The sequence below is a fragment of the Vigna radiata genome, unplaced genomic scaffold, assembly GCF_000741045.1.
Source record: "Vigna radiata var. radiata cultivar VC1973A unplaced genomic scaffold, Vradiata_ver6 scaffold_158, whole genome shotgun sequence".
Classification (NCBI taxonomy): Eukaryota; Viridiplantae; Streptophyta; class Magnoliopsida; order Fabales; family Fabaceae; genus Vigna; species Vigna radiata.
This window is the reverse complement of record NW_014542914.1, coordinates 469631-540561: the sequence shown is the minus strand read 5'-3', so window position 1 is coordinate 540561 and position 70931 is coordinate 469631. Positions and strand designations below refer to the sequence as shown.

At 30.8% G+C, this 70931-nt stretch overlaps 5 protein-coding genes and 1 non-coding gene across 9 annotated transcripts; 3 read left to right on the top strand and 3 right to left on the bottom strand.

The window, feature by feature from the left end:
- Window positions 1-1628: 1628 nt before the first annotated feature.
- Window positions 1629-4394, bottom strand: LOC106752488 (CBL-interacting serine/threonine-protein kinase 10). Of its 3 annotated transcripts, XM_022777127.1 has the most exons (3): window positions 4306-4336; window positions 3959-4052; window positions 1629-3637 (listed from the first exon to the last, which is right to left on the bottom strand). In XM_022777127.1, exon 3 carries the CDS (start codon window positions 3213-3215, stop codon window positions 1821-1823), a length of 1395 nt encoding a protein of 464 aa, XP_022632848.1. In that variant the 5' UTR covers window positions 3216-3637; window positions 3959-4052; window positions 4306-4336; the 3' UTR covers window positions 1629-1820. The 3 variants fall into 3 exon arrangements, with proteins under 3 accessions (XP_022632848.1, XP_014489662.1, XP_014489664.1); XM_014634176.2 differs by lacking the exon at window positions 3959-4052 and having other exon boundaries at window positions 4306-4394; XM_014634178.2 differs by lacking the exons at window positions 3959-4052; window positions 4306-4336 and adding an exon at window positions 4105-4277.
- A 6391-nt stretch (window positions 4395-10785) lies between these two features.
- LOC106752424 (phosphatidate cytidylyltransferase 4, chloroplastic) lies at window positions 10786-17026 on the bottom strand. The gene is made up of 8 exons (XM_014634107.2): window positions 16695-17026; window positions 15600-15868; window positions 14232-14422; window positions 13164-13288; window positions 12111-12244; window positions 11757-11872; window positions 11323-11425; window positions 10786-11185 (listed from the first exon to the last, which is right to left on the bottom strand). The coding sequence occupies exons 1-7, from the start codon at window positions 16923-16925 to the stop codon at window positions 11334-11336; spliced, it is 1158 nt and encodes a 385-aa protein (XP_014489593.1). The 5' UTR covers window positions 16926-17026; the 3' UTR covers window positions 10786-11185; window positions 11323-11333.
- Window positions 17027-28446: 11420 nt separating this feature from the next.
- On the top strand, window positions 28447-37731 carry LOC106752492 (U-box domain-containing protein 4). 2 transcript variants are annotated; one of them, XM_022777140.1, is made up of 6 exons: window positions 28447-28868; window positions 30990-31270; window positions 34563-34679; window positions 34786-36846; window positions 36939-37030; window positions 37468-37731. In XM_022777140.1, the coding sequence occupies exons 2-5, from the start codon at window positions 30995-30997 to the stop codon at window positions 36996-36998; spliced, it is 2514 nt and encodes an 837-aa protein (XP_022632861.1). In that variant the 5' UTR covers window positions 28447-28868; window positions 30990-30994; the 3' UTR covers window positions 36999-37030; window positions 37468-37731. The 2 variants fall into 2 exon arrangements, with proteins under 2 accessions (XP_022632861.1, XP_014489671.1); XM_014634185.2 differs by having other exon boundaries at window positions 37264-37524.
- A 1849-nt stretch (window positions 37732-39580) lies between these two features.
- TRNAQ-UUG lies at window positions 39581-39652 on the top strand. Its single transcript has one exon. It is a non-coding gene; the product is annotated as a tRNA-Gln (tRNA).
- Window positions 39653-47174: 7522 nt separating this feature from the next.
- LOC106752497 (peroxidase 4) lies at window positions 47175-50054 on the bottom strand. The gene is made up of 4 exons (XM_014634190.1): window positions 49800-50054; window positions 48392-48583; window positions 48090-48258; window positions 47175-47770 (listed from the first exon to the last, which is right to left on the bottom strand). Exons 1-4 carry the CDS (start codon window positions 50022-50024, stop codon window positions 47379-47381), a joined length of 978 nt encoding a protein of 325 aa, XP_014489676.1. The 5' UTR covers window positions 50025-50054; the 3' UTR covers window positions 47175-47378.
- Window positions 50055-67828: 17774 nt separating this feature from the next.
- Window positions 67829-69685, top strand: LOC106752471 (peroxidase P7). Its single transcript, XM_014634155.2, has 3 exons — window positions 67829-68044; window positions 68629-68823; window positions 68908-69685. The coding sequence occupies exons 1-3, from the start codon at window positions 67829-67831 to the stop codon at window positions 69466-69468; spliced, it is 972 nt and encodes a 323-aa protein (XP_014489641.1). The 3' UTR covers window positions 69469-69685.
- Window positions 69686-70931: the final 1246 nt, after the last annotated feature.

The following is a 70931-nucleotide window of genomic DNA, read 5'->3' as shown; positions in this document are numbered from 1 at the left end:
AAAATAATAATATTAAATAATTAAAAATCAATTTATTAGACACTTATGAATAAAATAAAATAAATATTAAAATAAATTTCAATTAAAAAGAACATGTATTGTTATACAATTTAGTTTAAAAATTAGTACAATTCAATTTAAAATTAGTATAGTTACTAGTTCAGTTCAGTTTATATTGTAGTTTAGTTAAAATTAGTGTAGTTTACAATTTAATTAATAGTTCAGTTAGTGTAATTTACAATTCAGTTAATAGTTTAGTTCAGTTAGTTCAGTTAATAGTTCAGTTAGTGTAGTTTACAGTTCAGTTAATAGTTCAGTTCATAATGTAGTACAGTACAGTTCAGTACGGTTCAGTTTGATAAAACAAAAAATAGTTCAGTTCAGTTTGAACTGTTTTACACTTCAGTTTGTCTGAACTGTTACAGTTCAGTTTTTAGAAATGCAGTACAGTTCAATTCGATTTGTCCACCCCTAGTTGTAGTTGTAGTTCGAGACTCCAGGCCGTGTAAACTGCACACTAATATAAGAATTTACTAATCATTGATGAACTTGTTTTAAAAAAAAAAAAATAGGGTTAAATATGTTTTTCGTCCCCCAACTATTGGCCGTTTTTGTGTTTATTCCCTCTTTCAAACTATAGTACAATTTAGTCCTTCAACTTTAGAAAACTATAATTTTAGTCTTTTTTTACTAAAATTTTTAAACTTTATTTGTTGTTTCAAGCACGTTACATTATAGCATTTGGATTGTTTACACTGTTTGACACATTTTTGCTTCAATGTTAACTGAGAAATGCGTTTGAAACAACAAATAAAGTTAAAAAAATTTGGTAAAAAGGACTAAAACCAGAGTTTTCTAAAATTGAAGGACTAAATTGTACTATAGTTTGAAAGAGGGACTAAACACAAAAACAGCCAATAGTTGGGAGACGAAAAACATATTTAACCCAAAAAAAATATATATCAAAAGTGATTATGTTGTCAGATGCTAATAGACAAAGTTCTAATCCATTATGTGCAGACAATAAAAAGAGACAAAGGTCCTTGGAAGTATCATGAAAAGAGGAAGTTTCGTGAAAAGAGGAAGTTTCCTCCAGACAATACTTTTAGGCCAGCACCATTCTCTCACTACTAAGTTTTCCATTTCTTTGAATTATGAGCAGATAGAAACTATTTTTGTCTATCACAACCAAACATGGATTGAGATATTCTGCAGTTACACTTTTTAACTGCACAACTCTTCACCTTTCAAATGATTTGGTTTTGTATTGAATTGAAATACGAAAGTTCTTTCTGCAAATTAATTACCATCAGATTTAGAACTGCTCCTCATGCAATTGAATTATAAACTGTGGGGATCTAATTTCACCAGTATCTTCTGACACAAATGTGCTTGATCCTCAGGTGACACTCATATGGATTTGAGCATTCATAGATAATTTGGAGTGACAATACTGGCTCGAGTGGATTGGCTCCACAAAATGTTGGTATTAGGGGGTTTAGTTCCTCTAGAGTAAAAGTAAAGTTATTAATCTCCTGAGACATATATCTGGATTCTACTTTGGTTTGAACTAAAACTGGAAAAAAGTATCTAAGGCTCATATTGTACAGAAAATTTGAGAAACGGTGTACAACTTTGCAAAAAAATTGAGACAAGATATTCTACAACAAGATGAAACAACTAAAAATTAGGAATAGGTGTTACAGAGAGGTCAAAGCATCGTGAAAGGCAAGATATGCAAAAAGCAAAATCTGGAAAAAATCAAAAAGAAATATCTGGGATTGCCATGAAATGCAGTAAGCATGACATCTCAAAACAGGCTATGACTGTGATTGTTGTTGCTGCTGATCATCTGTCTGTTGTAGTTCTTGCTCTGACGGTTGTGATTGCAGTTGTTGGTCACTTTGCCAGACCCAAACAATGTCCTGAAGAGCAGGCCTGATATCCTCTTTCAATATTTTCTGATACTCCAATGTGTCTCCATTTGATTTTTTAACCTCCACCAAATGGAAACAAGGTGTAACTTCAAAGATCTCTGCATCAATGGTTAAAACCCCCTTCCTACCTTCCTCCAAGCCCTCTAATTTCAACAAACCCCCAGCCCTTTTCTTTATTTTCATCCTCAGTTGCTTAGCAATGTCTTCCAGCTTGGAGATGATGACATTTGCAGGTAACCTTGAACTAAATCTTGCTTCCTTTTTCCGGAAACTGTCATCAAAGAATCTAGATAGATCAAAACCCGCCGAACGGGAGATAATATCAAAGGCATTTATACTTAAGGGAGCAACTGACTCTCCGTTTGCTTCCGCTGCTAAACCATCACAGCAATCATTTTGATCAGGAAGAACAGTACCCGAAGAAGATACAGTATTGTTTTCCACTACAGGTCTTTTGTTTTTAACGTTAGGTTCTTTCTTAAACCAACAATGTTCCCTAATGATAGATATGGGAATCCTAGTGTCAGGATTTGGATCCAACATCATGCCCAATAACTTGCATACATCAGGTGGGAACCAATTAGGGCATTTTAATTCTGCTTTGCTTATCTTCCTATACATCTCTATCAAATTTGGGTCATGAAAAGGGAGATAACCTGCTAACAAGACGAACAGAACTATTCCACAAGACCATATATCAGCTTTTGTGCCATCATATCCCTTCCTTTTGATGACTTCAGGAGCAACATAAGCAGGTGTGCCACAAGGGGTATGTAGTAAACCATCTTGCCTCTTGGATTCAACAAGAGCACTTAATCCGAAATCAGAGACCTTTAGATTTCCATTTTCATCCAATAGAATGTTCTCGGGCTTTATGTCTCTGTGGAACACACCTCTACTGTGACAATAATCCACAGCATTAATTAGCTGCTTAAAATACTTGTGTGCCACATCTTCCTTCAGTTTTCCTTTGGCCACCTTGTTGAAGAGCTCACCACCTTTGGCATACTCCATAACAAAGTAAATCTTACTCTTGTTAGCCATAACCTCAAACAGCTGAATAATATTGGGGTGTCTAGCCAATCTCATAACAGATATTTCACGCCTGATTTGTTCAACTTGCCCCGTTCTCATAATCTTATCTTTGTCAATCATTTTAATAGCCACACTCTGGTTAGTTATTGCACTTCTACCATAGTAAACCTTTCCAAAGGTTCCCTGACCGAGTAATCTTCCTAGCTCATATCTTTGCATTAAGATATTTGGTTTACTCTCCATACGAACTTTTACACAACTTCCCCAACCCACTTAAACTCTAAATCATTTGCTATTATGAAGTGTATGTTTAACTAAAACTATATACACATGGCAGAAAGTTGTCTCAACCGTCTTCACACGGATCAAGTATCAGCAGAACAGGCACTGAAAAAAAACTTGTGTGCCTATTGTGCTTCAAGGAATAGCTAATGAATGAGCTAAAAACTTGTGGTCCACTCTTAGCAAGAATGAAGTGAGGCATCAAGAGCAAGGGCATCACCTTATGAATCTCAGCCACATATCTGCAATCAACAAGAAACATCTTTTTGGCATGCCCAATGTCTCTGTCAACCACAACAGACAATATGTGCCGGAAACCGTGAATCGATGAACTTCAGCATCAAACTTGAATTTTCGGCAGACGAGCATTTATTAGAGGGAACCTGAGAAACAAAACAGGAACAAATCTCAGTTAAATGACTGTCAAGATCTAAATAGAAACAAAAGGGGAAACATATATTAAGATGATGAACACAGATCAAATGCTGATCTTGAAACACAGAAGATGAATTGGTAAAAATGGTCACCACAAGCTTATTAATCAGTTTCCAGGTAAATATAAATATTAAAGAAGATACCTGTTTTGAAGTTAAATTCGAAAATAAATGGAAAAAAACAGAAAGTAAACCCACTGAATTTTTACAGATATGATCTTTAAATGATTGCATAAATGGAAATTGAATCAAAGAAACAATCTGTACTACCGATTAAATTTGGAAACTTCATCACTCTTTCTTTCAACAAGAATCCAAAAGGGTGCAGAGGGCAGAGATGAAAGTGTGGCAGACAAATAAAAACCTGAGAATCTTAGTTACAGTGTCAGTGTATGATGATTGTTTCCAGGAAATACCATGAGTAAATTTTTCTTTGCAGTAAGACAAAGCTTTTATGATTAGTCTGGAAGTGGGAAGAACCGACCCAAATTCATACATACAGCGATTGGCGATGGTATCATCTCGATTATTCAGGACCATGTTCAACTTGTACACATAAATTGAAACAGAAATTTTTTCCAGATTTAAAAAATTAAAACAGAAAAATAATGGACTACCTTGAGGATCAGGACTAGCACATGTTGTTGGTACACATTGAATATGCAACACAAAACGAGGAACAGATGTCTCTGTTTGTAGCTTTATGTTTATAATATATATGTATACATATGTATATATGTATATATATGTATACATGTATTATATGTATATATTATACATATGTGTATATATATTTGAAGAGTTCCACGAAGGAAACCAAAGTGAATTGATTGATAAATGAATTATTTGATTAGTTATTATAGTAAAAGTTTGACTCGGTTAAAACAAATCTAAAATATTTTTCACTTTAATTGTTTATCTAATAAGTTCCAAATTTAGGAAGAAATTTCAAACTTTAAAAAACATTAATTGTGAGTTATTTTTATGAACTCGATTGATAATGAATAAAATATTTAATGTCTTATATTTAATCTCTTTAAGAATCTAATTTTGTCTTATATAAAAAATCCATATTAAAATTAAAAATTATAAGTAAAATTATGTTTCTCCAATGTTAGAGATTTTATATATATATATATATATATATATATATATATATATATATATATATATATATATATATATATATATTATCATAGCAATGAAAGAGAATAAACGAATTAAAATATAAAAAAAACGTTTCTTTTAGAAAATAAGTTTAAAAGATATGAATTTAAGAAGATTCATTATTATCAACAAAATTAACTAGAATCCGTTAATTAGTTTTTATTAAAATTATTTTCAAACTCATGTCTAGATTGTATGTTTATTAAAAGATATTTAAAGATTTATGAAAAAATAATAAATATTTTAGTTTGTATTTAAGTTTTAAATAGAGTCAACTTGAAAAATATTTATAAGTTTAAAAAGTTAATAGGTTTATAAAAATATAAAAAATAAAGTATGTAAAAACATAAAGATAAAAGGGTTAAATATGTTTTTGATCCTTTAATTTTCAGTGAAAATTGGAATTAGTCCATCTTCAAAACTTTGACATAATTTAGTCCTCCAACTTTAGAAATATATGAATTTAGTCCTTTTAACCAAAATTTATTAACTTTATTTGATGTTTCAAATGCGTTTCTCAATTAAGATTAAAGCAAAACTGTGTCAAATAGTATAAATAATTCAAATGCTATCATAAAACGTGTTTGGAACATAAAATAAACCTAACAAAATTTAGTTAAAAGGACTAAATTCATAGATATTTATAGTTAGGGGACTAAATTAGGCCAAAGTTTTGAGGAGGGACTAATTCCAATTTTCACTGAAAGTTAAGGGACCAAAAACATATTTAACCCAAGATAAAATATGTGTAAAAGTAAAGTAGACTCTTTAAACATATAAAAGATAAGTAAAAATATGTAGAGTAAACTCGTTAAAAATATAAATAAATGTATAAATCAACTTGTCCAATGTGTATTGTTAGATTTATCAAATCAATGAATTAACAAACATGTCTAATATGTATTATTATACTCGTCTAATCATTTATATGGACATACTTATCTAATGTGTATTGTTAGACTCGTCTAATCAGTATATAAACAAATTTGTCTAATATATATTGCAAAAACCATATAATTAGAGAATAGATAAAGTTGGTTAATGTGTACTAATAGATTCGTCTAATATGTGTGAATAGACTTTTTAACATGTATTGCTAAACTCATCTAATTAGTGTAGGAACAAACTTGTTTAATATATGTTGTAAGACTTGTTTAATTAGTGTATGAACATTCTTGTATAATGTGCATTCTTAGAGTCATCTAACCAATGTATGAAATGACTCATTTAATAATTTTTGTTATACTCATTTAATCAGTATACAGACAAACTCGTCAAATGTATATGGCTAAACTCGTCTAACTTTTTTTTTATACTTATCTAATTAATGTATGAACATACTCGTATAGTATGTATTGCAAGACTCGTTTAGTCAATGAATGAATGTGTTTGTCTAATGTGTATTAATACACTCATCTAATTTATATGTGAAAAGATTTGTCTAATGTGAAAACAAAAAGTATCAAATAACTAAAAATAATAATTTAAATACTTCTCAAAAATACAAATATAAATAAAAAATGATTTTTTTAGCATTTTGTTTTCGTATATTTATAATATATTTATTATTATAAAAACCTAATATCTCTTACAAAAAGTGTGTGATGAACAGGAGTGGGTCCAACCCAAGACATGTGACCCAACAATTGCATCGCGTGAGAAGCGAGGAGTGAGAAAAAGAAAAGAAAAGAACGGCTTGATTAATTTATTTTAAAAATAATTCTCATATTTTTAATTTTATAGTTTTAATATGAAAATTGGAAATAAATTTGAAATTAATTTTTTTATCATGATAAAACAAAGTTGCCATAATATAATGAATTGGTATAATGATAATAATAATAATAATAAAAAATAAATTTATGTGATAATTCTAAATAACATTCAAATAATTACTACAAACTACATGTAATCTTTTATGTATATTAAGTAAGATATGTCACACTGATTATATGCACACCAAACAAAATTATTAAATAATAATTATAAATTTTAATCCGGTTTAAGTTGTTTAACCCACTTTTGACACATTCGAATAATCAATCATGTGTAAATTACAATTTCTTTCTTTCTTTAGGTTTGACTTTTAGTTTTTAGGTAACATTATATTTTTTATTTTTTTTATTATATGCTCTTTGATTGCTTTGGTTTTCAACCTAAAAGAAAAAGTGCCTCAAGAGTTGTTGGATGGCCCTTTAAACAACACTTTATCAACCACTCAAATTATTTCTTCAACAAATATTTCAAATATTTATAATTAAAACATCTACTCAAAGAAAAAAGTAGCATCTCAAATCTATGCTTTTGTTTGCTGGAACATTTTAAATAATACTTAATTTTTTCAACTTTTTCTCCTTTCATTTCCTTTAAATTATTAAACATCATTATCTTTTTATTAAATATTTTATATTCATTTAACATTATTATTTTATTTTTATTTTTTTTCTGGAAAACATCATCATTACATTTTCTCATACTCCCTCTACTACTTTTATATATGTTAATAGTATTAAATTCATATGTTTTCTCAAGAATATTTTTATTAGTTATGAGACATTTTTTAATTGTTTTTTTAAATGATTTTGTGAGTTTTACTTTCTTAATCTCTTTTATTATTAACTTTAGAATGTAAATATGAATTCGATGTTGTATATTACAAAGAAATGAAGAAAGTGAACAGTGAGAATAATACACAAGTCTAAATGTCATCGTCAGAAAACAAATCGAAAAGGTTTATCACCGATTTAATGTTTTTAGGTTTCGGATTAAGTGTGTGTAAAAGTCAATATTTGACTTGAATTGCTTAACAATTAAAATATAATTATCTAATAAATGAATAATTCAACATTTCAACACTATTTGAGAAAAGATAAACAACTTTAATTAATTATTTGAATGTTGAAGCAATAATTGTAAACCATCCGCAACAATATAGTTATGTTTAATATTTTTATCATTTTTTTAATGTTTTTGGATTGATAATAATAATAATAATAATAATAATAATAATAATAGAATAAAAATAATAATATGTATGTGTGAGATTAGGACTAAGTTTGCTTAACTTAGAGTTGTCAAAACGGGTAATCTGGTCCGACCCGGCCACCACCGGTTGGTCACTTAGTGAATTAGTTCAATCCGGCTCATTTATTAACAAGTCAGAAAAATTCAGACCTGGTCCACTACCTCACTTAATTACAATTTTTTTAAAATAAAAAAATTACAAATTTTCTATAATTCAAATCTAAACAAATTTTAATCCCAAGTTTCACTGCCGACACGAGTGTTTAATAATTTTGAAAATAGAAAACTTAAATAATTTTTTCAAGCAAAAAAAAATATATTTTCATAAAATTAAAATTAAATTTTAATAAAATAAAATTAGGTGGATGGGTTGGTGGGCAATCCGGCCACCACGTTCAACCCGCATGAGTCAGATTTAAATGAGCCGAGTTAAAATACAATTTTTCATTCCTGGAAGGTCACCCATCCCATAATTACTCTAGGCTAAGCACGCTTAACCATGGAGTTCTTATGAGTTAGGCTACCGAAAAGCAAATGCATTGGTTGATATGAGTAGCGAAATCAATTCCTTTAAGCTATCCTTCAACCGTATAGTCTCATACCTATACAGTTTCTAGATCCGCTCCTTGTCCGTGCCCCCTGCACCATGCTTCTTGCACTGACAATCACTCTCCGCCCTCGTCAGTGTCCGGATGTCACATACTTCTAAGGATTTCATCCTGCACCTCCAAAATATATATATATATATATATATATATATATATATATATATATATATATATATATATATATAAACTAATCATAAAAATCTAATATTTGGGAAAACAAAAAGTAACGAAAAATCTTCTAAATATAATTTTCTTTAAAAAAAATTAAAAAAAATAAATTTAATCAATTTAACTAATTTCTTAATATATAATTACAAATAACAAACTATACATTCTATAAAATTAAAGAAATTAAAAATAATTATTAAATATATACAAACTAAGTGAAATAAAAAAATAAAGTTAATTTAAATCTCAATATAAATAAATAATTAATCCAAATATAACAATTTATTAAAATAAAAATGAAACAAGTATAATTTAAAAAAATTAAAACCAAATTTTTTAAATAATTATATGAGAACGTTTAAAAAAATTAAAACAAAAAATTTAAAATTATAATAACATAATATTTAAAANAATAAAACAAAATTTAAAATTATAATAACAGAATATTTAAAAAATTAAAACAAAATTTAAATTTATAATACAGAATATTTAAAAAAACTATAACAAAAAATTTAAAATAATTAAAAAATTTAAATTATTAAAACAAAATTTAAAATAGTTAAAATTATTAAGTTTAAAATAAATAAAATTTATTCAAATGGAGAGGGAGAATAAAGACACTAACAAAAAGAGAAGTAGAATCGAGAATCAAATGTGAGAGACAAATGGACAAATATATGCGTCCTAATAATATTTGTGTACTGACATCTTTGACTATTTTTATTTTTTCTAAATAATATTAAAATCTTCTTAATTAGGGGTAGTTTAGTCATTTTTTAAAACTTTGGAGGTGTAGGATGAAGCACTTAGAGGTGCAGGATAAAACCTTCTTTTTTCAACCAAACCTGATCCAAATCCAAATCCGTGGTGGACCAGATTGGCCCGCAGATTGTGATCTATTTTGACGGCTCTAGCCTAATATTTAAAATATATATATATATATATATATATATATATATATATATATATATAAATGACTAATATTTATATTATTGGCTAAATTATTTTTAAGGGAATAACATTATGAAGGATTTGAATCAATATTTGTAGGTGAGTCATTAATATGAGTTCAGAAATAAATAAGTAGGGTAAAGCATGAAAGTGAGATGTGTTTTAACAAGGACTTGTAACATTACAATGACTCATCTTTTGAAATTTTAGGTATATATATTTTATATTTTTGTGAAATTTTTTATGTATAAAAGCTATTTATCAATAGATTTAAATTAAAATGATCTGAAAATAAAGAATAATTGTGTGGCAATGAGAGGCTGCCCGCATCCTTCGGCCTTAGCCACCGTTTATTGCTTCGCTCATTCAATGCCTCTGTCTGCCCCCTCTTAATAATAATATTCTGCCTTTTATTTTTATTATACTCTAAATAATAATAATAATAATAATAATAATAATAATAATGTTATCATCAAATCATCACTGTAGACATTTTTTCTTTATTAATATTATAAGACATCTTTTACTTAAGATTACGAACATTTGTTGTATGATGTTAGCTTGAGATACTGTCTTTTCTAAATTCATCAAATAAATATTATTTATTTATTTATCTGAATATGATTTTTAGGAACTAAAATAGTGGATTTTGATTTCAGGAGAATGAAAGCTAAAGAAAAGTAATTTATAGAAAATAAAATAAAAAATCATCTATGTTATAAGGATTAAAAATAACAATTTAAAAGTCTATAAGAATTCAAAAATTACAAGTAAAATCAAAACAGTGTGTTCTGTAACAATCATAAACACATTTAAATCATTAATTTTTTTTTTCATCACAAGTTTATGTTTCTGATGAAAGTGGCTAAGTGTAAGATAACGAGAAACCAAACCAAAATGGAATTGGGTGCTAAAGATTTGGATTTGGTCTTCTCTGACAATCGAAGAAACAGAGAATAAACATATCTATCAGTGTTCTCTTTTCAATTAACTTTATTCGGTTCTCTCTATCACTGATCAATGGCTAAGGCTTAGAAATCATATAACGAATAAATGCATTCTGATTTCAGTATAGTTATTTTTATTATCATTGTTGCCCCAATTTACCATTTAGTTTCCTTGATTCGTCCAGCAATATTAAAATTTTGATGTGAAATAGAGAATGTTAATGACGGTCACTGATGTGAAATAAATCTACTTTTACTGGGACCACATGAGTAATAATGATTGTTCTACATTATCCTCAAATTATTGGTTAGCAAGACATCAAAATAATTAGAGCGACTGCAACCCTTTTTTTCAAATTCAATTGTGGCTATTTACAAGTTAAAATATAACCAATGCTACCCTTGTTGAGTCCTTGTAGCCCATGACTTCATGCAAAATCGATCAAGCAGAAGCAATGCACTATGGTCAATTGTGATGGCAATCAAATTCCTGCTGCTCCCTTTTCTGATGATCATCAGAAATCTATCTTTCCAAAGAAGAAGCTCGTCCAAATATACGCACTAGCATTTTAATTCAATTTGTTGCTGGTAACTCGTCCACGTTGTCAGTGAACAAGCCATGTAGGTACCACCTAAGTTTCAAAAATTTATAGCAGGCAAAAATATCTTAATAATTTTGATACAGATTATGTCACTAAATATTTACTGAAAACATATTGTTTCAAACTAAAAGTAGATGAAATTTAAACAAACTTGAAGCAACACTTACACTGTTTCATGTCATACTCCATACAATGGTAAAAAGGTATTGATTAAGTTGTATGCTAGAGCACCCGTGAACAAATAACTGTCTACTCTGTCTAGTACTCCACCTGTGCATTATTGGAGTTAATACAATATCCACTACCTCAAGTACTTTCTCATGGAAAAAAAACATGGTGGGATTCTAACAAATGGTGTTCGATTTGGTGGCAATTTTATCATCAGTAATTACTTATTAATGAACTTGTACGGCTAAAAGAGATAAAATTAGATTAACAAATATTATGAAGAGAGATAGATGCAAACTAATGAACATATTATTGTATGTGTATCACATCTTCAACCAAAATAACCGAATTTTTTATATATTACTATTTCTTCAGTCTGCAGTAAAAGTTCCCGCATCAAACGATAATAATAAATAAGGCAAAGAGGAATTACCATGACCAGGTATTAGTGTGCCAGAGTCTTTCACCCCCGCGTCACGTTTAATCATTGATTCAGTGAGATCACCAAAAACAGATCCAAGGAAACTCAGAACACCAAGTGCTATTGCACTAAAAAAATCCGTGTAAAAACCACAAATTACCATGAATCAATAATCGTCCACAGGATGTAAAGATGCATGGTAAATGTATGAATGCTCATCTTAGAATAGAATAAAGTCTATTGATTAACAGATGACAAGTAACCTTGTAATGAACAAAACAACTATGATATTCAAACTTTTAATTCAACAAGAGGAACAAATCGAATAACACACTGACATTAACTTCATGGACAGGAAGGGGGTACCTCGATAAAGAAATTGGCCAGCTGAAAACTTTTGACAGTACTACAGAAGTAACTATACATCCACAAAAGCCTATAATAGTACCCTCCCATGTCTTCTTTGGACTTATACTGGTGAGTGGAGTTCTACCAAATGCCTGCATGAAGGTACAAAAAGAAATTTCATAACTAACACCAAATTGAGGGTTAGTTTTTTGAACAAATAACAAATAAACTGTCTGAAAGTAGTCAAGGAAAACTAATAATTTGTATCATGACAGATTCCTAATCAGTTACACGCCAATTTCTTACTTAAAAATACAATAGCCTCCGTTAAACACTTTCGTACAAGGAAAAAGATAAATTGTTTTTTTCACTTTGTAAATGCAAGTATTAGCTCCACCAAGTCAGGGTTTTGTTTATTGCCAACCTACTATTGTCACTCAGAAATGTGATGCTCTAATGTTTCGCAACTCAAAGCTTCAAACTTGTATCCATGAAGATTTACTCACTTATCTCATGTTTAGAGTTGAACCTTTTTAATAAAAAGAATATCCTTCAAAACACTGCTTAATGGAGTGCATGCCACTCTTCAAACTATTTTACACAAGACTACTAAAAGGCGAAGTCAAACTTGAGATATTGAAATATATGATATAGATTACGTGGAGACATGTAATAAATTAATTTCTCACCAATAAATTGGCAATAATTACTATCATAGAACACTGATGAAAATCAGTTATTTGGACTTGTAACCCAGACGAATTATTTGGACTTAGTGTGTGTGTGTGTGTGTCGAATTATTTCGTTTTTCAGCAAATAAAATCCATCCGTAACTTCATTCTGTTGACACGCTCCAGTTGTTGTGATATGAGAGATTGTGTAAGACCAGGACATTCACTAAAAGCAATCTATTTTATACTAATATTAAGACAAGCTTTTTGAACACCACTGATATCATTTAACACTTCGTTTTGAAAAAATCTCAAGAGTCAGGAAAAAATGACAGGATAACTTGGCAATCTTCAAGTTGACAAGCAGAAAACTAAGTTGCATACCAATACGCTTATATACCTTGCCACCAAGGAATGCAAATGTATCAGCTGCAATTACACTACTTATGGTAATCAAAGTTGCCACAAGACCAACTGTCCAATGAGCTTGGCCACCAAGAAGTATGGGCCATGTTGCTCCTAGTCCTGCAAAATAATAATCTCTTAAGGACATGCACTAATTCAAGACATATAGAAAATAGGGAGTACAAAATTATGCTATATATAAGCGCCCTGAATAATGCCAACCAGGCATTTGATTCATTGTTGAAATCAGAGCTGCTACTGCATGCAGATAGTCAAATTTGAATGCACCTCACATCAGCATTGCACACGAAAGCAGAACAACTAGATATATAACCATATACGTTTCTAATTCCTAAAGTAGAGAAACCCAGGTACTTAATCTATACAAGGAGGAAAAATATCAGACTTGTTGCCATGTTCCTTAACTTCATACTATTATACTATTTGAAGTTTAATATCCTTTCAGCCACGGGCAATGACACATTTCAAACAATGTATTTAAATTTTAAACTAAACAACTACAGTGAACAAAGAGTGCATTTGGATCCAGAAATTTAGGTTCAAACATGGAATCATATACAAATAAATTACAGGCACTCATGGTCACACATTTCAAAGGTGAAAAGTGAAGAGTACAGTGATAAACTACATTATTCATGTGAAATGGACCTTCAACAAATGGTAACCAGCAATACATCCAAACAAGTGTCTAAGCTCAATTTCCATGCAATAATAAATTAAAGAACACAGTAGCATAAAACTATCAGAGTTAAAATGGAAAGACTACTGAAAAAGGGAAGCAAGTAATTTAGATAAAACAATTAACAATAAGAATATTGTTTAGCAGCATCCAATTCATAACCATTTTGTGAAAAATATAGTAAAGCCAAGGTTGATGTCTACAACTACTACTACCAAGAGATATAACCAGGAATGAAAGGTAGAACTGGGAACTTCAATTCAGCAGATTTCTTTTATTGCTTAAGAAAAAAAAATGATCCCATCCTCCCAGCCCCACAATCACAGAACTAAATCTGAAAGAGGAATTAAAAAAGTTAATTACTTGTGTTCAAGGCTGGAGCTGCTAAACCACATCGAAGTTTCACCCAAAAAGAGGGAAGATATCCGCAATAAAATAACCCAAAAATCGCACTACTTAGCTGTGCAAAACGGGGACTTCCTCTTTGTAAGAGCAATGCTGTAGCCAAAACAAAAGCAGCAGAAGATACAGAAACATCAACATGACCACGATACCTGCATATATCAGAAATACAAATCAATCAGCAAGCAAGGCCCATCAACCTTACATACCAGAAGTTATGGACTTGCAAAATACATTTTAGATGCTCTCCACATAGGTGTCCATACTACACTTATGTTTGGTACACAAACTTCATTTAGTTGTACATAACCCCCCTTAATGTATAGGAAATATCGAAATCATCACATGGGCTGTTAGAAATGACAGAATTTGGTAACATAAATGTCTCGCATGTCCCGAGCAAGACATACCAAACCATCTTCATCTTCTTCCTCAACAATAATAAACAAAAACACTTCTTGAACTAAAATCCTTAAGGGTAATTTTCTTTTTCAAGATAAAACACGATACTTTGTTGGTCGGTTGATATCCCTTGGATATCATTCAATAGACATAGAGGGTAATGTAGGAGAAACAATCAAGATAAGTTGGAAAAAGACACTGCCTTACAGGTATAGGTAATCTTTAGCAAATGATTTATGGTCCCCAGAAATGTGGTTTGTGGAAGGAACAGAAAACTAGAAAATAATTGAGAGAAAGAGCCAATATTGAGAAGAAAGGGTGATATAACTGACATCATTTTTTACTTCTACTATGGCAAATAGACACCCCAAATGCAAAAGATTACTAATTTAGATTAGCCGCTGAAAAATAGATACTTCCTTGACCATTCCTTGCTACTTCATCCATGTTACTCCACAGTCAAACATGAACGCATAGCAAGCCTAAATGGGCTATGTTGAACTATTTAAGGTAAGGAGGTTTATGGTAACAGGTTTCAAGGGTACAGCCACTAACAAATTTCAGGTTTCCCATTCATTCATTCTTTTAGTTTGTAGCAGGAGGGAGAAAGATTTCAGATCCCAAAAGCTTGCTATTTTCTTTAAATATGCAGAATGCAAATTTCATCACCCTTCCCTCTACCATTTTTAGTTCATTTCTATCTTGGTTTAAAACATAGACCACAACGAGCATATAAGCTACGAAATAATCAGAAGTTAAATGACAAGTATATTGATAAAATCCAGAGAATGAATTGTACTCAACATGTAAAATAAATGTCAATAACTTTTCATTGTTAAATGCACATGACGAATATCCAAATGCTAATACTAAAAATTAGCAGATGCAAGCGCTAATGGAAAATTAAGGTGCACTAACCAATCTTACATGACAAACAATGGCATCAAGGCACAAATAACTGAGCAGACTCGCGATACATAACGTGGAGGTGGAGTCATTCCTTCAGTTATTCCACGACTCCGAACCAATTCAAAATATTCTCGTGCACCAGTGAAGACAGCAGCGGCAATGGCAGTCGCGAAGACCCATCCACCAGCCAAAACCACACCACCCACACCAATCCCAATGCCAAGTCCAAAAACAACCCGATTTCTAAGCTGACTACCTTGCTGTTGAGATTTTGAGGGCAAATCCTCCTACAAGGGCAAATGAAAACTACTGTAAACTCATCACAAATCACAATCACCTACTTCACTGACCATGTTTCGTCCACGTGAATACTCAAATTGTTTACATAATCCCCTAACACAATTTCTCAATGGTTCTTCAAAGTTCTAAATAATAAAATACTAAGAAAACCTCGACCATAGAATTAAAACTCAACCAACTTCAAAACCAAAACTCGTACTTCCTACAACACTCTATTCAAGCCCACAAAATCCAAACTCACCACACGATTGCAGTATACAGCATTTTACTTTATTTCCTCAATTAAAATAATTAAAATCAATCCTACATAACAAAATCGCTTAAATTTCAACTTTGTTTTTCAAAATGTTGACTCAACACACTAATGGACAACGAGATTGCACACCGTAGATCCCTAAATTCAACACTTGACTGACCTAATTAACGGAATTTATAAACATACACAACCAAATGAAACGAATTCCATTCAGTGAAAAATTCCAGTTCCTTATCTTTTGAATACCTCCCCTCCAGTACTGTAGCACACGGCATTGTATTTTACTTCTTCAATTAAAACCCTAACACCAATTGCAACAAAAACAAAAATCGCTAAAATATTAACCTCATCGGTTAAAATTATAAACGTTACTGTTTCCACGAACCGGCTTGGAACTCAGATAAGATATTTTCAAGGACGACGAAATTGCGCATAGTATAACCTAAATTGACCACGCTACTGGCCTAATTATCCGAACTCGTGAACAGTTATAAGTCAACCAAAAGAAACGAAATTGCATTTGAACGAAATTTGATGTTAATTCTGGAATTGCATACCTCCTCTTCGGGGAGGACCTGCGGAGCATTGGTTTGAGGAAGGCGGTTCGGTTCGGCCTGGCCGACGGCAGCTAGGACGAGCGGCGGACCAGTTCGTCGGGCGAGGCGGATGAGCGGTTTAGGTTTGGCGAAGTAGAAAGGGTGGTGTAGAATTAGGGATTGGGAAGAGAAGGGAACGAGTTTCTCGGGAAGCGGAGAAGAGAGCGAGTTAGTGAGTCGAAAGTGAGCCATGAGAGCGAGTTGATAAGAGAATGGACTTCAGCTCACCTCACACAAGACATGAAGGATTTTGTTGACATTCATTTTTGGCGTATACCATTCGTATCGTAGGTATCGTATTCTATTGTGTTGGTAGTACCTTATTGGGTACATCATATCATCTCGTTTTGGTCCGTCGACAATATTTTAAATTAAAAATTAAAATAAAAAATAATTTATTTTGAAAATTTAACTGCATCTAGTTCGGAGGTTAATAAAATATATGTTTATAGTCAAATGAAAGTCCTTTGAGTTTAATTTTTAAAAAAGAAAAAAAATCATTTAGAGTTCCGTAAAAGAAGTTGTGTTAACACATGTCAGAGTTGTCAGAATGTGATCCATTAGACTAGTTCTTAGGCTCTTAACATTATATGGACCTTGACAACGGGAGAGCGCCACTTTTAGCTTGCTTAAGTCTTAAGGTACATTCTAAAACTTGGTTGGTTGGATGAAAACACTCTCATGCATGCACTTGGCCAAAGATTCAAGGGAACATTCTCAACTTGCACTTAGACATGAAAAACTTCAAAAAACTTTGTTAGTGCAATGTATCCCCTTTAGATTCATGAACTTTAGTTCTTTTCTAGAGTCACTCCTTCATCTATAAAAGGAGTGCTCTACCATTTGTAAAATCAACTTGGAAATAAACACTAAAGACATATGCCAAATTGCATTGTCTCTTTTTCTAAGGTCACTTAGGTTGCCTTTTGCAAAAGACTTTTCTCAACCCTTTTACTTGTAGGTTGGTCTAACCTCTTTCAACAGCATCCTAAAAGCCACTTTACACGTTTATCTTCTTTCATCAATTCATGGCTTTCGCTTGTCTTTCTTCATTTTCATGGAGGCTTTATCAAGTTGCTTAAAGATGTTTCCATCACTTCAGCCCCATGGGACACTAATCACTATTCACAGCAGTGCTCCAATTGTCACTCAAACATTCATTTTAGGTTTGGTCACGATTGAAATAATCAGGGTTGCTTTTGTCAACATAATTAGCATAGTTGATCCCGCTCAAATGGTTCATTTGGTTCGTTTGCTTCTCTTATTGTAGCTTTTTCTCCATCATCACATCTACCTTAGTCTGTTCCTTAGAATCATTGGGATTAGACACCCTCTTCTTGAAGCATGTCTCCTTGTCTTTATCCCACATCTTAGTGGACTCAACCCATAATACATTTGAAGCAAGTCAACATTTTGGGTTAGCGTCCTCAGGCCCTCAATGCCACTCCTTTCCTAATACCCTCCAACATTGTTGCTGCTATGCACACCACGTCATTGACACCTCTGGACAACACATGGTACATAAACAATGAAGCCTCGTCTTACTTAACGACATCATAAGGTAATCTCATGTCTTATTATAGTTTAAGTCATTTAAACCATACATTAATTGTTAGTAAGGATCAAGGTATTCCAATTTAGGGTTCTAGTCACATAATTCTTCTTACATCAAATCATCATAAACATCTAAACCTTAACAATGTCATGCACATACTGCATATTGTACAAAAATTAATTTATGTGTGATAAATCACTTTTGATAATAAAGTTTTTGTTTCCTTTTATACTTTTGGATTATCAATTGTTGATTTTAATTAGGGAACCCTCTTATGAGATGTAATAGTGTTAGTGACCCCTATTCAATCATTAGTTTCACTACTTTTATTGGTTTAGCTTTTGGTGTTCGACACAGTCGTCTTGACCATCTCAATTTTTTTGTTTTTGTAGTCTTTTTGTATGAATAAGTTCATTGCCTCTGTATATTTGAATTCAAAAGCTATTTGTGATTCATGTGTGTTTGGAAAATATGTTAAATTACCTTTTTTTTTCATCCAATAATGATATTTTGATTACTTTTTATATTTTACATAGTGACCTTTGTACATCACATGTGTTAAGTTCCTTTAGTCATCGCCTATTATGTTTTTCTATTTTTGGATGATTACTCTGATTTCTTGTGGATGTTTCCTTTAGGTACTAAATCTCAAGTCTCCAAAATGCTCACATCTCTCATTAATCAAATTTAAACACATTTTTCACAAAAAGTTAAATATTTTCAATGTGATAACATGCGTGAGTATGACAATGAGTTGTTTCATCGGTTTTGTGATGATAATGGTCTTCTTTTTCGATTCTCTTGCATCATACTTATTCTCAAAATATAAAAAAAAGACATAAAATTCGAGCAATTAACAACATGATTTGCACTTTCCTCAGTCATTTGTTTGTTCCTCTTTCGTTTTAACATCAAGCCCTTCAAATGGCCTCTTATCTCATTAATATACTTCCTCAGAAAGCCTTGTCTAATCAATCTTCTACTCAACTTTTGTATCATCGTGATCCCTCCTATACCCATTTGCGAGTCTTTGGTTGTCTTTGTTTCCCTTTTCCTACTATTAACAAACTACAACCACAATCGACTTTGTGTGTTTTCTTAAGCTATTCCCTTAATCACAAAGGTTAAAAATGTTTTGATTTGTCCCAAAAAATAGGTAATAATATTATGACATGTCATTTTTATGAAACACAATTTCATTTTGCCCACATGCCTTCCTTCCCTATCTCTACTTATGACAGTTTCACCAATGACATACTACTTCAGTTGATACCAAATATAAGCTTAGTATATGCTTCGACACACCATTTAAGGATTCCACTATATATCAGAGTCTTGTTGAATCCCTTCAATATCTTCACTCACCTTGACATTTCATATGTTATTCAACATGTTTGTCTTCACATGCATGCTTCTTGTACCGAAATCGTGCTAACATTGAAACACATTTTGTATTATGTTCAAGGTACCTTACAACATGGTTTACACCTACATGTTACCTCTCTTGAGAAACTTCTTTATACTAATGTTGATTGGGGTGGATGTCTTGACATCAGAAGCTCCACATTTGGTTACTATGTGTTTCTTAGTGATAACCTCATCTTCTAGTCTTCGAAGTGCTAACACATTCTTTCTCGTTCTAGTGTAGAGGTTGAATACTAAGGTGATGCAAATGTTGTTACTAAATCTTGTTGACTCCACAATCTCCTATTAGTGCCTTATTTTTCTCTATCAAACTTTGGTATACTATGATTGTGTTGTTGGGAAAATCTCACTATACACACTCATAACGTGACCTACACAAATAATTTTACTCTTCAATCCATTGTGGATTATTTTCATTAAACTTTGACAACCTTTAAATAGGTACAAATTGGGCCTTGGGCCAATTACAAATAATAAAAACTGACAATAAAATATAACTTACCTAAAAATAAAATATCCTTATTCTATCATAAAATAATATTCTACCTAATAAACACAAAATCATAACTACCCATTCCTCTTTTATCTCTATCAAATCAAACCAAATATTACTATACCAAAACCTAATAAAATAATAAATCTCTAAAATTTAAGTTTATCCCAACAAGTGTCAATGCCATTTATCTATCCAGAAATCATGTGCAACATCAACATACAAAACATATTGAGATGAATATTCACCTTGTTCAAGAAAAGGTAGTACATGGTCAAACATGAGTTCTTCATGTCCTTTTCCGTCACCAAATCGCTAACACCTTAACCAATATATGAAGTTCTTTTTGAAAATTTTCGGACCAATCTAAATGTTGGTAAACCTTTCACCTAGATTGCAAAGGTATGATAAAATTCAAAATATTCTTTTGAAACTAAATCAAATAGCAATTAATATCTTATAATTAAGTTAATCAAAATCATATAATTAAATTATTAAATCTCTAATAATTATATTATGGATGATTACATGCTTAATTTAGATTCCACTATTATGTATATACCTATCTCAATGTATAATAAGATACACTTTTAAATTATCTTTCTCTCTTACCATCTTATTAAAAAAAATTGTTTTATTTTAGCATTGAAACATCATTGTAACAAAAATTAGACCTAACAATTGACTCTTTTTTTTTCCTTTAAGAGCTATATATATATATATATATATATATATATATAGGGATGATGAATGTTGTTACATTCAAGGCCTCAAACATATGTGAAATAATAAGAGACAAAATGTATATATGTTGGGTGACATTGATGATGCATATTGTTGGTGTTATGGGGTTTTTGAATAATAACGAATACAACTTGCCCTAGGGAGCACATGTACATTGCTGGGAATTTGGTTTTTGTATAATGAACAAACGTGTAAGCTACAAAAATAAAAAATATATGTTCATTGTTGTTGTCAATTAAAGTATTTTACTATAAATTTAATCCATTTTAAAACCAAAAAATGGTAAAGATAGATAAACTTTAAAATAAAAGAGAAAAACTTTAAAATAAAAGATAAATTTACTTTAAGTCAAATTTTAATCAGTTGAAAGTATATACTTAATTATTTTCTAACTAAATGAAACCATTGGAGAAATGAGAAAAAAAATTAGAAATTTAACTTAATTTTAGATATTAATTATATTAATCTTTTAAGCTGTACAATTATTGTTAGTATTTTAGAATGAATTAATTATAATATTTGATTAAAAAGATAAGATGGACATTTAATATACAATGAATATTTTGATATTTGACAGATTGTACTCAGTTTTAATTTTAAGATAATTCTTTTAACAATGGTAATATGATATATTTTGGAAATAATATTTTATAAACAATAAACTTATTTAAAAAGTAAAATCCCTAAACACAATTTAATATTGCTATTAGAATGTTAATCTCTTCCAACGTATAAATTCTCTAAGTACCTTTAGTTGTAACAAGAAATTAAGATGTTTTAATTCTTTTGGATTCAAATAAAAATAGTATAAATACTCAATAAAAGCAAAGGCTTTAATTAAACTAACTTAAAGTGAAATAATTCAATTATATTTTTATTTGCCATAGTATTTCATAACTCATAGAAAAGCAATTGAATAATGCAATTATAATATATATTGTAGAAAAGAAAGTCCAAAAAGCAAAGTACCAGTATTTTGGTTTAGGCGAGTGTAAAAAATCATACATGCATACATCATATACATATAAAAATTTAATGGAAATAAATAACACAAACCTTTACGTCATGTATTAGTTGATTATTAAAACAAAAAAACATTAAAATCTGAATTGAAATGTAAACCTTTTTTAAAAAGAAAAAAACTAGTTTTAATTTCATCCCTCACAGGATGTTAGTTTGTGTGGTTATCAATATATATATATATATATATATATATATATATAAAAGAAAAATAATAAATATTCTTAAGTTAATATATTTATAAAAATACAAAAAAGTAAACTTTGTAAAAATATAAAGGATAAAACATGTACAAAACTAAAGTAGACTTTCTACAAGTATAAAGGATATGGAGAAAAACGTAGAATTGACTCTTTAAAAATATAAATTAGTGTATAAATAGATTAATGTAATGTGAATTGCTAGACTCGTTTAATCAATGCATTGACAACCTCATTCAATATATATTGTTAGACTCATCTAATAAATATATGAACACATTTCTCTAATGTGTATTATTAGGCTCGTTTAATTTGTATATGAAAAAACTTGTGTAATGTATTGCAAGACTCGTCTAATTATAGAATGAATAGAGTCATCTAATGTGCATTAATAGATTCATTTAATGTGTTCGAACAAACTCGTCTAACATATATTATTATACTAGTGTAATCACTCTGTGGACAAACTTGTCTAATGTATGTTAAAAGATTCATTTGATTAGTGTATGGATATACTTGTATAATAATGTATATTCTTAGACTCATTTAATCAATGCATGAAATGATTCATCTAATTTTTTGCTATACTCATCTAATTATATGGATAGACTCTTTAAATGTGTATAGTTAGATTTGTGTAATGTTTTTTGCTACTAATATAATTAACGTATGAATATTGCAAGATTCATCTAAGCAGTAAATGAATAGACTTGTCTAATTTATGTATCGAAAGATTTGTCTATCATATATTACTAGAGTTATCTAATAAATAAATTAGTGTCTCGTCTAATATGTATTACTAAACTCATTTAATCAATACATCGACAATCTCATCTAATGTTTTTTGCTTTGCTTATCTAATCAATGCATTATCAAGTCTGATAATTTTTGTTACACTCGTCTAATCAACATATTAAATGACTGTCTAATATTTTTATACTCATTTAATTATTATAAGAACAATCTCATGTAATTTTTTTGCTATATTATTCTAATCAATGTATAGCAAGACTTGTCTGGTGTGTATTGCTAAACTCGTTTAATTAATACATCGATAAACTTACATAATATATATTGTTAGACTTGTTTAACTAGTATACATACATACTCCTATAATGTGTATTACTAGATTCGTCTAATGAATGTATATTCAGACTCGTGCAATAAAGTGTATTGCAAGACTCGTCTAATTAGTGAGTTGACAAACTCGTCTAATGTGTATTAATAAATTCATTTAATTTGTGTACCGAGAAACTTACCTAATGTATATTGTTAGACTTATCTAATCATTATATAAAGATATTCGTCGAATGTTTGTTGCTACTAAAATCATTTAATTAATGTATGAGCATAGTCATTCAATCAATGTATCTGCAGACTTTGATTGTATTGCAAGACTTATTTAACTAGTGAATGGTCAAACTTGTTTGTATCAATAGACTCGTATAATTTACATATGGAGAAACATACTTGTGTAATGTATATTGCTATACTTGTCTTATTAATGTATAAATTAATTAATTTAGTATTTGTTGCTAAACTTGTTTAATTAGTCTATGACCAGACTCGTCTAGTGAGTATTTTCATACTCGTCTAATCAATGTATGAAATAATTCTTCCATGCTATAATAATTTATTAAATAATTAATTAATTAAAAATTATAAAAAATAAAATAAAAAATAATAATGTAGACAAACTAATTAAAAATAAAATAAATAGATTAAAAGATAAAATAAATTTTATGTACATGCAATAGTAAAATAAATATAAATAGAAAAATTTAAAAATAAAAAAAAAATAAAAAAATAAAATAATTTGTATGCATATATAGTAATCAAATAAATACAAATTAAAAAATTAAAAATATAAAATGATTAGTAAAATTAAGTGTAATCAGATTACATTTATGAATCCCAAAATACCCTTGCCTTTTTCATTGAGAAAAAGAGGGTTCATTCTCTCTCTACAATTCATTTTTTTTGGTTTTCTCTCCACTCTCCGTTCTTTCTCCACTTCTTCGTTCTCTCTGCAATCTCATTTCAAGGTGTGTCCTTTTTCTTCTTTGTTGAAGGTTTGACCTTTCTTTGTTGAAGGTTTAACCTTTTTTTGTTGAAAGTGTCTCATTTTTCTGTTGAAAGTGTGTCCTTTCTTTCTTTAAGATCTCGTGTTTGCTTTTGTCAATGAAAGCTCTCTTTTGTTTGTTCAAGGTCTCACACCTTTATTGTTTGATTATGTAGATTGTATTGCGCGAAATGGAATTGTTCAGTGAGAGCAAGGTATATGTCATATGACCTTTGGTTTTCCCCTATCTCGTTTCGGTTTTTGCCCTTTCCTTTATTGTTAAAATTTTCTTTCATGGTTTTATACAATTGTAATTTTTGTTAAATTTCAGTTCCTTGATGATCTTGGTGCATCAAACAAAGAAATTTGTTACTTCTCTGTGAAAGCACCAGCTAATACAATTGGAGAGGATTTGAAGGAAAAAAAAACCAACACGTCAAAAATAACCTTATGAAGGAATGACGACGAAAGCGTTACAAGAATAAAGCTTATAGAACCTCGTACATTGGACATAGTCCAAAACATGAGTAAATTTTGTATTTAGTGATTATTGGAAGTAGCATATCAATGTAGACAGATGTAAATGTAAATGTATTGTAATAAATATTTTGAATGTTAATAAAGATGTAGGTTATTCCCTTTGTTATTGTCATTTTCATTTGAATTGTTGTTGGTCATCGTTGTTGATCATTCATCAATTTTGAGTTTATGAACAATTTTTATTCGATTTCAATGTCTTTCATAACCGAAATTTGTCATGTCCATTGTGGATGAAAGTCCATTTTTAGGCAAGACATGCTTATGGAGCTCATTTAACTTAAATGAAAGCTCCTAAATGACATTTTTTTTCTCAACAATTCAATGACCTAACATGTTCATTGGTGCACTAAAGACCATTATGACCATTAAACTCACTCACCCATCTAAAATAGCAAACATGAACTAATAACTTTAAAAAATCTCACCAACTTTGGACCAAGCACAGACTAGGGAGTGCTTCTACCAAAGCATGGGAGCAACGTTGAACTTTTAGTACAAATTTCTGTTTTTCCACTTGTAAGCGATTACAGCCACTCTGTAATCGATTACATAGGCACATAAGTGCCAATCTGACTCTTCCTTACAACAACATTTGTATGAAATACTAACTTACCAAGTCTATATTAAAGCAACAGGTCCTTGGTCATGAAAATCAACCTTTTAACTAAATCTCCTTCAAAAACTCTCACCAACTTAGGACCAAGCACACACTGGGGAGCGCCTCTACCAAAGCATGGGAGCAGCGTTGAACTTTTAGTACAAATTTATGTTTTTGCACTTGTAAGCGATTACAGTCACTCTGTAATCGATTACAAGGGCACATAAGTGTCAATCTTACTCTTCCTCACAACAACACTCGTATGAAATACTAACCAACCATGTCTATACTAAAGCAATAGGTTCTTGGTCATGAAAATCAACCTTTTAACTCAACATCCTTCAAAAAATCTCACCAACTTAGGACCAAGCACACACTAGGGAGTGCCTCTACCAAAGCAAGGGAGCAACGTTGAACTTTTAGTACAAATTTCTGTTTTTCCACTGGTAAGCGATTACAGCCACTCTGTAATCGATTACACAGGCACATAAGTGATAATCTGACTCTTCCTCACAGCAACACTTGTATGAAATACTAATCAACCATGTCTATACTAAAGCAATGGGTTATTGGTCATGAAAATCAACCTTTTAACTCAACATCCTTCAAAAAATCTCACCAACGTAGGACCAAGCACACATTGGGGAGCGCCTCTATCAAAGCATGGGAGCAGCGTTGAACTTTTAGTACAAATTTCTGTTTTTTCACTGGTAAGCGATTACAGCCACTCTGTAATCGATTACAAGGGTACATAAGTGCCAATCTGACTCTTCCTCACAGCAACACTTGTATCATATAATAACCAACCATGTCTATACTAAAGTAATAGGTCCTTGGTCATGAAAATCAACCTTTTAACCCAACATCCTTCAACAAATCTCATCAACTTTGGACCAAGCATAGACTAGGGAACGCCTCTACCAAAGCATGGGAGCAGCGTTGAACTTTTAGTACAGATTTTTGTTTTTCCACTGGTAAGCGATTACAGCCACTCTGTAATCGATTACATAGGCACATAAGTGTCAATCTGACTATTCCTCACAACAACACTTGTATGAAATACTAACCAACCATGTCTATACTAAAGCAACAGGTCCTTGGTCATGAAAATCAACCTTGTAACTAAACATCCATCAAAAAATGTCACCAACGTAGGACCAAGCACACACTGGGTAGCGCCTCTACCAAAGCATGGGAGCAGCGTTGAACTTTTAGTACAAATTTCTGTTTTTGCACTGGTAAGCGATTACAGCCACTCTGTAATCGATTACAAGGGCACATAAGTGCCAATCTGACTCTTCCTCCCAGCAACACTTGTATGAAATACTAACCAACCATGTCTATACTAAAGCAATAGGTCGTTGGTCATGAAAATCAACCTTTTAACTCAACATCCTTCAAAAAATCTCACCAACTTAGGACCAAGCACAGACTAGGGAACGCCTCTACCAAAGCATGGGAGCAACGTTGAACTTTTAGTACAAATTTCTGTTTTTCCACTGGTAAGCGATTGCAGACACTCTATAATCGACTACATGGGCACATAAGTGCCAATCTGACTCTTCTTCACAGCAACACTTGTATGAAATACTAACCAACCATGTCTATACTAAAGCAACAGGTCCTTGGTCATGAAAAACAACCTTTTAACTCAACATCATTCAATAAATCTCACCAACTTAGGACCAAGCACAGACTAGGGAGCGCCTCTACCAAAGCATGGAAGCAGCGTTAAACTTTTAGTACAAATTTCTGTTTTTCCACTGGTAAGCGATTACAACCACTCTGTAATCGATTACACAGGCACATAAGTGCCAATCTGACTCTTCCTCACAGCAACACTTGTATGAAATACTAACCAACCATGTCTATACCAAAGCAACAGGTCCTTGGTCATGAAAATCAACCTTTTAACTCAACATCCTTCAAAAAATCTCACCAATTTAGGACCAAGCACACATTGAGTAACGCCTCTACCAAGCGTTGAACTTTTAGTACAAATTTCTATTTTTCCACTGGTAAGTGATTACAGCTACTGTGTAATCGATTACATGGGTACATAAGTGCTAGTCTGACTCTTCCTCACAACAACACTTGTATCAAATAACACACCTAAGGTCTCATTGGGAGCTCTTCAGCCAGGACTGGGTAGCAACCCTCATGTTTTGGTACAAAAATCCAATTTTTTGCTGGAAAGGGAGGTAAGCGATTACCAGTCCAACTCCTCATCAGTACAGGGGCACATCAAATATGACCCAAAAAGGTAATAAAAAACTCACTCAACCAAAAACATAAAGAAAGAAAAGGAATTTCAAGAAGAATTAATCAAAAATAGTTTAGGTGTATTGATTTGCTATAATTATGTACAAATGTGTAAAAATTTTCAACATTATACTTGTATACAATGTCTATTCACTTGGTATAAAATCAGAATCAAAACAAACAAAACATTTCTAATGCTATATTAATCCAAAGACGTCATTGGTGGCCCCAAGCGAGACTTCCTCCTAGCATTTCAATGGCGGACAAAGACAAACGACTTCCTCCAATGAATAGGTGGACCCAAGCACCAACGAACAACGATGGAGAAAGACGACCTCGGTGGCGGAGCGAGAGTTTCGAATGGTGGAACGAGAGTTTCGAATAGAGCAAGAGTTTCGAATGGTAGAACGAAAGTTTCAAATGGTGGAACAAGAGTTGAGAATAGTGGAACAAAAGTTTCGAATGGTGGAACGAGAGTTGAAAATGATGGAGCGAGAGTTGACAATGACGAAACTGATGAGAGAGAGAGTTTCGAATGAAGGAAATGGTGAAGACACCAACAAATTTTTCAACTTTTTGCTTTTCTAAAATACCTCCAAAAACCCATTTTATCTTTTTGAAAAAATTATTTAAAACAACAAATGACATAATAACAATTTGTTGCCAAATGAGCCTTGTTAAAGTAACATTTTCCTTAAATTTAAGAATGTTTATGAAAACTATGTTAAAAGAATTTACTTGTAAGTGAAAGATTGGATAATAGATCATGACGAGAGTTCAGTACCAAGGGCAATGTGAATGGTACTTTGCTTGTTTTATTAGTCCTCTAATATAATTTAATCATGTGATTAAGTTCAACAATCATTCCTAATTAAAAAAACACCATCAAGAGAATTTGGGATTCAACAAAAAAGTATAAAAAATAAAAAGTAAAAAAACGCGAAAAGAAGACGGAGTCTCCACAATTTCCCAATTCCTCGAGGACCTCGCCCTAGTCGCACGTCCGATTCCTCCGGCGGATCGCCACCGTTGCCGGCCAGAAAATCTGATTGCCACTCCTTCGCCAGCGCTTGTCCCGTCCACTCTCCCTCGCCGCCGGCGAGCCAAGTCGAAGAAAGCAGAGCGAGAACAAGTGAAGACTCTTCGCTTCATTTTCTTCAGTTGGCTGCTTCAATCTCTCGGCGAATCGAATCGAGCACAGTTCTGGAAACAGTGGCATCGCCTTTCGCTCCATCGGTAAATTCCGCGTTTGACTAGAGTTTTATCGAAATTTTAGCTTTGACCGAGCGTGACAATTTACTTCTGTGAGTTTGCAACTGCGGTTCGTCGTTTTTGCATCGCTTTTAACGGAGAGAAGAAGTGGAGAAAATAGGAACGTTTGATATATAGTTGCTGCTGGTTAACGGTTAGAGAAAAAAATTGTGATTTGTTTTCTCCTGTGAGTTGAGTTCAGCTGCCTGAGCTGGATCAACTCCAAGTGTTTTTTTTTTTTTTTTTTTTTTTTTTTTTTTTTTTTCTAGATTAAGGAGTTTTGGTTATTTTGAGAAAACTGCCCGCTAGTCATGCGGAACAAAACTTAACTGTAGTTGCGTTTGACTTCATAAATCAACTTGATTGAGGATACCGATTTTGCGTTTAACGAAACTTACTTTCATCTCGATGGGATAAATACTTCCTTATACGTTTAGTGCATGGTAAAGTAGGAATTTATGTTTTAAACCTTTGAAACAGTAATCCAAACACTTCTTTTTTGTAATTAAATTAGTGCGTGTCTGGATACAGTCTAGCTAAGCATGTATATGAAGCTGTTCACGTCAAACTGATTCAAGAGTTATATTTTCTTCTGCTGGACGCTTGAAAATCTTACTTTGATATGTGACCAAACACTGTTAAAGTTTGAGTGTCTTGTGTTAATCCTACTAGCCTAGACTGCTTTAGCTTGACTCAGGTGGTGTTTCAAGTTCTAGGTAGAGTGATGTTACTTCGAATGCCAATATATATTACGGGATAGAATTGTCGTGTTATAATGATGATTGCACGGCAGTATGATAGTTTCTGAGTAGTAACATTACAAGATCAGGTAGGAAAGAGGATGCACGAGCACGAGTCACATTTTTGTTTGGTTTGAAATGGGGGCAAAACCCCTACTTGTAGTCGAGGGACTCCACTATTCTCAAATTGGTATTTAGGAGTGGCCATTTCACTGTGGCAATTGAAAATTTAGAACCGCTGTCTGGTTTGTTTAAATTGAGTGGATGTACCGTTACATGATGGGGTTGACACTGTGGTTTGACTCATAATAGGCCTGTTAATTGCATGTCATTTGATACCAGGCTCTCTTTTTCTTTCCAAATTTCCTTATTCCAATGATATACTTATATGTCGATACATACTTAAAGTTTGTCATCTTGCTTGTTTAGCCTTATTTGATTTTTCCATTTAGTGCAATGGTTGTTGTCTTACCTTTTCTTTTCTAAACCATGAAAACTCTTAAATTGTCATTTAATTTTGAAAGTAGGTCCAATTCCGTGCTATAACTAAATGGTTAATGATGTATCATTGGTTTAATAGTAAGTTGCATGTGATAATGCACCTATCATACTAGTGTCATGGCACCGTTCTGCTCCTCGATGGGCTGTCATGTTGTGCCAAGCTATTGTGGTCAAAATTAATGAAATTTGCCGCAGTTTGCGGCCTTTAGGGCCACTCATCTGTTTGCACTGTCTCTGTGACCTTAGCCATTGTGGGATAGCCTCAGTTCTGCAATATTTGCCAGGGAAAAAATTGTTGGTGATGGGGGGTTTATTACTGATGGGAAGAAGAGGCTAGTATTTTTTCTTGGTGATAAGGGGTGATGGCTGATGAAAATGGAAAGTGGCTCGTGTTTCCTTTGGGTGAGAAGGGTATTGGGACTGCACCCTATTTGATCCACTGTCCACCACAAACAGTTGTAAATGGTGATAAGACATTTTTGTTGATTAGACCAGCATTGTTAGAATCAAATTTCAGTGTTAGAGCAGGGGAGAAGGAGGGGGGGTGGAGCTCTAGCATTGTTTGATTGTAAGTTCCAACTAAATGCAAGAATGATATGTATGCTCTCTGCAATATAATACAGATAAGAAAAATAACCTTTAAATAACAACAAACATTTGATTAAGCCTAAATCGAATGTATTTTACCTAAAGGTCATACTTTCACTATTTTTTGGTGATAATTAGAATTTTCTAGCTAATGCTGTTATACTCAATTTGCAATATAGAAATTAAATGAACATTTATTGATCGAGAGCTGTTTCCCTCCTTTTCTTTTGTGTCTACCTTTAGCTTATTATTATTGTTGTTATAATATTATATGCAGGTCTTATGGAGATATCATTGTTAAAAATGATATTAAATGGAATATCCTCGTTTTTGCATTTATCAATTTCTGGAAACAAGAGCTCTGAACCTGTCTCAAAGTATTACCACAAGGCAGAGGAGATACTTAAGCTGTTGAAGCCAATCATTGATGAGATTGTTAATTCTGAGTTAGCTTCTGATGAAGTGCTTAATAAGATATTGGAAGAAATCGGTCTTGCTGTTAATGAATTAAAGGAGCATGTCCAGAACTGGCACCTATTGTCTAGCAAAGTATACTTTGTAAGTCTCATAGTACCTTAACTCTTATTTTCTAGATACAAAGGTCATATTTGACTTTGTTGTTACTTCAAAGTAAAGTGAACTAAGCTTCCATTATGGGATGGTGAATGTGATAACGGAGAACATGCAGTTGTGGTGGTGAATGTGATAACATGTACCTTGTTTTATTTAATTATTTATTTGTGTTCAGTCATTTCCTCATGTTTCTTTTGGTTTGGTTATGATTCGGCATTATTATTTCTAAACATGTTTGGAAAAATAACTTATTCTGTTCTCTTTGAACACTTGTTCCTGTCAATTTATTTAACATCTTCAGAAAAGATCTAGTTAAGACCGCATCTTGCTGAACTTAATTCACGTACAGTTTTCCTCCAGATTACAATTGTCTATCTTGTTTGATTCAGTGTGAAGTTAAGATGCCATTTGGCAAGATATACTTTCCTTTTAATAATTTATTGACAGATTAAAGTCCCTGATTTGATGGTTTTCAAATCACGATTGAAATTGTGAATCACCATGCTAGTGTTTGAATTGTGAATGATACACTGTTTTGAATGTTTGAATAATATTGAAAGACATAATTAGAAGGCTCAATGTAATACTTTTGAAATAGGAATTGATAATACAAGTTAACCTTTACTTTCACAAGACAACATGTCATAAAAGCCAGAACGGAATTGGGTGCATTGGTATGCTCCCTCAGTTCCAAACAGTATAAACTTTTGACTTTTGAAATTCTTTGACTGACCAGAATAATTGAAAAGAATTGCATATGGAAAAATGAAAAGAATAATTGAATTATGCATTTGATATTGATCATATGGAATCAACTGATTCTTGCACATATGGAATGATTCAAACCCATCTGAGATTTAGCATATTGAACCATTCAATTCAAATTGGGAGCCGTGTGATTATCAATAGAAAAGTCTATCCATTCCATGGACCTACTTGCCGTAGATAGTTCTTATTATCTGATGTTTCTTAGGCCTTCTATTATTAAACGAATCATGTGTCATGGTTTTCATTACTTTGGAAGGTTTGTTTACAAATTGACTGACAAGATAAGTTGAGTCTTGGGAGATGGTTGGAATAAGATTTGACTTGCCAAATGCATGGATTAACCGTAGACTTGGTTGGTTATTTAGAGATAGTTATACATTTGTTAAGGAAACACAATATCTGTAGTCAATCTTGGATCTCTTCAACATACTTCTTTGGAGCATGAGATTAGATGTGGGTGGTCTGATATCTGTCTAGTACCCCATAAACTTGATTAAAATAGACTCTGATACTATCTTAAAAAGTGAGTTTTAAATTTAACTCAATTTAAAAAAAAATGATTTTAAAATGAAGTTTCCACAAACTTGTATACTATAATTTATCTATATTTCTAGTAGATGTGGGGTCTCCAAGAATAATGAAAGTTTACTGCACGGATGTAAAATTTTAATATGTAAGTGTACATAAATACTTGAGCTTGTATGCAGAAAATGTTGTTTGTATAACATTATGATAGAACGCTCAATTGATGATGTACTAATTAAATATTATACTTAACATTAGAATCACTCAAACAACGATATGCATATTATCCGGAGACAAAACCAAGATCTATTCTCTGTCCACAAACTACAAATAGCAATGCACTTGCTTAATTAATAGATAAATTGCCATCAGTTATTTTCTGTGCATAATTTTCATTGTGCACTTTCTAATACAGAATTGTTAAATACAGATCAGTTATTTTCTATCACATATACTCCTAATGATTAACTACCTACGATTCCTTTAATGGATCCGTTTCTACTAGGATGGGTTTCAGTTCCCATCATCACAACCTGCTAAAAATCATCCTTGAGGGAAAAAAATTTCTTCCTTCTTCTCATCATCTACCACAGTAACAATTACCTCCCCATCATTTTGGCCTTCATTATCTCACCAAGTCTCCAACCTTGACTATTTTTCCTTGTATTGGTGCAAAGGATGGAATCCCTTAAATTAAAAACATAAACCTTTGATTTTTCTCTCCATAAGTTCCTGATAAGTCAGATGTAGCAGTCCCTTATTTTTTTTTGACAGAATTCATGTAATACCCCTGATACAAGACCGCTCATTAGGAAAGTGTATGTGTGAAGGCAGAACAATAGTAATGAGGATTGGGATACAACAAATACAGTTGTAAAAAACTAGGATCATTAGAGTAGTTATAACTAATGAGATATACAATTGTAACTATCTAAGCATAGTTACAACTAACTGTTCAGTGACTAGTAGAATAAATAAGAGGTTGGCCAGACAGGGAAGATTGTTGTTGTAGTTACTGGGAGACTGTCTGGGCCCTCTCAAAATGCCGAGTTGTGCACCTGGGTCATACTGACCTGGAGAATGAATAATCCTATAATAAAATTTATATTCTTTCATTTTGTTTGGAATCCCTAAATCTTTCCACAATTACCCAGTGAGTATATCACCCTTCCGTCTCTCCTCTTTGTTGACACAAAAAAGTGAGGTCTCTATTTCATGAAAGAGTTGGAGTTAATGAACCCGAATCCATTATATTTTCTCCCTGCTCCAATAAATCTACAGAATCAGAAACTATTGCCAAATGATCAACTCAGTAGCCTAGCAGATCTCCCTTTCTAATGATCCTGCGTGTTGGACTGAAAGGATAGAATATCAATTGATAAACTAGTGAAATATGATACATAGCACTGAAATTACATAGTACAGCAATACAGTTGCTGTCTCAGATACAGTTTCTTTCCACAAAAGTGTAAATAACTAAACATTTGTCTAGTCACGCAGCCTACTATCAGATATACTCCAAATTCATAACTACCACTTGTTATTTTCTATGAATAACTTTCATTATGCAGTTTCTAATGCAGAACTGCTTTCTAATATAGAACTGCTTATACAAGATGAGGTATTTTATATCACTCACTCCTTACAATTAACAACCTCCAATCCATCCATTTATGGATCCTTTCCTAATCCACTTGGGACTCAGTTCCCGTCCATATTACCTTTTTCAAGGAAGCATAGCCAGATATCAGTCCTTTCTAATAAGGTTTCTGTTTCTTTGTCTCCACCTTAGTGAATGTGGTTATGTTAGAATTGAGAAGCATGCAAGTATCTTCGGATGAGTTGGGTTGCCACTTGCCTCCAGCGACCAGTTCTAGAATTAGAATGTATAGTAACTCTTTTTGTTGTTCCTGTTTCATGGTTTGAATTTTTTCATCTTGATTGCATGTCAAGATCTCACTGCTTCCTCTTTTTTGCTTTCTAGGTTTTGCAAGTTGAACCCCTTATATCAAGAATTCGCACTTCAGGGCTCAATATTTTCCAGCAGCTGAAGGTTTCTCAGCATTCTCTCCCTGATGAATTGAGTTCTGAAGATTTACAGGTAAAATATTCTACTAATCGAGTAGTTAATTTAAGATCCTCCTTCAGTTGGATTTGTATTTATATCAAAAAAATAAATTGGATGTATAATTAATATAAAATTGCAGCAATGTTCACATAAACTTAAGCTTTTGGGGCATGAAGAAACCTCATCAGTTATTAAGGAAGCTATTGCAGAACAACTGGAATATGCAGGACCCAGTCCAGAGGTCCTGACAAAAATTGCTGATAGGCTGGACCTCGTGTCTAATCAGGATGTTCTTATTGAGGCTGTGGCCCTTGAAAGGTTGAAGGAAAATGCTGAACAATCTGAAAAGACTGATGAGGTGGAATACATCGATCAAATGATTGCTGTCATAACACGTATGCTTGAGCGTCTCGTTATGCTTAAGCAAGCTCAGAGTAGCAGCCCAGTTCCTATACCGGCTGATTTTTGTTGTCCACTTTCTTTGGAGCTGATGACTGATCCTGTGATTGTGGCATCAGGGCAAACATATGAGCGAGCTTTCATCAAGAACTGGATTGATCTTGGGCTAACTGTTTGTCCAAAGACACGTCAAACTCTGGCTCATACCAACCTAATACCTAATTATACTGTAAAAGCTCTAATTGCAAATTGGTGTGAATCTAACAATGTGCAACTAGTTGATCCCACAAAATCCCCAAATTTAAATCCACCATCCGTCCTTCATGGGTATATGGAATCCGGTACGACCAGGGAGTCACCTGTTTTTGCTCACCCCAGGAGCAACCAGCCGTCCTCACCTGAGTCAGCACGTTCTCGTTCTTTTAGTTCACCAGGTAATAACATAACTTCTGTTGGCATTCAGCTAGAGGAAACAACATCACCTTTGCATCCCCGTTCAACTTCAGAAGGTTCCTTAAGTGGTATAATTAATGGACAATACATGGATCTTGCAAGAATATCTCCCGCTGGTTTGGATGACAGGTCTGCTAGCTCAGATGAAAGTACTGTGGATTCAGCTAGCCAACCATCAATGTCGCCATCTAGAAGGGAATCATCCAGTGCCTTTAGCTCTGAACAATCTCAAACCCATATTAGAGCTGTTTCTGACTCCAGTGCACTTTCTACTGCAAACTTTCCTCAAGAAACCCAAGATGATGATAACAATGCTCGGCTATCAATAAGTCCAGGCCACAGTAGAGATGCTTCTGGTGAATTAAATGCAGGGCCAGAAACTGCTGGTACTACTGTCATGCCATCAACTCATAGAGAAGCTGAGTCCCCAGCCCGATTGTTAGAGACAAGGCGAAATCAAGGCATATGGAGGCGGCCACCAGAAAGGCTTGTTCCTAGGATAACATCGCCTGCTATTGAAACAAGAGCTGATCTTTCAGGTATTGAAGCCCAGGTCCGGAATTTGGTTGAGGGCCTGAGGAGCTCTGATCTTGATACTCAGAAAGAGGCAACAGCAGAACTCCGCCTTCTTGCAAAGCACAATATGGATAATAGAATTGCGATTGCAAACTGTGGAGCCATTAACTTGTTAGTTGATTTACTTAGATCAGCTGATACAGCAATCCAAGAAAATGCTGTTACCGCACTTCTAAACTTATCAATCAATGATAACAACAAAACTGCAATTGCAAATGCTGGTGCAATTGAACCTCTGATTCACGTGCTTGAGACTGGGAGCCCAGAAGCCAAGGAGAATTCTGCCGCCACTCTTTTCAGCTTATCCGTGATTGAGGAAAACAAGATTTTCATAGGGAGGTCTGGGGCAATTAGACCACTGGTAGATTTATTGGGGAATGGAACCCCTAGGGGAAAGAAAGATGCTGCCACTGCTTTGTTTAATTTGTCAATATTTCATGAAAACAAGAATAGGATTGTGCAAGCTGGTGCTGTGAGGCACCTTGTGGAGTTAATGGACCCAGCAGCTGGAATGGTTGACAAGGCAGTTGCTGTCTTAGCAAATCTTGCCACAATTCAAGAAGGAAGAAACGCAATTGGTGAAGAAGGTGGGATTCCTGTGCTGGTTGAGGTTGTTGAGTTGGGTTCTGCGAGAGGAAAGGAGAATGCAGCCGCAGCTCTTCTACATCTTTGTTTACATAGTAACAAATTTTTAGGCAAGGTGCTTCAACAAGGAGCTGTCCCTCCTTTAGTAGCTTTATCTCAGTCAGGCACCCCAAGAGCCAAAGAAAAGGTGTGCTTTCTGTCTTTGTAGTTTCCTTTTTTAGTTGCCTCTTATTCTTTGTATTATTTTAAAAAAAGTGATGAATTTTCTTCTATGTTTAGGCCCAGGCTCTCCTCAATCAATTTAGAAGTCAAAGACATGGGAATGCTGGGAGGGGCTGATTTGAATTCCCAACCTTGTGTGGTATCCAAAGGTTTTGAATTAACTCCTATAGAATGTCTCCAATTTATACATTACATGATGCAAATAATGTGTGTAAAGGTGTTTTGTATTGATTTTCACTTGCTTGGAAAGGAAAAAAAAAAATTCATGGAGGGTTGATTTTGCCCTCCTTGTGAAAAACCTTTCTGTGATGTAAAATTTTTTACATGTAAGTCTAGCTTTTGTATAACAAAAAAGGTCTGGTTTTTGTTGTTGCTGTGGTAGGGCATGACGTTTGTGGACAACTAAAACATTTGGTTTATTAAGTGACTCTTTAACTGCCCCTGTCGTCGAGATAGTGTAAACTGTTATGTTCATGCGTGGATGGTTTTAAACAGGCGAGACAAGCATGTTGAAGAAAGCATGATTATATTTCTCCGTTTGATGCCTGATCTCACATGTAATGTTTCTATGACACTTCTCTTGTAGTGTTGCTGCTCATGTTACAATATAAATAAAAGAGTTCGATCAAGAATTTCTCCTGTCCCCCTTTTTGTAAGACACGGCTTCTCTTTTTCCATTTCAATGCAAGACAGTAGTGGTTCTACACATTTATTGATTTTGGAAATTGAATTTTAAGGGAACTTAGTCCAGAAAAATCTCCATTCCGGAAATTACTAATACTGACAATCAACACCAAGTACTCAGATGATACAATAATTAACAACAGCAGCCCTAAAAGATTGAAAAGAACAATAATCTAATTGTTCAGATGAAAAGTTCAACCTTAGAAAAAAGACTTGAAGATCAGACTAAAAAGTTAAGAAAGAATGCAAATCTAATCTGGCAATGACCACAGTTTCTCCTTTCCAAAAGAAGTCGAAGAGAAAGTTGTAAAACAAACATAGAGAAGGAACACAAACGAATTTTTATACCTAACTTAGGGTCGTGATCCAGTGACAAATTGTAGTATTGGTGATTAATGACATAAGAGGTTGCCATTCCTCATTCTGACACAAAAAATGTGGATACTGTTGTGAGTGTCCTCTCTCCTTAATGCTACTCGAGCAAACATATTCTGCACATATTTCTTTTTTTATTTTTATCAAATTTAAATTTATAAAAAAATTTGAGGTAATTAAAATTGTAATGCTTCTATAATTTTAGTTGCGATGATATGAGTTTGTTTTTGGTAATTATACTACGAAGCATTAATAATTCTCAGATTCACTTATTTCGCTGAAGACTAAATTATCATAATTAATAGGTGATATTTTGTTGGTTAAATGTGGCTTTCATGATTGTCAAATGTGTACTATTGAGTGGAAGACGACTTTAAGCTTAGATAAAGGACTTGATCCAATGCACATGGTTGTTTAAATGTCACATTCTGGTATATGAACTTTGCTAGGAAAAACCACTGTTATTCACAAAATCAATACTAAAACGTGTCTCAGCTAAACACAGACAAAATGATTAATTGCTCATACATATAATGGAAGGAAGAGGAGGGAAGTAATAGGATAGAGAAATACCAGATATAAGGCAACCGTGTCTCTAGCAGATAAGGAAGAAGATGTATAAAGAAATACAAAGTTAAAGTTTAAAGTAGGTTTAATATCGCTTTTGGTCCCTAGTTTGGGAGGTTTTGTTCAATATGATCCTATCTTTTTCTTTTAGTAACAATTGATCCCACTTTTTGAAAAAACTGTTCACTTGACTCCTTTTTGGTTACGACGTCAATTTTCTAACGATGCTGGTTACGACGTCAATAAGTTCTTTCATGCATTCATCTATCCAAATGTTATTTTAACAGTCCTGACATAATATTATGTTAAAAATCATGTCATCATCGTATACAATAAGGAATATAATAAACAATTTAAACTTGAATATGAGACCACTATGAAAAAAAAGATTCAATTGAACAGTTTTTTCAAAAGGTGGGATTAATTGTTATAAAAAAAAAGGTAGAACCATATTAAATAAACTCTCCCAAACTAGGGACCAAAAGCGGTATTAAGCCTCTGAAGAAGTATTTAACAAGTGTACGAAAGTCTGCAATAGTAAGCAATACAAGACATTGTATGAATTTAACTTTTGATATGACCTTATTACATTTTATCTGTTTCAGTGTTAAATCAACGGACTATGCAACGAGGATGGATGACACGGCAAAATAAAAGATGTGGGACATGTAATTCTGCAACATAAACAGTATTTTAATTACTAAAATCTAACACATGACTTCTCAAGTTATTTGTTTATTTGAAATCAGCTGGTAGCTCTCACACCCTAACCTTTTCACAGCTTTACGTCAACATCTGCATTCGTTTCACCCACTCGTAAACATCATATTATTATTGGTTTAGTTTTTTCTTATATTGGGAAACAAAACATGCACATTCTATACGATGATGTTCAATATTGTTGCGTAGTTGCTAGGAAAGAACACGCCTGCTAACATTGACTGTTATTAAAACGTTGCAAAATGCTCAAGAGCACTTAAAAATTGTTGTTTCAGTATTGCCAATACTTTACATAAATTCTCCCAAAGTATTGTAGTTATTCTAAAAAAGCATTAAGAAAAGTTAGAGTGCATGGTTCTATGGTGTAGTGGTTAGCACTCTGGACTTTGAATCCAGCGACCTGGGTTCGACTCCCGGTAGGACCTTTTATTATACTTCTTTTTATTATAATAGAAAGAAAAATAAAAAGAAAACATATTTTTTGACACATTATGCATATTATTTAAAAAAAAAATCTGTAAATCTAGAGAAAGTAGATGAAATGAGAGACAAGTACATAAATGGCGGAGCTTGGTTGTTTTATCGTTCTTTTAACGTTTAATAGTTTTGGAGGTCTCTATTTCTGCGGATTGGGTCTCTGTTTTGATAAAATTGAACCAATAATACTCTGTGGCGAGGTGGCATGATGAGTTGTCCTTTAATTAACACATAGCAGTGTAAAATCTCGTTCTGTGGAAACCTTCTCCCCTTTCCCTTCCCCTTCCCCTTCCTCACCAACTCCAACTTGTGCCAATCTATAATCCAGGAAGAAAGAGACCTTGGATCCATTATTCCAAATTAAAAATCGATTAAGTAAACAGAAATTGCTCGAGATCTTACACAACAATAAGCTGACATTTATTTTTTGGTAGAATAAAGAATGCCTCAGGATTGGAAAACCAAATATATTATCGAAAAAACGAAGCTTCCTCAACCATTTTGGCCACCAATCAAGCAAAAAACCAGCACTCAACAAAATAAAAACACAGAAAAAAAACTCGGTCGGGAACCTTATGATTTCCGAGTAAAAAAAACCAGACACAACACCAATGCCACACACATTGCGCCCCGCAAGTCAAATGTTACTATCGAGAGTAACGAGAGAAAGCAGACCCACATCATGAGGAAAATGATCTGGAGAATGAAGCGGTGATCTCAACTTTGGGTAGAAGCAATGTGTGTAACAGTCAGAGTTGAACAATGTTATGAATTTCTGGGGCATTTTCTCAACAAACAAAATATAAACCCAAAGTAGAGAACTTTATGTGGTGTGTTGTGGCGTGCACATGAGGAAGGAATTACAGTGGCGAAATTCCCAGTTGGGAGAAGAAAAGGATCTATAAAGAGAGAGTGAAGAAGGAAAGACCTATCTGAAGTGCAATCTGGAATCGGAACCATGATGGGTACAATCAACAACGACAAAATAGCAACGAGTCTGAGTCTCAGTCTTACAACAAAGGGAGAAAATAAAAATAGGTTTCTGGTTCGGAGAATCTAAGGTTGTACTGCGTTGTGTGGGAGGTTGAGTTCCCAGCTGGCAAAGGGTTGCTCATCCTAATTCTTCCCCGCACTCTTGGACCCAACCGGCGCATCGGAGACCTTCAAGATCCCAGCGACAATGGTGGCCATCTTTTTCTTTGCGGTGGAGTCCACCACCACCGACGATACCTTGAGCCCGCCGAACAACCTCCTACTAGGAGAAAGCGACGGGCCGCTGACTAGGTGACAACTGCTTCCTCCCATTCGGAGAAGTTTGCCGGTACCTCGACGACATAGGAAGAACACAACATCAAGCAGAAACCCTAATTTGTTTTAAAACTTAAAATAAAATAAATAAAATAAATTCCACCAAGCGCCACGTCATAATTAATTGTTTGGTCAACATGCCACGATACACTAAAATTAACGCCATCCACTATAAAATTAACGGCAAGGGCATTATTGGTTCAATTTTACCAAAACAGGGATCCAATTGAGCACTTTCAGAATAGGAGGACTCAATTGGAACGAATCCGCAAAAAAAAGTACCTCCGAACCTATTAAACCTTCTTTTAAATCTCCATGGCATGTGATAAAGTAGAAGTTTATATTATATAAATGGTCACTTACGTTCTCCTAGGGTTAGGATTGTCACTATTGTTCTTTATCCATGTGTCTCACCCTCAAATTTTTATCTTCGTTGATATGTCTCATCCAACTTGGTTACAGAAACAATTGTGAAAATATATATTGTTTTCTTGCTATATGTTAGAACTCCTACATCGACTAGAGAAAATGTCAAATTATAATATATAAGTAAGTGCAAATTTTACTATACAAGTTGATTTTGTGAGGTTGAGTTAGGCTTAAAATTCACTCCTTAATATAGTATCAAAGTTATGGTTGGAATCTATCTTAGCAAGATTTGTGTGGGAATTCTATTCCACCCGTTATCGGGTTACTATCGAATCACTTATTAATGCTACCCTCATGCTCGACATGTTTATACCTTGGCATGAAAGGAATATATTGGAAGTCCTATATTGACTAAAAATAATGTCAAATTATAATATTTTGATGCAAACTTCACGATAGAAACCGATTTTTAAGGTTGAGATAGACTTAAAATCTACTTCTTAATACTTTGAAAATCGGAATGTGTGTGTGGATGGATAAGAAAGTGAAGTCAAATAAGTTTAACCAATTACGGTGAACTTGGTTGAAATTTAAGAACTGATGCATGAGAACGACGTGTGTTGATGATGGAGTATGCATGTGGCTATGTAATTGGTTGCAATGTATAGTTTGCATATATTACTAACGTTAATTAAGCAAATTAAAATATTAGATTGGAATTAACGTGTGCTGAAAAGGATGTGCTTGGTCAAGTTTGTCGTATTTATGTCAGATTATTCTTGATCGAAACTGTATTTTATAAGACGAAGATGCTCAAACTGCAATCTTCATTATTATGTTGTTGGAAACAAAACAAACTATCATACCAAAGACATCAACATAATATATTAGGGATTAAGATGATGCCATCTTAGATAAGCAGCAGTGTACTTAATCTTAAACCACATAACCTATTTGAGGATCGTAATTGTTTTTAAGATATATACTAAATAACAAAATTAATTAAGTTTGTTCATATATCATAACTAATATCAAATAATTTGATATAATGATTATTATTTATGATAAGATATAATTATTAATTATACTTATAATCTATATTGATTATATAAATACAATTAATATTTTTTAAATAATATTTATTTAACAGTCACTCGTATTTATTACTATATTTATAAAAATATAAACATTTTGTGATAAAAAGTCTTTTATAAATTAATATCTTTTTCTGAACAATAAAAATTTCATTTTCATTATCAAGAATATTCAAGTCTAGAATTTATTATTTATTTATAAATTCATACTCGGATAAGATTAACTATATATATTTGTATCTTTTTTTATCCATTAAAACAGTACACTCTATTTAATACATAACACTCTAAGTATATAAAAATTCTACGGAAATATTTTTTATGGGAGTATGAATACCTTCCTCAGAATTAAACTGGAGAATAAGAGTATTCATTAAATTTGAGCATGTGTTTTTATATTATTAGGGACTATAGTAGGTGGTCCGAATAGGGATGATCAAATTATGGTAATTCTATAGCTAAAAATAATTCATTTGTAGTTCAATATAATATACTTTTTTTATAAGTTCAGTTGAATTCATCCTTTTATTTTTTAACAAAATTTTTTTAACAATTTTTCTACATACGTAACTGTTTGTGATTATTCTATTTTAAATATTTTTTAAATATAAATTCAAATAAATTAATAAAGTGATGACATATATTTTGTTATAAAATAATTGTCAAAAAATATTATTAAAATATCATCGTTAAAAAAAATTAAATCAGTTCATTATATTCATATATTTAATAATTTTATATGGGACATCTTTAATCATGTGCGAGTCGAATTTTTAATTAGTTAGTGTTAAAACATGTACAAAAATCATATGATTTCCTTAAAAAAGTATTATTTTATAAAAAATAGTGGTTTTGTGAGTTATAGAAGAATTATATATATATATATATATATATATATATATATATATATNATATATATATATATATATATATATATATATATATATATATAAAGGCACTAGGTAACTATATATATATGATATCTACAATTCTTGAAATATAAATTAAAAACAAACTACCAGCATAAACGAAGTTACAGAGTAAAAGAACTAGTTCAACTATTTATTTTTAAATTAGAGATTGATTTAAAATTAATAATAATTAATATAAATAATTAATGTTAGAGACTAGTTTAACTCTATTTCATGAATCAATTAGAATTTTTGTATTAATAATAAAAATGATTTTAAATACAAATAATTTTTAATTTATAAAATAATGTTCAATTTAATGAATGACTAATTATTTTTTCTTTAAATTTAGTTACTATTTAATGATTTTTTTATATTTATTTGTTGTACAAAATTGTCTAACTTGTTTTTACATATTTATATATTTATAGCTATTGGATGGTGACTTTTTCTTTTTTTTCTGTTTTTCCTTTGTTAATTAGGAAGAGTGCAACTATATATATAGAAGTTGTTTAGTTTTAAGTATGATAAGAGAAATGTTTAGTTGGAAGGAAGCATGCTAGCAAGCTATTTGTCTCCTGACAAACCTCCATTATTAAGAGTCTTTTAATGTTCTTTTTATAAACATTAATTGATATTAAAAAGAGTATTCACCTTTTGGATACAATGACACTATATCATATTTATTTGGTTAAAGTTTTTATTTAATTTTTATATTTGTTCTACTTATTCGATTAGGATTCTAATTTTTTATTTGGTTCAATTTAATTTTGATATTTATAAAAAATATTTAATTAAGTTCTTTATATTATATTAACGTTAATATTGTGAAAATTTCATGTGTTAGTTTGTAATATTTTTAATTTTAATTATTATTTTTTAAAATTTTGTTGTTATGTTTATTATCGTATCGCATGATAGTGACACACATGAAAATATTGGTATCATGTGACAGTATTAGTATTATGTGTCACTGTCATGTGATATTCTTTTGTATTTAATTTGTTTTTTTATATAGAATTGATTTAATTTTATTTAAAATGAAACAATATTGTCTATCTCTAAAATGAGACAAAATTATTAATTACAATTTATATATACTTGTTAAATAATTCTTTTGATTTTATACATAAAATCACTCGACCTAAATATTTAAATTAAATTTTATATTTTATACTTTTAATTTCAACTAAAAAAAAATCCCTATTTAAACTTATATTTTTTTTAAAAAATATTAAAAATATATTACAAATATAAGTGTAAAGTAATATTTGTAATTTTTAAAATTTTAATTTGTCACATTAAATTATTTCAAATATTAAATTTTAAAAATTACAAGAGTCTTATGTTACATTTTTAATATTTTAAAAATATTACAAGTTTATCCTTGGTGGAATATTTTGAAATTTCCTTACAAGTTTAAAATATTTTTAATATTTACATTATATCCAATTTTAGAGTAATAAGTTTATAAAATTAATAATAAATATTTTCTAAAATAAATGGTTTAGTTATAAATATTTTTGTTATAAACGAGTTTCATTATTTTAAAATGTATCATCTCTCTAAAAATCACTTTTATAGAGTTCTCTATCTTCTCTTTAAGAGTTTTGACTCCAAATGGTCAAGAGGTGTACATTTTTAGCCGATCAATTTCTATCATAGAGCATGTAAGTTTCTACGCCTATTCCTGTTAGATTTCAAAATGTGATTATGTCCAAGAATCCTCCTTTGCATGTGGCTTTTCTGTCTGCCCTTCTATTCTTGGTTAACTTTAGGTCCTAAGGACTCTATCCGACCATCATTTGTTGTTTCATAGGTTTGTCTAAAGTTTCCTTGCATTTTAAACAATCTTCGGAGCGTTCCTTGAGTTGAGTAGTGGTATTGTGAGGTAAGAGAAACTAAACCTTATCTTAGTTGTGTTTGTATTATAAATTGGGTATCTATATGGTTATAGATGATTTTGAATAAAATTGGTATGATTAGGTGTATAATTATGTATGTTTAATTGATGATTTTGATAATATGATGTTCAATATAAGTGGTATGGTGTGTTTGTGATGATTAATATTGTTATAATTGAGTGTGATAATGATATTTTAGTGTTTGAAATTGAATTGAAGTGGTTGTGTGAAATATTGGTCAAGTTACTTAGGTTTCAAGCTTACAAAGGGGGTTTTGAGTGGTGAGATTTTAAAATTGTTGGTGTAAATTGTTTTGGAGAGTTTGGAGTATATTATGAGATCAATTATGACTTGTCTAGAGGTTTATATCAGAAAAATCTGTCATGGAAGTGTCAATTGCTTCATAGGTTGAGTTTCTAGTTCATTTTGGAGGTTTTGGAAATTGAAAGTAGGAACGTTGGAATGAAATTGAGGTGATGGAATGTGCTAACAAGTGTATTTAGACTTGTCTATGTAGTGGGTAAACTGATATGTGGGTTAGAAAGTGTAAAATTGAAGTTGGATAGCTTGTGAAAGTGAATTTGGGTTTTAAAGTGTCAAATTGAGTTACAACTGGGTTTTCAAAGTTTTCTCAAGGTTTGGAGGGTCCTAGAGGCCTTTAGAAGTTGTGGGATAAGTGTTCAAAGTGAAAAAGTTAAGTATTGATCTTACTGATAGTGCTTGAGCGCCCGTTTCTAGAGGCGACGCTAACCCTTGGGCACTAGAGCATTGTCAAGCGCCATTGCACTTATTTTTGGGGGATTTTCAGGATTCTGTATATCCGTTTTGGACGTTCTTTAGGTCATTTTAGGGATTTTGGCCCCTTTCAGAGCTGTTGGTGAGGGTTTCAAAGCTATTTTCATTGCTTAAGTATGATTTTAAAGGGGTTTCGTGTTGTTTAGTGGTTCTTCTTAGACTGTTGTGTATTAATGTATATGGAATGGTTTTGTGTGATTTTTGATGATTTGTTGGGTTGTTTATGGTCCTTTGAAGTATAACCATTGTTATATATGTTTGTATGTAATGTAAAAGTGAAAGGTTATATGTATATGGTTTCATATAGATTCAAATGGTTTCACGGTTGGTAAAATGGGTTCCACGGAGGGACTCCTTCAGTATGGTTTCAAGTATCTTTAGAATGAATGCAGGGAGCCCATTATTGGGGGTTATCCTAACACTCTAATGATATTTCATTCTCATGTAAAGAAGATTGATCATGTGGTGAGAGTAGTAGGATGTTTTAGTCTAGGTGCTTCCTAGAGGCTTATGACGCGGTAAAGACCTTGTGTGGGTGGTAGGGTAAAAAAACTCATTGGCTATGACTTTGTAAAACAGTAGAGGCCACCACAAGTGCACAATTCTCCATAGCTCGACATTCATTCTAAGTCCGGACAATCAGTTTAGGTCTTTGCATATTAAGATGTTTGGATTGATGAATGTTACATATTTGATTTAAGGATGATTGTTATAAATGATATATAACTTGTTTTGTATTCTAGCTTTACCCTTACTTCTCTTTGTGTATGTTTTCTCTTTTGTGATTATCACCTTAATAGTATGAGTTTAGGAAGACATATTTACCATTGTTCCAACGAGAGGTGAGGATGAAACAATTGAAAAGTCAGATAATTTTATGAGTGTAAATCTTGTCTTTCATAGATTTATTTTTCTATAATAATTTCACTATCATATATGTAATATTCATTTTAATAATATTTTACTATAAAAAAAAATAGATGTTACATATAGACTAAATTGTTCAAATGTCTAAACCTATAAAAAAAACTAATGAAAACTTATATAATTCGTATTAGAAAAATATGAAATGAAATAAGTAATATCATGTGACCAAACTTTTAAATAACGAATTCTACTTTGTCCGAGAAATCACTCAACAAGGTGCATTTCAGTTTGTAAGAAGCCAAAGAGCCTTACAAGTTATTCCACGTTACATTACAATATCAATTGAACCAAACAAAGCAGATTAAAATTTTCCAATTCCCCATAAATCACTTGATCAACTCAAACAATTTTTTGCGTCTCTTGTATTTAATTCACTCTCCTGCAATTCTTCCTAATCTCTCCTCGCGACCCAGTTAAGGGTTTGTTATCTCCCATCTTGATCATTGCTGTAACAAAGTCAGAATCAAAGACCTTGTTATTCTCACTGTATGTTCTGACCAGTGAATCAGTGGCTCCACCATTGAAAAGCACCTGATCAGAATTCAGGAGTCCCTTTTTGTTGAGGAGGTTCTTGAAGTAGTTGTTGTCAAAATGCTTCGGAGTTCTCAAATCTAGAACTGCTAGATTATTGTCTCCTGTGCCATTACTTCTTGGACACTTTCTCTGCCTCACCAGTGCAAATTTTCTGTCAATGTTACTTCCATTGTATATGTGATCTCTAAAACTAGTACATCTTGCTTTTCCGATTGTATGAGCTCCTGTAAGTCAAACCACATACAAAATATCATAAATACAATTCTTCAACATTCTTATGCATATAGCCTTTCATAAATCCTAATATAATGATATAAAATGTAAAATAAAAAGTGAATGATTCTGAGTAGGTTACATGTCTCTTTCTTAATGCTTAATTGTGTGATTATTTACATGACATGACTTTTAAATTAAAGGAAAAAATACTTGACCTATGACACATGTAGTTGTTTAAATGTCACATCCTAAAATGAATTATAAACGTGTCTCTCCAAAAGGAGAGAAGAGTGGATAAATATAACATAATAGAGCAAGGAAAAATACCAGATAAGGCAACCATGTCTTTAGGAGAGAGTCCTTGAGCTTGAAACGTGTTAATAAGGTTGGTCAGATTAGAGGTAGGAGGTGGAATAACACCAGTGTTAGCAGCAGTGAAATTTGCTGTTCTAGAATCCCTTCTTCCAACCTTCACTTTCCAAAATGGTCCTCCAAGCTGCACCAACAAATCACACTCTAAGATACTTATAGTAAAAGTATATGAAGATATATATATATATATATATATATATGGTTGAATTTAACAGTGTAAAATAATGAAGTGTTTGTTCTTATTGTTATGAACTCACAAGGACGACAGAATCACGGGAAGCAATTGCCAAGATATCAGCACACGAGACAACACCAGGGCACAGTTTCTCCACCCTAGACTTGATGTCATCAATTACTTCAAAACCTCTCACTGAATTGTTGTTAGCAGCTGCAGTTTTCTCTCCCAAGAACGATGGAGTGTCATCAAGCAGTAATGACCCATCACAACCCTGTTTGTTTCCAACAACGACAACAAATAAAAGATAACCTTGTTGGATGAATCTAAATGACAAGTTTTTGATTTGAATAATATGTTTTAATATGCAATTATAGCATGTCACTTCCTTTTTATTTCGTACTGTCAAATCACCCACTGTACTAGCTGATTTAATGCCACTGGTGAAAACAAAAGAAGTGGGACATATCTTCGATGATGTTTTAAATCATCATCAAAATTAGTTTTCATTTGTTTTTTTCATAGTGGTAAATATATAACTATATATATATATATATAACTATATATATATATAAAAGAAAAGTTGCACCAGTGATTAATTACTGGTTATCTTTTTAACTACATATATTACAGCATATACATTTTACTTTTAGAAGTGAATTTTAGACTTACTTTAATTTTACAAAACTAGTTTATATATAAAATGAGATATGTATTTTATTTATATATTATAAATTGGTCTTATTTCTAGTTGATGTAAGACTTTCAACACATTCTCCTCACGCCAAGGTATATATACATCTCGAACGTGAGACTAAATATTAATGGGTGGTCCGATAACGGCCCAATGACGGATGAAACAATATGCCTAACAAATATAGTTAGGATAGACTCTAACCATAACTCAGATACCATGTTAGAAGTGAGTTTTAGGCCTAACTGAACCCCACAAAACCGGTTTATAAGGTGAGGTCTACATCCCACTTATATATTATAAATTGGTTTTATCTCTAATCCACGTAAGACTTCCAACATTTATTACAGAAAGCGAGACATAGCCAGTGACTCGATATATAAAAGACAATGATATTTTGACAACACTTTTTAATAACTTTTTTGACAACGGGACACGTGTCATCGTTTTATTGGTCTATTTGAATTTATGTTTAAAAAATATTTAAAACGAATCAATCACAAACGATCATGTATGCGTTGTCAAAAAGTTGTTAAAAAATTGTTGTTAAAATAAGTTTTTCCATATATAAAAGAGAAAAGAAGACGAGATTAAAAGGTGAAAAAAAGTTGAGTCATTTATTTATTTACATGAAGCAGTTTCCTTTGTTGAAAAACGAAACACATTCACTATATGTAGCTGTGATGTGTGATGTAAACGAAAATGAAGTTTTGAAAAGCGATGTAAATGAGCTGCATGTAGCCGAATAATATAGATAAAAAATGAACAGAAAACACAAAGGGTAGCAGAAGATTACATCAACAAAGCAATCATGAAAGAAGAGGCGAAGAATAGATGCTCCAATGCGAGGTTCTTTGGCCACAGCAGATTTAACAACAGATTTGACTGCGTTGAAAAGATTGGGACATGTCTTAGAATAGAAGTTGTTTGAGAGGTTAGCCGAAGAAGTTCCTGCAGTAAGAAGCAGCAATAACAGAGCTAATGCAACAATGTTAGCTAATGAAGAGAAAGAGGAAGCCATATTTTTGTGAGATGTTTAGAATGAGAAACTGTGCATGTGATATCTCCAATATATAGAGATCATGAAGGTGGTAGTTCATACTCCCAACTAAGCATTTTAAAAGCTTTACGTGAAAATGTGGATTGATTTGACCTACTGATAAAGATTATATTTATTTATTTATTAATTTTGGATGAGATGATGAAATGAACCTGATTTGAATCAGGGGTGTCCCGTGTCCATGCTTTTTATTTTTCTACGTTGTAGGGTCTGCATTTGCTACGTGCAGTTGCTACAAAGAGTATGCCAATGTTGACTATTCAAAGGTTCTAATGCAAAAGCCCCGTGCTCTTCATTTATAGAGATTCTATAGCAATATTTTTCTTTATTTTAATAAAAATATTAATCATATTTTAACTTCAAGTTTATTAAAATAATATCATTATGATGAATTATTATAATTAAGATATTTTTATTTTACGATTCAAAGTTCTACCATCTATATGTCTCGTTGTCTTAAGAAAATTAGATTTTTTTTTCAACATTCACTAAAAAGCAAAATAGAGGTAGATGTCGTATATAAAATTGTCAAATTTGAGAATTTATGTCAAACTTGACTCGTAAATTCGACTTGTAAAATTTATTTTAGATGAAAAAAAAAATATAAATAATATCATAATTTAAATAAATTTATAAAATTATATAATTTGAAATAAAAAAATTTTAAATATATTTTTCATAAAAATATTGTAAAACATAAATATTTGGATTAATATAATTAATGTTGCTGTATTTCGAGACACGATGTTATAAGTTTTTTCATTAAAAAAGCTTGTAAAATTGTTTCAAACTCACAATTATACACGATCTTACCAATTTTACAGTCAATTTCACTAAATTTATTTAAAAAATGAGTTTATTTCCAAGTTAACTCGGAAGATAGATCTAAAAATATAAACTTGTTCGAATTAATTAGTTAACTCGAGAGTTTGTAATAGTCATTTCTATATAATAATTTACCCTTTTTTAATCTATCCACATTGCTAACATTTAAATTTGTTAAAAAAAATTACTTTTAATAATACTAATATATTAAGTTATCTTTACATAAAAGAAATGCAAATACAATTAAAGAAATTAATGTCGATAGAAAAACAATTGTAATAGCTTTTCTGGTGAAGGTGTTGAATATCGTGTCCATATTATTATGAGTTAGTTAAAAGGTTTAAATCTCCATTTATGTTTGAGATTTGAGTGAGATTAGATATTACGTATATTTTCCCTCTCCATATATATACAATTTTGTTTGAGACAAATATACACTACAAAGCTATGTTTAGTTTAAGGAAAAAAAAAAGTAATTAAAGAATTAAGTGAAAAAAGAGACGCTTTTTAATTATTTAGTTACGTGCATAAACAAATAAAATGCTAAATATGCAATTTCCATTAATGAAAAATAAGAGTTCAATTTCATATTTTGGTTTCCTATTCATCTGTATGGTTAGTTTGAGAAGAGAATAGAGAGAAGACAATAAGTGAAAGAGAAAAGATAATAAGACCTAAATATAAAAGATTAAGTATGTTTTTGATACCGTAGAAGTTTTTTTAAATGTTAATATATTTTAGTTTTTGAACTTTAAAATTAAATAGATATATATTTTTTTTAAATTAAACTTAATGATATTGATTTTTTAAAATTGATTAAATAGTATTTCTGATTTAAAAGTGAAAACAGTATAAATAACTTAAATATCATTTAAAATAAATTTGACACATTAAAAAAATTAATACATTTAATTTATAAATATTGCATCTGTTTATTTTTTAAATTTGAAAATGAAAATATATATAAAAAAAATATATATGAGTGGAATTAATAGGTAGAGACTTTTTCCTATTGAAAAAGATATACTTTATAGATAGCTATTACCGACCTTTTCCTTCTCTTTTATTCATCTACCTACTCTGCCATATCAAATATTTTACGATAAAAGCAACAGACAAAATCTTAATTGCTCACCTGAAGCAAGGAATCATCTAAGTTAATTAATGAGATTCAAATTTTTTTATAAAATATTAAAATAATAGATTTATTTAGGAATATCTTTTAGTTTTCAAAAGGCTAATTGAAAATGGTGTTATTGATTTAATAAAATAAACGAATTATAAAAACAAGTTCGATATATTAATAAATAGACAAAAATTTCAGATTATCTTCAATACAATACTAGACAAACATTAATTTGGCTATAAAGAAGTTAAGAAAATGTATAACTAATAAAATAAAATTTAACTTTATAGTACTAGGATATATATTGCTTCAAAATAGAATGTGAAAACTTAGTATTAAGTTTCATTTGGATTAATGGGGTTGAGCTTTTTTAAAGGGTTAATATTTGAATAATGTGATTAAATAAAGTTTTAATTTTTGTTAGAATAGGAGACTTTTTCATATTTAAACCCTAGTTAGATTAGGTGGATAAAAAAGTATGGGTTAAATATGTTTTTAGTCCCTATACTTTGGGGCGATTTTGGTTTTAGTCCCTCTTTCAAACTATAGTACAATTTAGTCCTTCAATTTTAGAAAACTCTGATTTTAGTCATTTTTACCAAATTTTTTTAACTTTATTTACTGTTTCAAACGCGTTTCTCAGTTAACATTGGAGCAAAAATGTGCCAAACAGTGTAAACAATCCAAATGCTATAATGTAACGTGCTTGAAACAACAAATAAAGTTTAAAAAATTTGGTAAAAATGACTAAAACCAGAGTTTTCTAAAGTTGAAGGACTAAATTGTACTATAGTTTGAAAGAGATACTAAAACCAAAATCGTTCCAAAGTATAGGGACTAAAAACATATTTAACCCAAAAAGTATTAAAAAAAGCCTGACATTTTTCTAATTACCATGTGCATCACATTGGTTTAATTAAGTAGAAATCACGTTCATTACCAACTTTTTATATGTTAGTATATAATTTTTTTTTTCTAAATTTGCTTCTTAACATATGATATAAGGTGACAAAAAAGTTAGATCGTTGATCTAGTTTTTCATTGGTTCATCAACACTATAGTAAAGTGGGTTCACGAACTGCGATGCCAATTGTTTTTATTAATTTTATTTATGAATATAATATTAATAATTTTTTAATTATACAAATAATTACTTTTTATATTAAATTATTTACTATAAGTGATAATTTAATTTTAATTTAGAAATTAAACTCATTATCTATTTATTTTTGCAATTAATATAATAAAAGTATTCAATTTTAAACTTTTTTTTCAATTTTAATTTAAAAAAAAAAATAGCTAACATGTTGAAGTTGGCTTTGTAAGGGTGTAATTTCATTACGAAATTACAGAAATGGTAAAATTAGACAAATTGTAATAATAAAACAACTTTATTATGAATAAACTAAAATTGTACAAGTCATGATGATTTTTGTAAAAAAGTTACATCTTTAATTTTGTGATAAATAAATTAAAATCGTATCATGTTATAATTACTTTAGTTCATTTTATTATATAATTAAAATAATCAATGCCACTTCAGTTCATTTTATTATTGAATAGAAATATTTACAGCATGACATGACTTTAGTTGATTTTATTAAAATTGTTTTAACATGACATAATTTTCTTTTTGTTTTGAAATAGTGTCAACTTAGCATGACTTGTTCAAAATCTTTTTTTTTTTTAAACTTGTACCATTTTTGTAATTTTCATAATAAAATTACACTATAATGGTAAAAAAACTAACTTTTGTGATACCATATTGTTAATTATTTAGACTTTTTTTTTCTAGAAATTCAATAAACTTTGTATAGAATATTTTTAAAATAGTAGTGTATTAATGGGAAAATGTTAGATCTACTGTACACTAATTATCATTATATCATGTTGACAACAATTATCATTATATTTAAAATTGATAGATATGTGCTGATTTAAAGAGTTAAATAAAAATGGTCAATTTAATTTGATTTATTTTGTAACGAAGAAGAAATTTCCCAATCTAATTTAGATTTATTACATGTTAGTGAATTAGGTGATTTACTCAATTAAGTTATTTTATTTTTTAATTCATTTCAAACATTTATAATTATATAATCAAAATGTTTAAATATTTCAGCCTTACTAAAAAGTAAAAAGTAAAGCGCCAACTTATATAATTACAAACAAATAAATTCAACATCAAAATTATTCAAACATTATTAAACAACATTTTAATTAAAATAAATCAAATTATCAATCAATATAATTAAAATAATAAATAATTACACTAAAAAATAAAAACAAATATTTATTTTTGATAGATTATGATTCAATTCATCTTCAACTAAACTTAAATTTATTTAACATGAAAAATTAAATTAGTCAAACTTAATTTAAATCAGATTTAAGAAATCTATATAATTTCAATTTAACTCAACTCAAACCTACTATAGGTTAAATTTACTCCTAAATTTGAACTCATTTTAACACAAATAAATATATTAGTATTGTATGTATAATATTATGTTTTTCATATATGCGAAAGAGAGAGGTTTGGAATAATATACAACATAAAAGCAAGTTGCTATCACTTTTGCTTAGACTTCTTTATGAAGTTGAAATTATTAGTGTTTAATTATCTAATCAATTCAAAGTACAGCAAAAAGTATTGATTTCTTAAAGCCGAAAGAGAAAAGAAAAGGCCATTTCTCTCACTAGATATTAATTATATTCTCATTTAACTTTAAATCTACCAATAAATTAATTGAATTAAAGGCTTGATAAATAAGTTTGATTATTCTTTGACTAATAAAATGAGAGTATTTTTTTTTATTTAAATAGTATTTTTATAACTTCATTCTCATATCTTTCATAATATCAGATATGACAATAGATCGAGTCGGATACATATCATGTGATATATATATATATATATATATATATATAAAAGATTTTGATGAAAAGTGAGAGTATAGATGGAAACAGCTTTTGTTAGAGCTTAAAGTTGTTGTTCTTAAATCAGCAGGTAACGGACCAACCAAGCTAAGCTCAAAATCTCATAAATATATTAAATTTGATATGATTGAAAGAAAATTTAAATGAATTTTTCCTGTCATATATACACTTTATTTAAATTACTACATAGATTTTATTTAAATGAAAACTTTCTATTAAGTTATAGGAAACTTTTTCTATGCTTTAACAAAATAGATAACAGGCTGTTTTTATGTTCTGTCAATTTATAAACATTATTTACAACTAAATTGTAGGGATTGCCCACTTTATGGATAGGCATACTCATGAAGTTTATACCACTAATTAGTTTAATCTTTAGATATGTTTTCCCAAAATAATACTTTTTAAATAAAAATTTCTTAAATATTTGAAATATTATTTCTCCAAATGAATAAGTTTATAGTTTTTTTATATTATTTTATTTTTCTAAAATGTAAAGGAAAAACGAAAGAAATTATCAATTAAAATTAATATTAATGCGAAATAGTTTAAAAGTTTAATAATCCAGTAGGTTTCTTTTTTCGGTGAAAATCTCAAATTGGTCCTGTTATTTTTTGATGTCTCAATTGAGTCCTTATTTTGTAAAAATTGCAAGAATTACACCGCTATCGTTAAATTGGGCTTAACGATGTTATAGTTAGGTTAACATGGCAAGGTGATGTTGGCTTTAAGTGACGTTACACACACAATCAACCAATGGGAGGCACCTACCTAATCAGATCTTGTCACACCAACTTCGTCTCTTTCACTAGAAAACCTAATTCCTTTTTTCCTTCCTTGTGTCGCTGTCAACAACCACCTCACCGGACCAACCTGCCACCACGAGCTCCACCATGTGCCGCCATAATCCTTCAAGAACTCTAATCACGAGCTTCCCAAATCTTCTGTCTCTAAAAACCTACAACAAATCAGAAACCCAATTAACCTCAATTTCTAGAAACTCTCAAATCAACCATGGCAACACCACCAATTTCATCATGAACTCAGGCCATCGTGATACAATTAGTTCGCACCAATAACCATTTTCTTCGTCGCAACAACACCACGACCATGGAAAACAACCACCATGAGAATCCACTTGCACCCAGAGAAACCTAGATACAGAAACCCAATAATGAACAAAACCCACCATCTTTTTCGCAACTGCGAAACCCATTAACACACCACCGCAAGAACCCTTCCTCGCGGATCCACCAAATCGAACCACCGTGACTCACCCAAATTGCAACCAATCTTCTCCTTCAAGAGCGAATCTATCGAACCCAATCGCAGGTTTGTCTCCCCAGTTTGCGCAAACTATGCCTCTATATTCCTCGAGCAACACCACTACGAAGCTAACCTCCATTTCAGTTCCTAGTTTGCACCTGCACAGAAACCCATAAACCACAAAATTGCACTCAAGCAATCCATGAACCATTCTTTCTCACGAACATCACAAAACCCATTTTTCATTGCACCACCACGAGTTCCATAGCCAGAATTACAAAACCTTAACTTGCAATAAAAGAACCAAGCAAGAAACTCAGAATCGTGAACTAGTGAGAAAAAAACTCCAACTCGCGCAATCAGTGCATAACCCCAAAATAGCGCTGCCATCAGCGAACAACACCTTCCTTCCCGGCGCAATCAACCCATTTGCACAAATCCTAATCTGCGCAATGTCAGCATGCCACGCCATTTAAAAAATCAACATCAACATGTCACGTCAAAGTGATTATAACGTTGTTGATCCAATTTAACGGTAGGAATGTAATTGTTACAATTTTCACATAATAAAGACTCACCCAAAAAGAACATAACCAAATTGAGATTCTAAAAAAAAAAAGAGACTTGTTGAATAATTAAACCTAATTTAAAATAAGAAATTACAAATATGGAATTTAAATTTTTTATTACTGTCGGAGAAGGAAACAATGATTCTTTTATATATAATTAAAAATAAAAATTGCTATTATTGATCTTTTAAAAATTATTTATAACAATAATGATAAGAATGTTCTAAAATTTTAAATTTATTTCTTATTATCTTTTTTACAAACCATTGTAATAATAAAATAATTTATTTCAAATTATGTTACAAAATTATAATTATTGTGAAACTAAAATTTGTTCACTCTTAAATTACTTTTTAGCTTTTTTTTCTCTTAAAACAATTAACTTTTAAGCTCAGAATTTTTATGTAATTATTTTAAATTAATTTTCTCATATTTTAATTTTAAATGTTTAACTTTTTAATTTGTTTTCATAATTTAAAAAAAACAATTAAAAAAGAGAAAACTTCTTTAAGAATTCGGTTTTTGGAAGTCGAATTCTAAAGGGTTTCTGATATCGGGCATAAAGAAATCAATTTAGAAACTTGGAGAAATAATGTCTTATTAGTTTCATTTGATTTGTTTTTTTTACATATATTAGTTAGGAAAAGATTTGAAGATATTAATTTTGTAATATAACTTAAAATAAAATTTATTATTATAATGGTTTGTAAAACAATGAATTGAATTAGAAATATAAGATAAGTTTAAAATCATATAATATTATTATACTTATTATTATTATTATTGATGATAAATATTTCTATATTATAATATTTTTATTTTTCAAAAAACTAATAATAAAAGATTTAATTTCAAATTATATTATCATAAATTATTTTTTATTTTTTATTAATACTGTACGAAACAACGCCTGCAAAACTAAACCATTTATTAAGTGATTTATTTATTTATTTTACATTTTTTTGGTTACGGGCTTTCAGTTTATGTTGTTTAAAAACAATAACTTTTTCTTTCTGCAGAACCCATGGTTACAACCTGTATCTCCCTATGAATAGTAAAAAGACTAAACAACCCTACCTTGCTGCACCATGTTGCCATTCTCTATTTCTAAATGATGAGGGAAGTTGAGTGTAATAACAGAATATCACCTCATTGGTGTAAATTACGCAAAAGCATTTTCTTATGTTTAAATTTAAGCCTTTTAATTAAAACTTGTCTAATATTCATATTTTAAAAATGAAAACACATTGATTATAAAATTAGCATTAGTGTAAATTGATGTTAATTTAAATAATAATGTTAATTAAAATGACACTAACTTAAGCTATTCAAAATAAATAAAATTATTATTGACTCACTCAATACTAAATTAATAAATATTTAAAGTAAATGGAATAAATATAAAAATAAATTTAATTTTAATTACATCGAAACTTGCTTTAATAAATATTATAATAGATATATTAATGCACATCCCAACTTTAATAAATGTTATGATAAATCATATTAACTATAGTTAAGTTAATAATAATTTAAACAAATATTAAAAATAAATTACATTAACATCAACTAAAGCCGTATTAACTTTAAAATATAATAATGAAAACACAATTTTGTGTTTACTTTTTTTTCATGATAATAAATATTAATAAAATTATTATTATTATTACTATTATTGTTATTATAATTATGACATTAAATATAGATAATTTTTATAATTTTATTGTAAATATTTTTTATTTTTCTCATAGTAGTTTTATAATTAAAAAATGGTTAAGTTTAAAAAAAAGGATCAAATTAAAAAAAACATTAAATATCAAGATATACGATTGAACAAATAATTATTTTAATTTAAAAAACTTTTATTTAAAAGATAGATTTGAAAAATAAATGTGAACAATTAAAATAAAAGAATCTCTTTGTATATAGATATAGATAAATATTAAAATTAAATACAAGTTGATATTAATGATAATATAATTATTAATTTTATTCTAACATCGAATTAGAGCCTATAAAGCTAACTCTATAATACCTCTATTTATTTCAATCATATAAACAATAGTATTGGTTTACACCAAATTACTAATACTCTTATAATGATGAAAAGTATAGGCTCCACGATCATTATATAAATGAAAAGAAAAAGTGGGTGAAATTATGACACAACCACAATTAACATTAAGTTAGATAGTTTTATTTAATGTAATTACTTTTAAGTAATAGAACGTAATTAGTTTAAGTCATGGTCAACCTTTTCCATAAAATTAAGAAAATATACAGGTTTATTTAAAAAATTTGGAAAAAATATAACAAAAATTTTAGATTTAACTTATTTTTTTTCAATTTTAAAATACTAATAACAACTAAGATTTATTGATAAAAAATAAATACTAAAAAAATATTAAAACTTCATTCTTTTTTAATATTAATTCTCAGCTTCATAGGAGACTTTTTAATATCTCAGATATTTAGTAGAAATTGAATTTGGTAATGATATTAATACTTGTCATTTTGGTAAACTTTAGATCATTGAACGTTACCTTTGGACTTCTGAGAGTTGTTTAATCGTTTGCTATTTACTATTTCAATATAGACCTAAAATTTTCTTCAATTGCTTAGATTTATTCAATGAGTTGACATTTCAATGTCAAAAACAATAATGCAGGCATGCTCATCATTAATATTTCTTATGGTTCCAGATATAAAACTCATAATTGCCTACAACTAAATAATTCGCTATTGCAGGTGCAAATTATTCAACGATTATTATACATAGAAAGCATGAAAATTGTTTTCAACGATATATATATATATATATATATATATATATATATATATATATATATATATATATATACACCACGAACCTAGCCAAAATCTTATTTTTCACATGTTTATGTTTTTAGCATAAAATGTTTTGCATTAACCATATTATTGTGTGACTAATGATAAACTATTGCATTTATTATTAACAACGTTGACAAGCTTTAGGATAACATGAAGTTGTATGATATCTGTTTCTATTTCTATGATTTTATGTTATTTTAATGCTCTCTCTTCCTATAATTGATTGAGTTCGTGGTAATCATATATAGTGAAATGTTATATTTATCAGCATATAGTTTTGAATATTAATTAGGTGTTATACAAATAAACATGCTTTCGGCATATTATTTATATATGAATATTAAGAAGAAAACATGTTTTGGTCATCTTTGCCAGCTCACTTCTATAAAAAAAATATTCTGCATTTGAAATCTTATTATCTAAAACTTGAGGAACGAATGCCTCCTACTTGCAATAAACTTTGAAGATTACACGGTTTAGTTAGGAACAATTAAAGTATTTATGACAATGAGAATCATTATTGATTATTATGTTAGATATATTATCTTTATTTATCTTTATCTTTTATCTTTTAGTTAGTTTATTATTATTTTTTATTTGTATTTTAGGTTTAACCCATATTTCTTCTATTATAAATAAAGAACTCTATGTGTGTATTTAGCACAAGGAAGATTAATCCCAAATATAGTTTTTTACTATATTCAACATGGTATTTAGAGCATAAGGTTCTTTTTTCGTTGATCTGTCCACTAGACCTGTCATCGTTATTAGAAGTTGTCGTCGCCGACGTTAGTGTCGTTGTCTCCATCGTCGACCACCTTCATTCAGCTCACCATGAGCTGGTTGTGTTGATTGGGCCTCTTTTGAGTTCTAGGTTTTGTACTCTCTTGCTTGTTCATGGCTTCTAACTTGTCCATATATGCTAACTATGTCAATGTGCATTTATCTATTGATAAGTTAGATGATACTAATTATGCGACTTGGGCATCAGACGTTAAACTTTGGCTTAAGAGTCAAGGGTATCTTGATCATAATACTCAGAATGTGACAACTATTGATTCCGCTGCAGTTACCCACTGGTTGAAAGTTGATGCTCAATTATGCATTGTTCTCAAGGGTACCCTTCATTCCTCTTTAAAACAAATTTTTCGTTTCTACGAAACATGTTTTGAAATCTGGGAACACGCTAAATTATTATACACCAATGATACTCAACGTCTTTATGGTGTTTGTCATGATCTTCTCAATGTTCTTACTCCTCGGCGTCAAGACTCTATGACTGATTATATGGGTAAAATTCATGCTCTTTTTCATGAGTTTAATGAATTATTGCCTCCTGCTTCTACTCCTGCCAAAGAAATACAACAACGGTCAAAATTCTTCATGCTGCTAGCATTGCATGACCTTTCTGATGAGTATTCTCATGTTCATGATCAGATTTTGGGTTCACTTATTGTTCCCACTTTGACTTCTACTTGTTCCACTCTTTTGTGTGTACCTAGTAGACCCATCAATGATACATATGTTTCCTCTATGTTGGCATCTCAACGTCATGACTGCAATCACTCTCACAAACCAGGAAAAGGACGTCTCAAGTGTAACCATTGTGGCAAGGCAGGCCACACGATTGACATGTGTTATGCATTACATGGCTGCCCTCCTAGATCTGCTGCAATTGTTCAGACTACTTCTTCATCACAATCACCTACTGGGGATCCTCCTTTATCTGATATTAGTGATGACTTTGCTATTTTCAGTAAATTTCTCAAATGGTATAAAGACCAACAACCTTCTAGTTCCACTGCATCTGTAGCACACAGGTACATCTTTTATTGGTCAGAGTCCATCTTCTTCTCTTGACTCTTAGGTTCTTGACTTAGGAGCCACAGATCACATTACTGGTAACAAATCTTTGTTTTCCTATTTGTTGTCTCTGAATCCTTTACCTTCTGTTACAATGGCTGATGGATCTAGAGTTTTAGCTCATGGTGTTGGGACTGTTACCATTTTTCCTTTTTTATCCATTGATAATGTTCTTTATGTCCTAGGGTCTCCTTTTAACTTATTATCTGTCAGTCGTCTGACTCGTTCTCTTGATTGTGATATTTCTTTTGACAAAGATTTTGTTTGCCTACAAGACCGGAGTTCGAGACAGGTGATTGGCACTGCATATGAGTCTCATGGTCTTTATCATCTTCGTCCCACTACACATATTAGGGCAGCTATGGAGTCTCCATCTCTTCTTCATGCTCAGTTAGGGCATCTCAGTCTTGCCAAACTATAACATCTTGTTCCTAGCTTATCCAAGTTGTCCAATTTGGTCTGTGAGTCGTGTCAATTAGGAAAACACATTCATAGTTCCTTTCTTTCTAGTGTCTCACAACGTGCTTCGTCTCCTTTTGCCTTAGTTCATTTGACATTTGGGGACCTAGTCGTGTTAAGTCTAATTTAGGTTTTCAATACTTCGTTACCTTTATTGATGATTATTCTAGATGTACTTGGTTGTTTTTAATGAAAAATCGTTCTTAGTTATTGTATCATTTTCAAACTTTTTATAATGAAATTAAAACTCAGTTTTGTGTTTCTATTCAAATTTTGTGTAGTGATAATGGTCGTGAATATCTTTCCCATTCTTTTCAACAATTTATGGCTTCTCATGGTATTCTTCACCAAACTTCATGTGCTTATACACCTCAACAAAATGGGGTGCCTGAGCGTAAAAATAGACATCTTATTGAAACAACTCGTACTCTTTTAATTCATGATAACATTCCTCAATATTTTTGGGGAGATGTTGTTCTTACTGCATGTTATCTCATTAATCGCATGCCCTCTTCTATTTTAGAAAATAAAATACCTCATTCTATTTTATTTCCTCATGAACCTCTTCACCCATCACCTCTAAAAGTTTTTGGGTCTACATGTTTTATCCATAATTTTGGTCATGGTCTTGATAAGTTAGCTCCTCGATCACACAAATGTGTTTTTTTAGGCTTTACTAAATCAAAGAAAGGATACAAGTGTTTTTCTCCTTCTCTTGATCGTTATTTTATATCTGCAAATGTCACCTTCAATGAGTCTTCATTTTATTTTAATGATCATTCTTCTTCTGATATGTCTCCTTCTAATACTATCAATATTCCTGTTGTTTGTGATCTTCCAATTGTGCCTAGTTTACCAGCGGTTTCTCAACAACCACCAAGTGACTCAATTGAAGTGCCAACTACTTTGTCTCCTCCGGCTCTGACAACTGAGTCTACCCTTCAATTTGCCCTTCGAAAAGGTATATGTTCTACCCGTAATCCCTCTTCACATTATCTTGCTTTAAGTTGTCATAGATTGTCTTCACCTTTTTATACCCGTCTTTCTTCTATTTCTTCTGTGACAATCCCAAAATCTATTAATGATGCCTTAGCCCATCCTGGTTGGCGTCAGGCCATGCTAGATGAACTAAGTGCTCTTCAGCATAGTGGAACTTGGGAGCTTGTCCCGTTACCATCTAGGAAATCTGTTGTTGGTTGCAGGTGGGTTTTTGCTATCAAAGTTGGTCCTGATGGAACTATTGATCGCCTCAAAGCTCGTCTTGTGGCCAAAGGTTACACTCAAATTTTTGGTTTGAATTATGGTGATACTTTTTCTTCAATGGCAAAGATGGCATCTATTCATTTATTTATAGCCATGGCGACTCTTCAATAATGGTCTCTTTATCAATTGGATGTTAAAAATGCATTCCTTAATGGAGATTTGTAAGAAGAGATTTATATGGAGCAACCTCCAAGATTTATTGCTTAGGGGGAGTCTTATGGGTTGGTATGTCGTCTTCGCAAATCCTTATATGGCCTAAAACAATCTCCTAGGGCCTGGTTTGGGAAATTTAGTGATGTTGTTCAACAATTTGGTATGACTCGGTGTGAGGCGGATCATTCAGTCTTTTACTGTCACTCAAGTGTTGGATCTGTCTACTTGATAGTATATGTTGATGACATTGTTCTTACAGGCAGTGATAGTCATGGCATCTCTTAGATGAAACAACATCTTTACAACCATTTTCAGACCAAAGATCTTGGCAAACTTAGATATTTCTTGGGTATTGAGGTGGCACAATCCAATTATGGTATTGTTATATCTCAAAGAAAATATGCACTAGATATTTTGGAGGAAACTGGGTTGATGAATTCAAAACCTGTGGACACACCCATGGATCCTAATACTAAACTTCTACCAAAACAGGGGGAGTCTATGTCAGATCTCGAGAAATATAGAAGACTAGTTGGAAAGTTGAATTATCTTACAATTACTCGTCCTGATATTTCCTTTGCAGTTAGTGTGGTAAGCCAATTCCTTAATTCCCCATGTGAAGATCATTGGAATGCAGTTATTCATATATTAAAGTACATTAAAGGATATCCTGGAAAAGGATTGTTATATGGTTCTAGTAACCATACAAGAGTGGTTTGTTATTCTGATGCTGATTATGCAGGATCTCCTTCTGATAGAAGATCTACATTCGGATATTGTGTCTCCATTAGTGGTAACTTGATCTCTTGGAAAAGCAAGAAATAGAGTGTCGTGGCAAGATCTAGTGCAGAAGCAAAATATAGAGCTATGGCTTCAGCCACTTCTGAACTTGTTTGGCTTAAGCAATTGCTTAGAGAGTTACAATTTGGAGATGTCACGCAAATGACGCTTATATGTGACAATCAGGTTGCTCTTCATATTAGTTCTAATCCTGTCTTTCATGAGAGGACCAAACACATTGAAATTAATTGTCATTTCATTCGAGAGAAGATTGTATCTGGAGATATCAAGACTGAATTCGTAAATTCAAGTGATCAATTAGCAGATATTTTTACTAAGTCTTTACGGGAATCTAGAATTGATTATATTTGTGACAAGCTTAGTACATACGATTTGTATGCACCAACTTGAGGGAGAGTGTTAGATATATTATCTTTATTTATCTTTTATCTTTATCTTTTATCTTTTAATTAGTTTGTTATTATTTCTTATTTGTATTTTGGACTTAACCCATAAATAGAGAACCCTATGTGTATTTAACAAGGGAAATTAATCCCTTAAGGAAAATCAAATGTTGCAAAAACGAAATAATCCTTTGAAACTTTTGTTCTAAGGTTTACTGCTTCTTTTGTACACTAACACTAAAAAAATTAATAACATATGAATATGAATCCGAAAGAAATCCGAAATCATTATTTATTCATATTATTATGGATAGACGAACATGAATAAATAAAATTAAATAAATTGAATAATTGTTATTAGATTTGAAAAATAAAACTTAACGTGAATTTATATTTTTATTTATAAATTTATAAATATATTTTAAATTTTATTTTTTAATATGATATTATTTTGTTAAAATTTAATAATAATTCATATAAAATCATAATCCATTTATAATAATTATCATTAAAGTCGTACATGTTATTATTTTAGTTAAAGATTCACTATTTGTGTCATTTATTTAAAATAAAAATATTTTTTTCATAAAAAGAGTTTAATTTAGGATAAATTTAAAATTTTAAAACCCAATAGAATTATTCTATAATCTCATAACTTGAATCTGACTAACCTAATATATTAAATAGTTAAATATAAATTTTAAAATATTTAATTTAAGTTATACTAAATTGATCAGGATTTTAAAATATTTAATTTAGAAAACTCATGTTTTAGTCATTTTTACCAAAATTTTTTAACTTTATTTACTGTTTGAAACGCATTTCTCAGTTAACATTGAAGCAAAAATGTGTCAAACAGTGTAAACAATCCAAATGCTATAATGAAACGTGTTTGAAACAGCAAATAAAGTAAAAAAATTTTGGTAAAAATGAATAAAACCAGAGTTTTCTAAAGTTGAAGGACTAAATTATACTTTAATTTAAAAGAGGGACTAAAACCAAAATCACCTCAAAATATAGTGACTAAAAACATATTTAACCCTGGTACTAATGAATTTACATTTTATAAATTATAGTTAGCTTTTATAATGTTAATTGATAAGATAAATAATCACTTCAGTATATATTAATATATTTTATTTTTCATATAATAGTAAACATTATAATTTAAGTACAACTTTAATTTTATTAATTTTATTTCAATTTTGTAAATAATATATATATATATATATAATTTTAATTTATTAATATTTATTAATATGTTTATAAAAAATTAATATCAATATACAAATAAATTATAAAAAAACATTATAGATTTTAAATTTACATAAAAACTAAAAATCAAGATTTTAATTTCATTTAAAAGCTGAAAAATTTAAAATCTATATAAATCTGTAAAAAAAAAAACCAAACTTGGTATGACTTGTTTTTAACCTTCTGAGTCTATCCCTTCTTCTCTCTCTTTTTTTTTCTCTTACATATAATTAATGAATAATGATATTTAGACAACATTTGAACATTGATTACGTGTCAATATGTGATTGGTCAAAATAATGTTTATAATTATTATTATTGATTTTGGAGTAATTTTTGACCAATCACATATTGACACGTAATCCATGTTCAAATGTTGTCAAAAAAATATTGTCTAAATATCATTATCTATAATTATTGGTTAGGAAGTGTATTTTCCTTCTTTTCTTTTTCTAGTTTGTTTTTCTTCTTTATATTTATGTTTATGTTGATCTTTTAATGGACACAAAATAGTTTGTGTGACCAAATCTAGATTTATACTAAGAATATTTTTTTTATCGGTAAAGAATTTTAATTAAATAGAGTAATTGGAATTTCTAATCGATATACAAAAAAGCTGAGAGGCCTTAATGAAAACAAAAAAGCTCAGCATTTTACATCACATCCATCAATTTGGTATACTTTACACAACACTTTAACCATACTTCCTTACCAAGTTCTAGCTTCATACCAACAGAGCTATCATTAAATGTACATATATATATATATATATATATATATATATATATATATATATATATATATATATATATATATATATATATATATATATATATATATATATCCAAAAATGGTTTCTTAGTCATTCACTTTAAATTGACCATTTGTACATTTTTCCTAAGACGACTATAATTTTTGGCAACATACGTTGGAGATGCTTGATTATGATTTTTAGAAATCTTACATCGATCATGATTGTAGTCACAAGTTTAAAATATATATGTCTTTAAGGAAATGAGTTAGAGATTCCATATTTATTAAAGATGAAAAAAGTTTTATAATATATAAGGAAATATAAATTATTTTATAAGCTGATTTTATGGGATGAAATTAAGTTTAAAATTAATTTATTAATAAATTATTAATTCATTTTGTTCTAAAAATAATATAATTTGGAAGAGTGAAAGGTATGCTTAGATGAGTGTTAAAGATCAATAATGTAGAGATTTGCATGAGGAAAAAATAATTTATTTGAACAAATATTTTCTTATACGCAATTGAAACCGTAACATATATTAAAAAAACAAATGTTTACCAATCAATTTGCTATATATGAAGTATGCAGGTTTCGGTAAAAAGAAAAGAAAAATTCTGCTTATGGCACTTGGTGGTTTGGTTAATATGTTATAATTATCTTGTGATGGTGTCTTTATCCTTATATTTTAGACTTGTGTATAGATTTGGATTTGTTACCTCTCATATATTATATGTATTGTTGCTGACAAAAAATGAAAATATATATAAAACTATAATATCTGAGTTATCCCAAGTGATATGAGGTTAAACAAGAAATGAAATTTAGATAAGATTGTGAAATTTGAGCCTAAGTTAGTTTTGTATTTATATATTAAGTTGAAATATAAAATATGAAGTTAAATAGAAAGACAAAGAATTTTGCAGTCTTTAAATGGATTTTGGTGCTTCAATTAAAATATATTTAAATATATGAAAGAATTTCACTGATCGTGTATAATAATAGTTGTTTAATTCCATTTTCATAGATAAACACAGCGTGAAACATGTAACATCTCTTGACTTGATGTTTGTAGCCAACGTGGCCGGGGCAATGTTATGCACATCCAGTTGTATCATGTATAAAATATTAGATAAATAGCTAGTTGAAGCACTAAATAATGAATTTTGATGAATACCTTATTGCTACTTCCTTGTATATAAATGATACCCTAGCCAAAACAAGAATAACTAAGTTGAAAGAAGGGTAAGAGCACAACAATGGCTTCTATTAGCCAATCCCTGCTTGTGCTTGTTCTAGCCACTTTCCTCACATTTATGGTCCCTTCCAATGCACACCTCAGTGCTAATTTCTATGACAAAGTTTGTCCCAAGGCATTACCAATCATAAGATCAGTTGTTCAGCGAGCAATTAGTCGTGAACAACGCATTGGAGCATCACTGCTGCGTCTGCATTTCCATGACTGCTTTGTTAATGTAAGTTATCATATTAAATTAAGAAAAATAATATTTTAACATTAATTTTTTGACACCATTTTGACAGTGCTCACGTGTCAAAATGTGGTTGGACGATTTTAAATTAAAAAAGAAAACTTTGGTTTTTCTTTTCCAAATATACTATTGTCTCAGTTTTTTTAAGGAAAATGATATTTTGACATCATTTTTTGACACTATTTTGACACTGCACACGTGTCCAAATGTGATTGGACGATTTCAAATTAAAAAAACAAACTTTGGTTTTTCTCTTCCAAATATACCCTTGTCTCAACTTTTTTAATTTGAAATCGTCCAATCACATTTTGACACGTGTGTAGTGCCAAAATGGTATCAAAAAATGGTGTTAAAATATCATTTTTCTTTTTTTAATTTGAAATCGTCCAACCACATTTTGACAACACATGTGCAGCGTCAAAATTGTGTTAAAATATCATTTTCCTTAACTTAAAAGATGGATTCTTTCAGTTGGACATTTTTTTACAAGCATTATTTCAAGACATGGAACATGGATGTCACTTTCCATTTCTATATTGTTACTGATTATATGTTGAATGGTTACACAGGGATGTGATGGATCAGTTCTGTTAGATGACACAAGGAACTTCACAGGCGAGAAAACAGCCCTACCAAATCTAAACTCCATAAGAGGGTTTGAAGTGGTTGATGAGATTAAGGAAGCAGTTGACAAAGCTTGCAAAGGCCATGTCGTTTCATGTGCTGATATCTTAGCAACAGCTGCTCGAGATTCTGTCGCCATCGTAAGCATATATTATAGTTTATAGTTCATTGATGGTTTATATTAAGCTCTTAAAAAGTATCAAAATTTTGTGTTGCTATAACAGTTGGGAGGTCGAAACCTATGGTACTCTGTATTACTAGGCAGAAGAGACGCAAGAACTGCAAGCAAAGATGCTGCAAACACCAACCTTCCCGCTCCATTTTTCAGCTTCTCACAGCTTCTCAGAAGTTTCAAATCTCACGGAATGAACCTCAAGGATTTAGTGGCACTCTCTGGAGGGCACACCATAGGGTTTGCAAGGTGTAGCACCTTCAGAGACCGCATCTACAACGACACCAACATTAACCCTACTTTTGCAGCGTCTTTGCGCAGAACATGCCCTAGAGTTGGTGGTGATAGCAACTTGGCTCCATTGGACCCAACCCCTGAAAATGTTGACACTTCATACTTCAAGGAATTGCTCTGCAAAAAGGGTCTCCTTCACTCTGACCAAGAACTCTATAAGGGGGATGACAGTGAGAGTGACAAGCTGGTGAAGCTTTATAGCATGAACCCTTTCGCATTTGCTAACGATTTTAAGGCTTCCATGATCAAGATGGGGAACTTGAAGCCTCTCACCGGCAGAAAGGGAGAGATCAGACGCAATTGCAGAAGGGTTAACTAATGCTGCATCCATCTTTCTGTGATAAAGATTCAAAGATTGAGAAATTGTTATTATAATATGTCATGCGTGTGTGTTTTTAAACTGTCTGAGATTATGTTTTTTTATGTTTTCTTCTTGTTAAGATTAACGTGTTAGGTTCAAAGATTTGAACCATAAACAAACCTTCTAAATTTATGCAACAATTTGTACTTTCTGAATTCGTGCAGAGTGAATCACCGCAAGATTTTTTAAATTTTGCTATTCGATCCAACTAAAATAATTGATGCTGACTTGTTGAAAGTAAGCATGCATTATTTATATACTCATTTTGTATTTAAAACTGTAATAGTATAAATATTAAATTATAATTTCATAAATATTATATGAAATAGTATAAATATGTATGTATTTGTAGATTTAAGAAAGAGAATAAATAAGAGCATGCTTGCTCTTATGAACAATACTATTGTTTTGAAATAATTATTTTAATAATATATATAGTAACTAACGTACACTACTTAACAATAAATGAGTTACATTATGTTTACTTGTTTCTCTCAACTTTTAATCTCTCCGTATTATGCGCAATTTACCAGCGGGTATACACTCATCTTCACTATATATGGATCCAATCATAAGCTTAATTTTAGGTCAAACATTGAAAGTTTAAGAAATATTTACTGTCATCTTTTGGCCTGCAACATAAAATAATGGAATCTTGCTATCATATAAGCGCCTAATTATTATTATTAAATCATTATTATATCTGGTATAATTGTGAAAGAATGTACAGAAAATAACTGTATTAATTATTTGGAGCTGGTCTACTCCTAAAGTAACTAGGATTATTATTTTCTTTGAATAATTATCATCTAATTGACAGAGTAAGTATAGTGAATAGGAGATGCATGTTGTCAATACCTACCCAATATTAATTATTGCATGTTACATACTCACAATTTAGTTACATGTAATGTTTTTCGTTCATCTTATATAGACAAACCAGAATACAACAAATAAATAACAAAGCAAATCCCAAAGGGTATCCATATTCTCACCCATGGCAACTTACCCACAGCAACATAAACCCTAAGCGTACCCACAGTAATTACAGCAACTTAACCCTAAACTCACCGACAGCAACTCACAAATCATGTATTAGCAGACAGTTGTGACAGAATACTTTTAGGAAATTCCTACTACCTTAAACGATAACAAATTCATTTATTTCCATTCGAGAATGAATTGAAATTAAATGAATATTATATATTTAGTCACCAAGGTTCGCCTACACAAACGGGGAGTTGTTAGAGATATCATTAATTCAATGCCAATGTAATAGCTTTTCTTTTTATATACTTATATTCCAATAAAAATTTATATGCGTGCATGCATATAGTGTTGACTTTTGAAGTAATCATCATAGTTGAATATATATATATATATATATATATATATATATATATATATATATATATATATAT

Bases quoted from the DNA above. Each gene is read 5' to 3' on its own strand.
- LOC106752488 (XM_014634176.2), bottom strand. From the start codon at position 3,215: ATGGAGAGTAAACCAAATATCTTAATGCAAAGATATGAGCTAGGAAGA.
- LOC106752424 (XM_014634107.2), bottom strand. From the start codon at position 16,925: ATGGCTCACTTTCGACTCACTAACTCGCTCTCTTCTCCGCTTCCCGAG. The intron at 14,423-15,599 runs GTAAGATTGGTT...TGATATATGCAG, and splicing joins TTGATGCCATTGTTTGTCAT to GTATCGTGGTCATGTTGATG. The intron at 13,289-14,231 runs GTAATTAACTTT...ATTATTTTGCAG, and splicing joins AGCTCCAGCCTTGAACACAA to GACTAGGAGCAACATGGCCC.
- LOC106752492 (XM_022777140.1), top strand. From the start codon at position 30,995: ATGGAGATATCATTGTTAAAAATGATATTAAATGGAATATCCTCGTTT. The intron at 34,680-34,785 runs GTAAAATATTCT...ATAAAATTGCAG, and splicing joins TGAGTTCTGAAGATTTACAG to CAATGTTCACATAAACTTAA. The intron at 36,847-36,938 runs GTGTGCTTTCTG...TTCTATGTTTAG, and splicing joins CCCCAAGAGCCAAAGAAAAG to GCCCAGGCTCTCCTCAATCA.
- LOC106752497 (XM_014634190.1), bottom strand. From the start codon at position 50,024: ATGGCTTCCTCTTTCTCTTCATTAGCTAACATTGTTGCATTAGCTCTG. The intron at 48,584-49,799 runs GTAATCTTCTGC...GGAAACAAACAG, and splicing joins TTCATGATTGCTTTGTTGAT to GGTTGTGATGGGTCATTACT. The intron at 48,259-48,391 runs GTGAGTTCATAA...TTGTTGGTGCAG, and splicing joins CCCGTGATTCTGTCGTCCTT to CTTGGAGGACCATTTTGGAA.
- LOC106752471 (XM_014634155.2), top strand. From the start codon at position 67,829: ATGGCTTCTATTAGCCAATCCCTGCTTGTGCTTGTTCTAGCCACTTTC. The intron at 68,045-68,628 runs GTAAGTTATCAT...ATGGTTACACAG, and splicing joins TCCATGACTGCTTTGTTAAT to GGATGTGATGGATCAGTTCT. The intron at 68,824-68,907 runs GTAAGCATATAT...TTGCTATAACAG, and splicing joins CTCGAGATTCTGTCGCCATC to TTGGGAGGTCGAAACCTATG.